Source organism: Eriocheir sinensis, unplaced genomic scaffold, assembly GCF_024679095.1.
Source record: "Eriocheir sinensis breed Jianghai 21 unplaced genomic scaffold, ASM2467909v1 Scaffold215, whole genome shotgun sequence".
Lineage (NCBI taxonomy): Eukaryota > Metazoa > Arthropoda > Malacostraca > Decapoda > Varunidae > Eriocheir > Eriocheir sinensis.
Genome location: NW_026111516.1, coordinates 423,190 through 495,278, shown reverse-complemented (window position 1 = coordinate 495,278; position 72,089 = coordinate 423,190). Strand labels below are relative to the sequence as shown.

Genomic DNA, 72,089 nt, shown 5'->3' with positions numbered 1-72,089 from the left:
GATATATATAAACACTTTGCACAACTTCTGTAGTTTAATATTCTTCCTTAGTAGTTCACTTCACTCTGACTCTTCACTGACCACTAGCTTACTATGACTGGGACTGTCTCCTCTCGCCCTCTTCTCCTATATATATCCAGAACAGTACAGTCTAGAATGTTACAGTATATTTTAGATCATACAAGAACATGTAGCTAAAGTATGTGCGAGTTGGCAACACTTCCCGCCTGGCGCCTGGCCGCGCCCCGCGGGGCGCGGACGAGGCTTTGCTCCCCGCCCCCCTGCTCGCTTCTCCTGGAGCCTTCTAGAGGCCTATGGGCGCCGGGGGAAGCTTCCAGCACAACAGTATATTATCTATGCAAATCTTCATGTTTGCGGTTCATATAAGATGACTTGAGGGTTTATTGTATACACAAACATTCAAATATATCACTGAAAATATAAAGTTGATCTTCACGCAATCACGAACTAACAGTGCGCATGTGCCACATCTACGTTCGCGAGTGGAGAGACGGAATGAAACGGGAGGCCCTGTTCACAGCTGAGCCGAACTTTGCATCCGAGGTCTCTGATTGGCCCGTGAGCCAGCGCGTCTGTGATTGGTTCGCATCCCTCCCCTCTTCCGCCTTCTCCCCTTACCCCCCACCACGTCACACATCTGGATCTGGATCTGGACAATAATGCGCAGGGCACCTGTATAGGTGTATAACACGCATATTTGTGTTGGCTGTTGGGGGGACAGGGGAGCCGATTGTGCAGGAGAGGGAAGTGAATCAAGTGTAGTTGTTAGTGTTGGTGTGTTGTGGTGACAAGTGAGTGTGTATTTGTTTTCTGAATGAGTCTATTGTACCGCAGTCTAAAATCTATTGAGGGAGGCTGTTCCAGTCACGTATGGTGCGTGGAAAGTATGAGTGCTTGTATGCGTCAGTGTTAGTGTGATATGTTTGGTATTTATAGATGTGTGTGATACGAGTACGTTGACTGCCTTGTGTAGGTATGTTTGTGGGTCAATGTCAATGCGAGTGTTTGTGATCTTGTACATAAGTGTAAGTCTGTGTGCTTGTCTGCGTATGTGAAGAGGTTCCATGTTTATCTGTTGTTTGATCCGTGTTGTGATTCCAGGCATTCGAGTAATTGTTTGTAATGAACCTAGCCGCCTTGGTGTTGATTTGTTCTAACCTGTCAGTGTTTCTGTGTGTTTGAGGATCCCACACCGTGGAGCAGTATTCTGCAGTGTTGGTCTCACAAGTGTGTCATAAGCTATGTGTTTAATGTTAGGTGTGCAGTTATGTAAATTCCTCCTCAGGAACCCCAGTGTTCTGTTGGCTGTGGCACTGATATGGTCTATGTGAGTGTTGAATTTCAAGTTAGTTGAGAGATGGATACCAAGGTACTTGTGTGTGTGAACTGATTCTAAATCTGAATTGTGGAGTGTAAGTGTGATGGATGAGGTTGTGCGCTCTGGTGAATCTTAATAGTTTGCATTTGTCTGGTCGGAAGTGCATCTGCCAGGTGCGTTCCCACCGCTCGAGGGCGTCCAAGTCGTTTTGTAGTAGTCTGCAGTCGTCACTTGTATTTCCTACTCTAAACAGTAAACTATCGTCGGCAAATAGTCTAGCGAAGAGTTAGGCATTGACAGTGGAAGATCGTTAATGTACAGGAGGAAAAGAAGGGGACCAAGAACGGTGCCTTGTGGGACACCTGAAGAAACAGGGACAGTGTCAGATGAAGATCCGTCAAGAAGAACACGTTGAGTCCTGTTAGTAAGAAATACAGTGATCCAGTCAAGAATAGGTCCTGAAATACTGTAGTATTTCAATTTTAATGTCAGTCTTTTGTGCGGGACTTTGTCGAAGGCTTTGGCAAAATCTAAAACAATAGTGTTAACTTGTTTAATGTCACGTCGGTTAAGTAGCCTCGTAATGTCGGGATATGTAGTAATGAGTTGCGATTCACATGAGCGTTTAGATCGAAAGCCGTGTTATGAGTCAGTAAGGATGTTGTTTGTGTCAAGGTAATTCATTATGTGTTTGTGTATTATGTGTTCGAAAATTTTACATGGAATCGATGTTAATGAGATGGGGCGATAATTGGCTGGGTCAGTCCGGTCACCTGTCTTAAATAAAGGATTAATGTTTGCCAAAAGCCAGTCAGAGGGTAATGAGGTGGATGATAGTGATTGGGTGAATATGGCCTGAAGGATGGGGCCAAAGGTTTTAAGGATGAAGGCGGGAATGTTGTCGGGGCCAGTGGATTTAGTTGTGTCAAGTCCTTCCAGTAATTTCTGTATTCCGTTAGTCGTGATGTCAAGGAGGGCTATGGGGGGGAAGGGGCTGTGTGGCATGTTTGGTGTCAGGTTGTTTTCTTGTGTGTATACCGATTGGAATTGTGTGTTGAGTATTTGTGCTTTGTGTTGTGGGCTGGTTACTATTGTGTTAGTGTTCTACACATAAACAAACCCTTTCAAGCACTGTGCGCCTGTGAAGCCCTCACACCCAAGAAGAAGAAGGACATCACCAGGGCTCAGTCATGCACCTCACCTGCACCTTAATTCCTCAAGAAGACGAGGCTGTTCAGCCCAGAGACCACTGATGACAGAAGTGGTATGCCAACACTACCTAAGGGAATTCCTGGGCCCTCCAGCAATATACCAGAAGGTGAGGCAGCCTCGACAAGACCATCTACCTGCTATTTGGATAGCACCAAGGAAGCAGCAAAAGGCAGAACCAGACAGTGGCAGGATCTGCAAGTGAGGCTAACACCAGCCTCACACAATGCTCAGATTTACATAGATTTACATGGAAAATCAGACCACACAGACCCCATGGTCCAGACTAGGTGGTCTGTCCTTAAACCTAAGTGATTTTACATTAATCAGATGGCTCCAAAACGTTGTTTTTCTACTCTAGTTAATATTAAGTTCAAGGAAGTGATGGTCGAGCTTGTTTTTAAAGGAGTCAATCATGTTACACTGGACTACTGATGGTGGGAGCTTATTCCATTCTCGCACTACAACGTTGGTGAAGAAAAATTTGGTGCAGTCTGAATTTACTTGTCTACATTTGAGTTTTGTGCCATTGTTCCTCATTCGCAGTGTCATCGATCATAAACAATTTTGTTCTGTCTACATTCGTGAAACCATTAAGTATTTTAAAACATTCGATCAGTTTTCCTCGGAGGTGACGTTTCTCAAGAGAGAACATGTTAAGGGTGGAAAGCTTTTCTTCGTAGGATTTGTTGCGCAAGGAAGGGATCATTTTTGTTGCTCGACGCTGAACACCTTCTAGTTTAGCAATGTCCTTTGCATGGTGGGGAGACCAAAACTGTACCGCATATTCCAAGTGGGGTCTGACTAAACTATTGTAGAGTGGAAGTATTACATCTTTATTCTTGAATAAAAAGTTTCTTTTAATGAAGCCCAACATTCTGTTCGCTTTATTTGCTGCATTGATGCATTGATGTGAGATGAGGGCATTGATGCTGCGAAATGCTGAGACAGTTGAAGGTGTGCTAAATTTCATGAGAGAAAAGGAACAGACTCTGAAAGATTTTAGAGAAAGACAGCTGCAGAATCAACAAGCATTGCTCGGAGAAATGTGTCTTTATAACCACATCATGGAGGGCAAGAAGTCGTCAAAGAGGTGGAGAGAAAGTGATAGTGAATAAAGTCCTAATGGTGTAACAAATTTGTTTTTACATACCTTTTGTATATTTTTCATTCATGTACTAGTATCTATTTAATTCTGGTTAAAGGTTGAAGGAGACCAACAGTGAATGAGACAATTATTTTATTTATAATGTACTCACTAGTAAAAATTACACTTTCTTTGCGCACTGGCTCCTTGCTACCATGAAAGTCAGGAATAAAAGAAAATATTAATTATAAACTATCAAATTATCCACTAGAAGTATGTAAAATATAAAAGTCAGCATATACCCTTGTTATTGTTTCTTATTTTTAATTTGTTACTTTTAAAACAACTAGGCTTCTCTTTGTTTACACTCTATAGTATTTCAATTTGAAACTGGCCGGTTGGGTGTTTGCCACTGCGGGATCAACCCCGCCCCGCACCTTGCCACACGCCCTCAACACCTCTGGCTTCCCCTCATATGTCAGCTATTTACTACCTTTAAATGACTTTAATTAAGGTAACTGCATAGGAACGGGGTCAACACGTAGAAGGAATGGTTCAATTTTCATGACCCTACAGTACAAAGTTGAGACTATCATAAAAAGGCTCCAGACAAAAAATGTAATTAATAGAAGCATCAAAACCAGTCAACATGTCTTCCAGGTGTCTGCTAATGACTGACATGAGTTTCGCCTCTACTCTTTCTCTCCCTTCACTCGCCCAATGTAGAAGAGAATAAGTACAAGTATTAAGCCAAGGCGTTGTTACCCATGTTGTGGTATGAGCAAAGGCTAGTGATCCTTTCCTGTGTATGGAATTAAGACAGCATGGAGTATAAAGTTCTGTTTTGCAGCAGCATTTGGATTGACATAGGAGTCAACTTGTATAAAGTCTGATGGAGATGCATTAGGTGAGTCCATGGTGTTTACTTCTTGAAGGTAATCAGGAAATTTTAAAGCTACATTGTGCAGGATGCAGCATGCAACAATGATAGGTGTAGCTTTTTCAAGGTTGACCTGACCCCAGTAGCATTCTTCATCGGTAGTACTGTCAATACCAGTATAGTCTAGGTTTTCTTAGAAGGAGTAAAAAGTCGTATGGGCTGAATACAAGCACATATTTTTATGAGTGATGACGATCCATTGCTCAGAAATGCTTGGGATGCAACAATGAGTTTGGAGATACCTGTTAAGTACTTAAATTGCAGCTGGCACACAGATAGAGCTTTTATAAAGAATATTGCCTCCAAAATCAGAGCACCATCCAAGGAAAAACTAGCAGAAAATCAAATGTTAAGAGTTCTCATAGATGAAACAGGAGGGTGAATTTCGCAAAAAATGTACAGGCTTTCTCAGGTATATGTCAGATGCTGGTTTTGACACATTTCATGATTATTTTATAGAAAATTATCTAAGTGACAAGAGGATTCAGTTATGACCACAATGCTTTTGCAGTGGTGGAACTCTCAACACAAATAACCACCGAGAGAGTATGCATAAACTTTTGAAATATGTATTTAAATCACAAAAAGGTAAAAAGCTTAGATTACATATTGTTAGCTCAAACAGACTGGTGAAGGAAAAACTTTTCAAGAGAATGGTTGACTTGAAGAACTAAACCGGAGAACATTTCAGTGACAGAAAAGGTATGCATCTAGAAGTCACTCCAGATGATCATGGTCTTTTTTCTGTGTGCTCTGACACTTTTAATAACAAACAGTATTAGGTGGAGGTGCATAATCTCACTTGTGTTATGTGTAGAGATAGATGTTCATATTGCCATGTGTGATGACAATGCTGGAGGTAGGAAGAATGTAAGTAAGCATATTCATGCAGTTGTACAATTTTTGAGAAACAAATCCCAACCAACTGAACCTAAATCTCCAAGAGAAGAAATTGAAAGAATCCATGAGATTGTAAGTACTGAGAATATCTTTGAATCACAAATAACAGAATATAAGCAGAAATTGATGAACAGAATGTCTCAACTTGTCCCTAAGCTTCAAAAAGTAAAAGATCTCCAAGTTTTGAACAATGTGGACAGCCAGTTATCTAAAATATATGGTATATTGGATGCTGGCCAAAGATGTAGATACAAATAACAATAAGTTGTATGTGTATATTTCTTCTCTTTTGAAACCAGGCATTAAAAAGTGTGTTAAACAAGACCGGTTATATTCTACAAAAAAGAGAAAGCATGAAGACCAAGGTACAAGTTTGTAAAAGCCTAACTTAAGAGCAAGCCTGGAGATTGAGGAAAGTCTGGCAAATTCTCGGACTGGTATAAATATTTCAGTACTGTCACAGGGTGGGGTTGACTTTGAGCATATATAGTTACTGCATGTGAGGGAGTGAAATTGGGTTGAGTGAGTTGTGACTGATAATGACAAAAAAGTTTATTTTGTTAACTGTTTGAAATCTTAATGTTTTAGTGCAAGAAGAATTAGCCTTTATGGGGAGTGTCCGCCACTTCTTTAGTTATTAGCTTATGATCCTGACTATGAGAGTGAAATGTATAAAACAAGGCAGGTAGACTAGCCTTAGGAGCCAATAAGTATGTGGAAGTGGAAGCAATTATGAGGGATATGGGATGGAGCTTCTTCAGGGAGAGGATAGCCAAGGCAGGGTTAAGGTACAGAGTCAGGCTACAGAGAATGGATGAAAGACTCCATCAAAGTGGAAATGTGGGCAAGAGCACTGGGAATGTTTGAGAGAGGTGTTCAGAGGGATGAAGGTGTGCAACAAATAAACAGGCATGTGAAATTGCAAGAGAGGAAAGGAAGAATGTAAAAGAAGAATGACAGGGAAAAGCCAACCTTAATTGGAATGATGCAGGGATCGAGAAGGACCAGCCAAGGTATGCTAGTTTCTATGATGGTAGCTATGGAAGGACTGCTGTGTAGAGCTTGGACCACCAAGTCCTTAGAGGTGAACAGTAGGGTGTACAGATGGAAAAATGGTGGAAGCAAGCTGTGCATGATGTGTGAGAGAGGCGTGGATGAAACTGTGGAACACTTGCTGCTGGAATGTGTGGGGTAGGACCAGGCAAGACTAGATCGAGGTATTAAGAATAGTGGTGGAAGAAATAGGAGTGGAGGAATGGAGTGAGATGAGAGAAAGTAGTACTGACAGGCAAATGGGACTGAGTGAGGGGAGGGTGTGGCTGAGAATATGAAAGAATTCTTAGGGACTGCCTGGAGGATGCGAATGAGAGGCAGGTTTTTTGGGGGGGCAATATGAGTGCGACGCTGAATGAGGTGAGAAAGTGAAGCAACAAAGTCTCCCCCTTTTTTTATTTTTTCTATTCTCGGCAGAATTGCACGGGAGAACGCTGATCTAAAGGCTACAGCCACTACACTGTCAGTGGACCACTGGGTGACTCTGGACTTCAAGTTCAAGTTCAAGAGGGAGGACGAAGCGACGGACCAATTACAGACGCGCTGGCTCACGGGTCAATCAGAGACCTCGGATGCAAAGTTGGGCTCAGCTGCGAGCAGGGCCTCCCGAATGAAATGGACTATACCCCGTGTTATCTACGCCGCCTGCCTGCCTGGAGGTGTGCGTTTCAGCCTGGTGTTAGAGGGCTGAGTGTGGTGTAATATTATTTTGAAAGAAAAAGTCCAAGAGCAAACCAAAACTGCCAGGTCCAGTCTTATGATTACAACATAGCCCTTGGAGCCCAGCGGACCCCATTAGTCACTCTCCCCGGTGTAGTGTGCCCAGGTTTCCACTCTGTGCTGGAATTCTCGCATCAACTGCGCATGCGCTGTCCAAGGGGGAGGCAGTGGCTGAGTGGTTATCATGTGGGCCCTGCATTCACCGCGTCCTGTACGATGTGGGTTCGAATTCGCCGCTACCACCTAGAATTTTTCAGTCACCTAAGACTACCTACATGCTGTAATGAAGACCACCTATCAACCCGGACCCTAGAAGAACTGTCCAAATGAATCAAGAATGAGCCCCAGGGGTGCAACATGACTCGTAGGGTTGCCACCTTGAGATCAGAAAAATAAGGAACATCTCACTCTCCAATACGGAACGAATCTGTATTTTATAGGACAGGTGGCAAGCCTAAAATTTCTGTAGCCTGCCCTGCCTTGACAGCTGTTGCCTGCTGCTTGTGGAGGCAGGAGGAAGGGGGTTCATGTACTGTACATGTATTTCAGGACGACCCTTGACAAACACATACTTTTACAGCCTGATTTTTTAGATTAACCGAAAAAGGCCATCACTAAGGCCGCGTTTACACCAAGCGAGTCGTGTCGAGTCGAGTCACGTCAAGTCATTTTAGGCGATTCATATTGACGCAATTCCGTTTACACCGACTGCATCAACATGAGTCAAGTCAGTACTCAATCACCCATTTGATTTCATGGAGAATGGATGCATGTTTTCTTTTTTTTTTCTTTTTTTATTTATTTATCTTATTTTGTTTTCCATTGGTCTTTTACTCTTTTTCTTTTATTTTCTATTGGCATTTTTCAAATCCTTTTCTTTTTCTTTTATTTTTAGTTCTTTTCTTGCTGTTGTTTTTCTTCTGTTTTCTTTTTTGGTGTTTTTTTTTCTATCATACTTAAGTTGGTGTTCGTGAGCCGCTTTCCTCCCAGAAGGGATCAGCGAGTTATGATTTACTTCATGTTTTTGGTGACGTGTATAATTTCTTGGTGTATGCTTGAGTATGATTAAACGTAACGGATGCTATATGAAAGGTGTACATTGTTATTTACAAATATTGAAAATATACATATTAAGTATATGAATATACCCACTCCCCCTTGTCCCTTGTCCTACTAACATAGCTTTGTGATAGGCCCCAGTCTTAACACTGTGTGCATTGTATGTACATATATATGAATGGCTGAGTGAGTGGTGTGCATGCTTCAGGATGATACGTAAAACTGAAAACTTATTTCCATAAAGCAGCAAAGACATCACGATCCCGGTGGTTAGGGTCACTGGAATCATATATAGCAGGGGGCTCTTGAACTAAGTTGATTAGGAGTTCCACCAGCATGTTTGAACACACCACGGCAGACTCGCTGTGACTGACATCAAAAATAGGTCCAGCCCTATAAGTGACTCGACGTGACGCGACGCAATGCGGCGCGACGTGACGTGACACGACACATCCGGTGTAAATGGTTTATTTAAAAAACCCATATAAATCAGTGTTACAACTGGGGTGGCGATTCATGATACGTCATGATGCAACGCGATGCGACTCACTTGGTGTAAATGCAGCCTAAAGCTTTAAAATGCTGAATTTTATCTCCTTTGCCCATTCAGACAGACAAATACAGAACAAATGGCGTTCCGTATTGGTTCAAAATGGAACGCACCATTTCATTCTCCAATATGAAACGATTCCGTATTTTAACCCTTTCAATACGATGACGCCTATGTAGGCGTCATATTTTTATTCTGTTTCTTCTTCTATTGAGTTGTCCCGTACTTTGTGTTGGTTACTAAGTAAAGACGCCGTATGCTGTCCTTGAAATCCTATTGCTCCTCCCATCATCCTTGTTCCCACCAATCACAAAAAATGAGCTACAGTATGCACCGCCTTCTTCCCGCCTTGTGTCTAAAATTAGGAAGTCTCATTGGCTGTCTCTCTCTCTCTCTCTCTCTCTCTCTCTCTCTCTCTCTCTCTCTCTCTCTCTCTCTCTCTCAGACACCGAGGTGCCGACACCACCACTCCTTGCCTATCTCTCTCTCTCTCTCTCTCTCTCTCTCTCTCCCAGACACCAAGGTGCCAACACCACCACTCCTTGATGACAAAGCAGTATCTGGCAGCTCTCTGACTGATGATAACAGAGTTGTATTTGCTGATAATTTCTCGACATTCTTCCTCCTCTACACAATCATCTGCTTTCCCTATTTCTTTCCCCCTTGCCCCTTTCTCCCCTTTCTTTATTTCGCTTTTTTTTTATTTTGCGTTGACGCAATTTATATTATGCATAGCAGGTATATGTTGACTCGTCGTGTATGCTGCTTTGCAAATACGGGATACATGTAATGAGGGCTTTCAGCAGCATAATATACGGAGGCGACAAGCAGATACATGCCGGCTCAGGTTTCCCGCATGCGGCCGTGCACGGCGTATATCAGCCAGGCGGGCTTTTTGAACATCCGGCGCGAAAGGGTTAAGGGACGGGTGGTCACCCTAAGCATGAGCCAAGAATAGATGGCACCACTTTAAACACATGACTGGGTTGGGCCAACCACCAGGCCCCTAAAGAAAGCCTATCAGTGCTATAGGCCGTAGAAAAAAAAAAAAAAAAGCTAACTACGCCCACATAAACACGTGGATCGGCTGAGTGGCAAACACACACATGTATGTGTGTTTACCTAGTTGTAGTATATAGGGTCTGAGTTAAGCTCGTGCTCTCCTGCTTCCATATATATATTTGTCCATGTGTCTACATTCTGCCTCCACCAGTTCTTCTATTTCATTCTAAGTGTAGTCTATATATTTCTATGGGGAAATTGTACTTTTTTTTTTGGGGGGGGGGGGACTGTGACACGAGCAACGAGGGCATTGGGACGGTGCTCTCTCAGGAGAAAGACTGTCAGGAGTATATGGTAGCCTTCTACAGCCAAAAATTTAGCTCACCTGAGAGGAACTATTGCATCACAAGGAAGGAACTGCTAACTGTTGTGAAGTCTGCATCACTTCATGGAACTAGCCAAGCACCACTCTACTTCTGCATCTCCTGCTACCACCACCTTGTTCCTGCCAACACTGCTTGGTCCTGCCACCCCCATTTGTTCCTGATACCCAAAGCTGGTGTCACACTGGGCCTTTTTCCTCCAACAGCGTTGGCGGTACGGGAAACCAGCAACTCCAGTTTTTCCGGGTCTGCATCACACATGACCAAGGTCAGCTATCCGTATTATCCACAACGTAAACAAAGCAGTCACCCTGTATCGACATGGCACCATCTGCTAAAGTAAGGGATGTTGCGGTTTGTGCTGCCGTTACCCAAGTTATGGACTTGTTGCCGCAGTTAAATGGAAGGAGGGAGCGGTTGTGGGTACAATCATGGCTTCAAAAACAGGAGAACAAGGGTGCTTACTAGTAGGAGGAGGTAGGAAGACACCTACCAAACGGGCATAAGCTACTCCTGGTGAGGATATATGGGAAGTGAGGAGGGTGCTGAAGCCCTTCAAAGACCCTTCCCATGTCCTCACTAACCGTTTCCCTTTTGTCTCATCAACACCAGAGAGCAGTTCAGCATGCTCTCTAAAGACAGTTCCTCTCTCTTTTTACACCACACTACATTCACACAACACACACACCTTTTCCCAAAATTCAAAATTCAATATGGCGAAAAACAGCACTGCCTCGGAGTCCCTGCCTGGGGGGGGACCATAAATTCCCCAGGGAGAACTCCCCTTCTGGCTGCCGACTTGAAAGGTGTCCTGACAACTCCTCGAACCTCCTCCTTATCAATTTTTGCAACATTCGCGGTCTTCGTTCTAATTTTCATTCTGTGGAACACCATCTCTCCTCCTCTAAACCTCATTTTGTTCCTCACCGAAACACAGGTTTCTGAGGCTACTGACAGCAATCTCTACTCTGTTCCCTCCTACTATCTCTATCCTAAATTTCAATCCAAAGCTGGATGTTGCGCCTACGTGTGCAACGACATCACTTGCTCTCATGCCTACGACATAGACTCTTCTGAATTTTCCACCATCTAGCTAAGACTTCATTGTTATTCTATTACTAAATACATCTGTGCTGTTTATCTCTCACCTAACTCTACTAACTATGTAAAATTCTTTGACTATTTGAATTCTAAAGTGGAGCACATCTTGACCCACTCTCCCTTCACTGAAATCTTCATCTTGGGAGATTTCAATGTTCACCACCAGCTTTGGCTTTCATCCTCTTTCACTGACCAGCCTGGTGAACAAGCCTACAACTTTGCTCTCCTCAACGACCTAGAGTAGTTGGTTCAGCACCCTACACGTATTCCCGACTGTCTTGGAGACAGGCCCAACATTCTAGATCTCTTCCTTACCTCTAATCCTTCTGCTTACTCTGTCAAACTGTTCTCTCCATTGGGCTCCTCCAATCATAACCTTATTTCTGTTTCCTGTCCTATCGCTCCTGTACATCCTCTGGACCCACCGAAGAGGCGATGCTTCTGGCATTTTGCTTCAGCTCGGTGGGACGATCTGAGGATGTACTTTTCCGATTTCCCATGGAATGATTACTGCTTCCAGGAGAGGGACCCTTCTGTGTGTGCCCAGCGCATCTCAGAGGTGATTGTCTCTGGAATGGATTCCATGTTCTTTCTCTACTCCTCATGCTAAAAAGCCTAGGTTTAATCATGCTTGTTCTCGTGCTATTAAAGATAGAGAGGCAGCTCACAAAAGGTTCCAGAGCCTTCGAACTCCCGCTAACCATGACCTTTACATTTCAGCCCGGAATCGTGCCAAATCTATTCTCCGACTTACCAAAACTTCTTTTATCAATAGAAAATGTCAACACCTTGCTTCTTCTAATTCTTCCCGTGACTTCTGGCATCTAGCCAAAAATATCTCCAATTTCACTTCTTCCTCTTTCCCTCCTCTCCTTAACCCTGACGGCAGCACTGCCGTCTCATCTGTCTCTAAGGCTGAACTCTTCACTCAAACTTTCTGTAAGAACTCCACCTTGGACGATTCTGGGCATATTCCTCCTACTCATCCCCCCTCTGACTTCTTTATGCCTGTTATTAAGATTCTTCCAAATGATGTTTTCTATGCCCTCTCTGGCCTCAACTCTCAGAAGGCTTATGGACCTGATGGAGTGCCTCCTATTGTCCTTAAAAACTGTGCTTCCGTGCTGACACCCTGCCTGGTCAAACTCTTTCGTCTCTGCCTATCAACATCTACCTTTCCTTCCTGCTGGAAGTATGCCTTTCTACAGTCGCGATATGAAGTGATGTCGCCGCTCTCAAAATGTTTCGTACGGGAGCATTTGAAGGTAACGGAAGCGATGTGTATTTATCTCAGCCCGTGCTATTGCATCATAGCCTGACTCACGAGCCAACACACGCTGTATCATTCAGCGCTTGTATGTACGTAAATTTTGCATTAGAATATTATTTTTTCTCCGTAAATTTTGTCATCTGTCATTCCTCTCGTGCCGGATCGCTGGGAGGGTGTGAGTTGAGGAGAGGAGTGTGGCGGAGCCATGCAGTCCCTACCCTGACAACAACGGGGAAGGGCATGCAACCTGTTCGTTTGTACTCCAGCCAAATAATGGTCCTTAGAAATGACGTACAAATGCAAGTTGAGTAGTAAAAGAGCCATCAACATGAAGAAGGCTTATTGAACAAGATGGAGTGGCCAAGACCAGGAAGGGAGCAGTTTCGGAGCTTATGAAGCGAGTTGTGATCCTGCCACGCTCACCCGCTGCTCATCACCACCACCACCTGCTCCACCACCAGCTGATTCGCCACTCCCTACACCGAGTACCTCATCACGCCCTTCTCTACCACCACCTGCTTCATCACCACCTATTCCACCACCACCTACATCACCACCAGCTGCAGAATCATTGCCACATGAAACATCACTGCAGCTCCAACAACAAATTCTGCACAGAGGTGTTCAGTTGAACCCTCCTCCTTCTGATACAAGCAAAAGTTTCATCACCGTGTCGCTTTCCCAGCTACAGACACTCATCGCGAGACAGAAGTGCCCAGTACGGTCGTGCAGGAATGCCTTGACCGTAACCTCTTCTACAATGAGGAAGGTGGTGCCTTCTGACACCCTCACCCGCAAGTGAGTAATACTTTTTTATAAAGGGGGACCAGATACCATAGCATTCTCCAGCAAGTCAACAAGGTATACACAATTATATGTGAAAATTTTATGCCAATCAGATAAATACAAATGGCAAGACATGGATAGAATGGAAAAATATCTTTAGGAGCCAATATCTCGGAAAGTAGTTTTTTACACTTCAAAAAATTTCACAAAATCAGGTAAAAGTCTGTCCGACTTTTGTTTGGTACCAACTAAAACTACAACTAAAGGGCAATTTTTTGTATTTATGAAATTTCAAAAATGTAAAAAGAAAACGGGACACAGAGTAGAGAAAATTGTAAGTGAAAAAAAACTGATTTTTTTTTTTTGTTTGAAGACAAAACAACATATCACAGTTTTATAAATAAAAAATGTAGATATGTGAACAAAGTTTCTATGTTTTTTTTTTTCACAGTGATTAACTGAAAAATAAAGTCTGTGAAACAACAACAAAGAAAAAAAAAAAAAAAACACTATTTGAGTCTCCCCTGTACTTCACCCAAATTTCATGAAATTCACAGAATGTCATATATTTACAGAAACAAATAATATACTAAGATTTCAAAGCTATTGGACGTACCATATGAGCAGGAGGACCCCCCTTAGTCGCCCCCTTAACACTGATAATCTCTTGGTAAATCTATACAGCATTGACAGTTAGCAAGCATACATATCCTAGGGGGAAACAATTATCAACTGCAAGACTAAGGTTGCTAAACACAATTTAATGTTTGCTTGGGGAGGGGGGGGGGATAATCCCCAAATGGGAGAATATGGTTGCCAAATGAGAATTAGGGTAGCGATTGATTTATCTCACCAAATGTGAATTCGCCAAATCTGACCACACCAAGTGTGAGACTTTACTGTATTCTAATAAGAAACACCTTGCATTCTGACTTTATGACTCCAGTGCCAAGTTGTCTTAGGATTAGCCACAGTTGCAGCAACCATCATTGTAATATCAGAAGGCTGCAGTGTGTAGCAAGGATTTTTTGTCTCAGATAAGTTAAGATTTTCTGCTTCTATGATGAGTTCTAGTTTATAATTTATTGTACAAAAATTAGCAACATACAGAACTATCCCTGATTTATAACTGTAAATAAATGTGAAAAGACAAGGATTGTCATTTGGGTAAGAAAAATCTATTTTGGGCTTTTTGCCAAACACTGGCTGAGAGAGCAAATACACAGTAGGAGAATAACTCTTTTCATTTCTTAAGAAAAACTTTTCAATGAAACTACCAAATATCACATAATTAACTAATCCACTTTTCTTTTGAATCTTAGTGTTACATACACACAATTTTAATTCAACATGTGGATCCCTACAACTTGAGTAGATCCCATATAGGCTCATACGCTCATAAGATACAAGACGTAAGGCATTTTGTTGGTATTAGACTCTACTGTGAGAAAGAAGATTTCCTTTTCTTCAGTATTCCTTTCTTCAAACCCATATACAATGACATCAATCTTATATCTAATGAGGTATACAGAAAATCGCACTTCAAGTACCTTTCGTATCTCATAGGCCTTTAAGGGTCTGCAGTTACCAAACCCAAAACCTCCATCTTTTTTATGCTGCTGCAAGATCATATTATTTAAAACACCTATACCAAAATCTGCAAGTGCCATGTGAAATTCATTTGGTTGTACTGGTGTTTCAAAGTCTTTACATATACAGATGTTTGGCTGAAGAAGAGGAATATCCCAGCAAGTTCTCTGTGTAGAAATACTACTTAAAAGGCCTCCTGGGATGGTGTATTTTTCAGTAAAGTCTGCATCTTGAATTCTGTTTTCCTTTCCAATCAGCTGAAGTAGCATGTTGTGTACATCAATCAAGCTGACTAAGTTTTTCTCATTGTCTTTCAGTTTCTTTATCTGAGAAACACCTAAAGTATTTTGAACATTTTTTGGAATTATTAGGAACAAGAATGGATTAAAAGTTTCAACATGTGCTTCTGGACTTTCCTGAATGAATTTACCATAGGTGCTGCCATGATCAGAAAAAAGAATGGTAATTGTACTTTTCAACTCTGTGGTAAACCTCAAGTATTTGGCAAGTGAATCATCTAAAGTTTGGACTCGTAATCCTGTTTCATCATGTGCAACATCAGTAACTGTGTATGTAAATAATGGCTGATTTATTTTCTGTGCATCCTCTTGGTACAACTTCAGGTATTCCAGCAAATATTCATGATGATACCTCCCATTATAGCACACAGCAGGTAAATTGTGAAATGGGTCTTTTTTTCCATTTGCTTCAAGTATGTCACAACTTGCCAAGGTAACATCAATGGAATCAATGTTTGCATTCTTAAATGCTTTCTTAAATGTTTTCCATGAGGGGTAACTGTCAGAATTATTTATGACTCTTAAATCTTTAACTAATCCCCATTCCCAATTCCAACACAGATCCTCTAGCCAAAGTGTTCTGTAGCCTTTTTCCTTGTAGTGCTTCAAAAGATGAGATACAGGAAGTGGTCTCCTTGGAATATCATAGGTTCCAAATGGAATCTCTGATGTATTGACATAACCAGAAAAAAGTGCTTCAAGATTTTCATAGGTTCTTTGTTTCACTGCCTGGAAATAGTGGAAGTCAAAAACTTTACGATGAGTTTCACTATATAAATCCTCCAAAAAATTGATGGTCTTTGGAAGTGATCTGTAAAAATGAGGTCGAGAGAGCGAGTCAAGCATTACTAAATTTATATTAGGAAACCTACCCAATTCTGGATCAGTTTTTCTTTTCATGTATTTCCTTGGATATAGGAAAAGCTGAGTGTACGACTGAGAATTTTCTATTGCATAATCTTCTGAATAAGCAGGCTGTTCAAAGCTGTCCTCGGATGCATTTGTACATTTTAGAAAAAGAAAACCAAAATAAAAATCTTTGGTAACTTCTTTGTCGACAATTTTCTTCAGATGGTTAGGATTAATTTGCTTCCAAACTGTTTTAGCTTCTGTATCATCAAAAACACCAACATAGAAGTTTAATGAAGCACACTGGACTGGTGGTTCACATGAGATGCTTCCAGATACCTGAAACACATGAAAAGTTTTATTTACCTAATAGAATATAGATTTTGACAAATATTTATGATAATTTAACTGTTATTAAAAGATGATGAGTATACATAACTGCCATATTTTGTTTCCTTATTGTAATAAAATAAGTCATGATGGTAAGGCTTCATTATGAACTTACTGCTAAAATAGAAGAAATTTTCACATTCATGAATTCCTTCCAGGCCTACCATACTTTTAGATGTTTGTGCAGTCAAAATGATCAAAATATTCTTCATTTGGGATTCTTCACTGTATTTTAGCGATTTCAGTTCAATACTAAACAAAGTATATGAAGATGAATGCGTTTACACCTATCCCTCTGCTATCATGCCTAATTAGGTATAGACCTGCTCCTGGTAGCTGAACTGAAAAATTACTGGAAATAAATCTAACTGGTTATTGGGTAGCTGATCTACCAACATTTTATGCCTATTATACCATTCTTTGCACATAATTTTTCCACCAAAATGATATTATGCTCATTATAACACTCACAATGCCACCTTCTTATTCTCATTTTTGAGTGGTTGCTCAGCCATTGTTTTCACACAAATAAACAGGGGCAAGTTTGGTTCACTTGTTAGCCACACATCTCTCCGCAGGTGGGATAGAAATCCAAACTGCACAGTTGATCAGATGAACGCAACCAAAAATGGCTATCAACCCTTACACTGCCAAGCTGCCGTTCGCGTGCGCATCTCACACGCCACTAACCTTCCCGACCTTCCCGTCATCACCGCACCCTCTTTTCAGCCACATATTCATATTCTGTGAAGTTTCTGTACATGAAACTGTATTTTATTTAGTAGTACAATACCTATAGTTAGGCATATGAATGCAATTTACTTTATACCTTATGATGACAAACATGTTTTCTGAAAAAAAAAAGTGATGTTTAGCCTAATTTATGTAATGTATGTTTCATAATTTACATATTCTTTCACTATGTACTCCCTCCCCCAAAAAGTACCTATGCATATTTCATCATCAATACAGTACTTCATTGTTATGTTACATAATCAAACGTAATAATGGAGCACTGTAATTTTGAGGGGCGGCAATGTAGAATTTATTTCCTGTAAAAATTTTGTCTTCGGACGCAGCAGTTCCTTGCCGTGAGTGCATTAGAATCTTTGGCAAAGCCAATAAAATAGTATGTACACGTAAAACAAAATGTGTTCATGACGCAACAAATACTTATAAGAAGGTGTAAAGATAAACATGTACCTTACAAGCAATTAATTCACCTGCTGAATGAAATGGAAAATAACGAAATTAATTTATTTTTTCCCCGGCTAAAACGCACAAAAGCCTCGAGACGACAGTTATCAATGAAACAAGATACCGATTGTCAACATAATACTATTATATATATATATATATATATATATATATATATATATATATATATATATATATATATATATATATATATATATATATATATATATATATATATATATATATATATATATATATATATATATATATATATATATATATATATATATATATATATATATATATATATATATATATTATATTACTAAAAAAAAAAAAAAAAAAAAACTGTGCAATTTGAATGCAGATTACAACACCATGTAATTTTTTTCAATTTCCTCATTTTAGTAAGCAAAACTGCTATTTAATCAGTCTACACATACAGATTTCATTATAAAATAATATCAAAATATTACAATTTCATCGTTTCTTTATCCTAAATTTTTAGGGGTACACAGGAACCTAAAAAAAATGCCAAAAGGGTACAGAGGAACAAAAAGGTTGGGAACCCCTGTTTTAGGGAGTGCATGTTGGCAGCGAATTGCAATAGTGGAAGGTACGATAGCAGGAGGATGGGTATATAGGGAATTGTAATGAGGTTTCCATGATTTATAACTCCTCTTATTTATACAGTAAACCCTCTGGTATCCGGGTTAATAGAGCCACGGGGGCAACCGGATATGGGAAAAACCCGGATATGGTGTAAGTTAAGTCTATGGACCTGAAAACTCAACTTTCGATCATGGCCTGCCATAAGGCAACGACAGAGTAATGCATAGGTGCTTCTGTCTATACTCATAATATGGTACACCCCATGGCTTTGTAGCAGTCAGTCTGCACCAGGGAGTGAAATGATTGATGTGCTCCGGGCGCTGAGAAAAGGGTACGAGCAGCGTCGTCACGGTTAGCACTCACGGCAATCTCTCCCTGGCTAATTGCAGTCCTGCTGCACCTTGGGGGGATCTGTTACTTGGGATTCGGCAATTAGGTGCGACAGCCTCAGCCACTAACCCATTGCTGGGGTACCTATACCCCCGTGTTCACAGGCACCAGCTAATGTTCCCCTGCCTGGCCAATCACAGCAGCAGGGCCTGGACCCAACCAAGAAAAGCCCAGGTATTTGTGGCAGCTTAACCGCCCAAGTCTGCGGCATTGTGTTTACCATGTAGGCTTTCTAGCAGACCCAGCACTGCCACAAGAAACTTTTTACGGGTCCAGTTTTACAAAACTGGAAGGCCAACACTCTGTGCTGTTCTTAGGTGTGTGCTTTATCGGTGCGTAGTTGCGTTAGCAACCTCGTGGCTACGGGCACCGTGGGCTTTACCATCCAGGTCAACCAGAAGCCATGCCAGGACGATACCCGAAGCGGTCCGGGCCAGCAACAGGCATCAAGTGCTCAAAGCAGGCTTCTATACAGACGCCCGGGCAGGCACCCCAGGACGCTACCCTTTTAAGCCCGGCAATGAGCCTGAAGGCCCACAGATGCCGGACAAGTAAGCCAGGCCACCCCACTTTGAGTATGAGTGGGGAGGATAACCAAGGAGTCAATGACAACCTGGCGGTGATCCATGGCTGTTTAGTTACACTGTGTTGCCCTTGTGAGCCAGGGGGGGCGGGTACCCCCGGCACAGTGCATCCAGCGGGACCACAGGGAGGCCAGCCACAAGTAGTAACCACAATTTACGGCCAGCCCGCACCTCCAGATCGGGATGGCCCACGGGACTCCCGAACCCCTGTGGGCCCCTTTACTCACCTTACTGTAAGCATGGTAAAATCCTTCTCTCACATGTCGGACCGAGGGCGGTACTTATCCGCATTTCTTATTCCGCCCTCACTCTCGCAGGAGTGCTAGCACGCCTTCTCCATGGGGACGGAGCCCAACTCACCTAGTCCAGTCTGGATTTAGGCAGTCATCAAGGCTAAGCTAGGGTTCGCACTGTGTGTTTCATTTAAACAGTCCTTTAACACTCCCGCCATTTAAACCTGCAATGCCTTGACTCTTGTCACTTCGATATGGTCTGCAGCACTTGGCAAGAACGTTTACGTGCCAGTTGTACTGCGAAGCACACAGCTTTCCTGCGAACCTTCGCACCAGGACGTCAATATCATTGCTACATGCAAGCTGGGGCGCACCTTACGGGTGCGGTACACCGCCCTGACAGAGTTTAGAGGCATTGCGCGGGCAATTTGAACGACTTTTGGCGGCGCGCAACAATTTATAAATTTGTGGGGGAAAAATCATTTATTTTTTAAAACTCCCTGATACGGGAGAGGTCAGATACGGTGCACCCGGATAACTGAGGGTTTACTTTATACAGAAAAAGTGTTCTACTCGGGGCAAGATATCATTGCTTACATCTTGCACGCCACATACTCCCCAAGAACTCTTTCAATAGAAGGGAGGTCGAGGGGGGCGAATTCCCCCAGTTAAGAGGGTCGAAGGGGGCAAAGCCCCCTCATTAAGGGAGTTGAGGGGGTGAGGTCCACCCCGTTAGGTAGGTTACGTTAGGTTAAGTTAGGTTTCCTTACTTTAAATATATGTGGCAGGCGATGTGGGGCAGCGGAAATATGAAGAGCAGGACAGGACATGGCGGCAGCAGCGGTGGTCCACTACGTGGGCTTGGTGCAATATGTGGCATGAACAAGAGTAACTGTTCACCGTTGCAACGGGGTTACTATCAGGTTGGAGGTAGCTGGTAGTCTGTAAAACAACTCGTCGGGGAACTTGTTTACTTTACTGCCGCACCCCAGCACTGCACAAGTGGATGGCATTTCGGCAGAAAGTCTGTCTTGCAGCACCAATGTGGAACAGATCAAAAGAAGAAGAAGACTGGTTTGTTTTACCTCCAACCTAGCCCCGAGCTTGAACTTGATGAGTTGTGAACCCAACCTATACCTCCTCGCTCTGCTGTCCACCAGGCATGCACAGTGGGGGAATACACAGCAGGAAAAACTTTAATTTGCCTGGGTTTGTTCTAGTTTGTCCACTTGTGATCTTTGAGAGCGGTGAGTGAAATGTACAGTAAGCAAGTTGAACCTCTCTCTGCGAGCTATTTTACGGCTGCGAGCTGATTCTTACAACACCAGTGGTAATGGGTGACAGCGAACAGCGGCACAGGCACTGAAACATCAATTATTTAGTGATTTCTGGAAAATAAACTATCTTCATAATAAAGAGCATACTATTTTGTCCAGAAATATGCAGTCAGCGTCTCAAAATTAGTAGGCGTATACCCTCTCGTTAATAATCCCCATAGTTTTGGCAATTTTATAGGAGTAAGCCTCAAAACAATGACAAAACTGGTTATCTGGCATGAGCTTCCCCCCATTCGTGCCGGATAGATGAGGTTCTACTGAGGAGGGTAGCTAAGGAGATTGACACCATCCTAATAAGTACTTGTTGGAGGATCCTTCAGAACTTCAAGGTTTTTCAGAGTGCTGAGTTCTTTGGAACTAATCATAGGCTTGTTTTTGTAACACTCAAGCTTCATGTTAGGTCAAGAAAAAACTCGAGATGCAACAATACTATGTTGCATCTCAAGAGGCTGAAAGACGTGGCATATGCTCAGAAGTGTGCAGTGACAGTCTCTAATTGGTTCAATGTGCTCAGCACCCTTGGGGACCATATAGAACTGTGGGATACCTTCAAACATGAAACTCTCTGAGATGCCAAGGAGTGCACTGGAGAGTGCCTGAGATCTAGGAGTGGATTTGCCACGGTGGAGAAGCTGGAGAATATTGAAGAGTCACGTTGCCAGGGTTGCTGGAAATCCAGACCAATCCCAGACCACTGCTGAATCTACAGATGATATTTCAGTTAACACTATTGTGGAACAAGTCAATCAACAAGACAGGGAGGAAGAAGAATGAGAACAACAGGAGGAGGAGAGGAGGGCAATACATGATGAACCCACAACATGCTTCCTCAGTCACATCCTGAGTCACATGAAGGAGTTAATCACAGGTGCAGACCCTTCCCAACGAGGAACCAATGTGATGAGGCAGCTGGTAGGAGCAGTATCAGTTTACAGTCACATGCATATGGACCAAGTTAACCAACGCAGACAGGCCCTCCTGCTGACATGTCACCCGCTACTTTGCCAGGCAAGCAGCAGCTTCACTTCAAGAGGAAGACAGCCTTCAGCAGCAAGAAGAGGAGGCAATGGAAAACATTGATGAGGATGTGAGAGGTGTTGTGAGTTCCCTGAACTTCAAAGACTTTTAGCCAGTCTCTCCCCTCCACAACTCTCGGGCTTCGTGTGCGTGCACTTCTCTTCTCTTAACCCGTAAAGCGTCATCGTAAGAGATACGTCAGCCGCTCTCAGACATTAGAGCGTTGGAGACATGTGCGATACGTCGCCCTCCTCCCATCCTTTTCCTGATAAATAATGTCCTCAAAATGTCTCCATATACTGCTCTCATACATTGCACGCACACTATATGCTGCCTCCTTGACCCTGCTAACATGAATATCATTTTTTTTTCTTTTTCCTATTATTAGTTTTCAATTTTGTAGCAGTTTCTGCTCCATTATTTTTGTGGTAGCTGCCTTATGGCGCTTTCACCCCGTTAATATGAACACATTCTAAATTCCATTACTTACTCTCCCCATTTCTAGTGTTTTTCGGTGCGAGTTGTGTTGTGGTAGTAAAACCATGTACAATATGAATTATGATATGCCTTTCATTTTATCATATGGAAAACAAATACATATTATTCAAAAAATATTTGCACTCTGAAAGGCAACACTCACACAGAGTATCTGGTGGTTGCCATCGATTTGATTTTTTGACACAAATATACACTCTCTCTCTCTCTCTCTCTCTCTCTCATACACACACACACACACACACAGAACAGACTAAGTGAGGATGTAGTATCAGTGACGAGTGTGCAAAACTTTAAGGAAAAGTTGGACAAATACAGATACGGAGATGGGACCACACGAGCGTAAGCCCAGGCCCTGTAAAGCTACAACTAGGTAAATACACACACACACATCCACATTCTCCACCCAGACAGCTGCAGAAAAGGAGAAAAAACAATTACACAAAACCAATCACACAGGAAACGGCTTTTTTCATGACTATAATTTCTTGAAGCTAAAATATGACATGTTGTTTTCCTCTCAACACAGTAACGATGTTATGCATGTCCCAAACTCACTGCTCGAAGTGTGAGAAAAAGAGGAAGCAAAAAAACTATAGGCTATACATAAGGTTTCGCTAAGTTGCTAACTTTAGTGCAGAATATCTTGTGCGCCATAACACCACTTCCAGTCAGTTCTGGGCGCAATGACTGTCATTTCCATTCCTTTCACATCATTTAACCCATAAACTGCGGAGGACTAAATGCCGGATATTTTTCCTTTCGCGAGTTAATATTAACATTATAATAAAAAGCAAAAATATACATTTAATAGTATGTCATCAATGAGAAAAATGTAATTTGATGTATTACAGCAGTTCAGAGTGGTACATGAATAATTAGAGCAAATAATAGGCCCTAAAAATTCGCGCGCTTTCCAAAGTGCGGGAAAAAAGTGACATGTCGTGTAGAATGAGGTGGAGCGGGTGGAAGCGGTGGACATCTGCCCGCGCGGCTTCTCTCTCTCTCTCTCTCTCTCTCTCTCTCTCTCTCTCTCTCTCTGCATATGTTTGTTTTTCCTCTCAATGTGCTCTTCTCTCTCTCTCTCTCTCTCTCTCTCTCTCTCTCTCTCTCTCTCTCTCTCTCTCTCTCCGGGCTGGGCCACAGATAATAATTCTTACTGCCACACTGCAATAAAGATAGATGTTCAACAAAATACAGATGTTTTTACACACACACACACACACACACACACACACTCTCTCTCTCTCTCTCTCTCTCCCTCTCTCTCTCTCTGCATTTGTTTGTTTGTTTTTCCTCTCAATGTGTTCTTCTCTCCCTCTCTCCCTCCCGACCTCTCCTGAGAGACGGACGTGACCTCACCCCGCTGCAGTCACCACAGCCTCGCTTACCCGCGTTACCCGCCTTGTCAACCCTGTGTTTTCGTTGTGCTCTTGGGTTTGCGTTTGCTTTCATGTGTGTTTATGTGTTCTTGCTTGTGAACCTTGTGTGTTGCCTGTGATTTCCCGATGCGTGTTTCATGTGTGTTTGTTTGTGGTTTCTGTGAGTGTGTCTGCCTGTGGTTGCCTCGGTGATTTGTGTTTCCGGTATTTTTGCGTGTGATTTGGCTGTTTCCTAGTGTTCTATGTGGGTTTCAGAGTGTTTCGAGTGTGTTGTTGTGTTTTTGCGTGTGATTTGGCTGTTTCCGAGTGTTCTATGTGGGTTTCAGATTGTTTCAAGTGTGTTGTGTTTCTGGTGTTTTTGCTTGTGATTTGGCTGTTTCCGAGTGTTCTACATGGGTATCAGAGCGTTTCGGGTGCGTTGTTGTGTTTCCGGTGTTTTAGCGTGTGATTTGGCTGTTTCCGAGTGTTCTACGTGGGTATCAGAGCGTTTCGGGTGTGTTGTTGTGTTTCCGGTGTTTTTGCGAGTGACTTGAGGGTGCTGAATCGTGCTTATGCTTGAGTTTCTGACTGTTTCTCGTGTGTTTCGAGTGTGTTGTTGTGATACCGAGTGTTTTCACGTGTGATTTGGGTGTGTCGGGTTGCGTGAGTTTCTCGTGTTTCTCGAGTGTTTTTTGCGTTGTGCTTGCCGACACCTCACCCTTTGAATTCCCCTGAGGATTCAATCTGCTCCTCCTCACTACACCCTCTTTAAATCCCCTAGAGGATTAACCTTTCCTACCCCCCTTTCCCTCACCTCACCTAAGCCCCCCCACCCTCGCTCACCTCACCTCCTTTCTGCTCCTCCTCACTACAAATCCCCTAGAGGATTAGCCCTTCCTACCCCTCCCTCACCTCCAAATATTTCTAAGCCCCACCCCCTCGCTCACCTCACCTCTTTCCTAACCCTCCTTCATCTCACACACCTCACCTCACTTCTTTCCTAACCCTCCTTGATCTCACACACCTCACTCACCCCCTCTTCACTCACCTCACATCCCTTCCTACTCCTCCTCTCTCTCACTTTACCTCCTTTCCTAAACCCCCTCTCACTCACCTCACCTCCTTTCCTAATCCCCTTCACTCTGTGTTTTTATCTCTTTCAGTTCAGGCAATCATTAATCATTTTCAGCTAAGATGGCGCCCAAGAAATGCAGTACTTGTAACGGTAGCTTCTCAGCTCACTTTTTTACAGGGCGTTCTGTTGTCTGTCGACTGTGCCTCTCCAGGCAGCATCTTGAGACAAGACTGCAGGAGCAAGAAGAGAAGATGGAAGCAGGTCAGAATAAAATAATAGAGCTTTCTCGCACTGTTGCCTCCTTGCAGGAATTCATCCAGGCTAACGTTGCCGTGGTGCCAAAGCCTTCTCCCACCACCCCCTTGCCCTCAGCGGTACCGTCGACACCAGCGGACAACACCATGCAGCTGGAGGGTGGTAGTGGCACCGCCCATGATGGGTTCACCGTCGTGAATGGAGGAGCCAAACCAGCCAGACAAGCAATTTATCCTGTTCATTGCTTCAACAGGTTTGCCATTCTGGAGGAGGACGAGCAGGAGAGCACCTTCCTGGTGGGTGACTCCATGATTCGCCAGCAGGTAGTTGAGTTCTGCGGCAGAGTTCCTCGTCGAAGACGAAACTATTGCTATCCTGGTGCTGGGATCGATGATATAACTGCTGCTCTTGAGGAGATCTCCCCCCAGGCTACTAATGATTCACTATTTGTTATTCACACAGGTATGAACGACGTCACCACGACCCGGTCTGAGGAACTCCTGAACAAGTACCGTAGGCTCATCCAGCAGTATAAGTCTAAGTCCCCTAACATTTTGATTTCAGGAGTTCTACCATGGACGTGGGCGGAGAGCAACTTCTTCAGTAAGGCCTTCAGCCTAAACAACCACTTACAGACTCTTTGCAGAGAGCTTGACGTGGAGTTCTTAAATGCCTGGGACAATTTCTACGGACTAAGTGAGCTCTTCCACAGGGACAGAATACACCTGTATCCCATCGGGGCAGCCAGATTCGGAAGGCTCAACGACGCAGTACGTGACACCCGATCAAAAAACGACCCTCAGCCACGTCCCTCCACCCTGCCCGTGTAAGTAGACGCTATGCATCGCAACAAACCCGTAACCGTGATCCCGCAAGTACCACCACCTCTATTACCAAGCCTCTAGATAACTTAAAAATCCTTAGTTTCAATGCGCGTAGCCTAAGAAACAAATTTGATGAACTGAGATGTCTTGCTCTAACAGAAAATTTTGACATAATTGCTATAACCGAAACATTTATCGACACCACAAATATTGATTTAAGTTCCAAATACAACATAGATGGCTACAGACTTTTCAACAAAGATCGTGTCAACCGTAGAGGCGGTGGCGTCGCCCTTTTTGTCAAAAGCTATTTGCAACCCACTGACAAAACACCAAGAGACAGTAACGTTTAACATTTGTGCATGCGAGTAAACATTGCAAAAGTCAATTTAAATATATCTGTCACCTACAGGCCTCCCGGGCAATCACTCGATGACGACCTTGACATGTACAGCATTTTAAGGCAGTCACTTAATAACAACAACTCACTGATATTAAGAGACTTTAACCTTCCCCATATCGACTGGGCGACACTGTCAGGTACAGAAGGCGAGTCACATAGAATGATTGAATTTCTAGAAGAAAATTACCTAAGCCTGAACCAACTCGACAAAATAACATACTCGACCTTGTTATAATGACCCAAGATAACCTAGTCAGTAATGTCACAGTAGGAGAACACCTCAGTTCTTGCGATCATAAATTAGTGCGCGTCGACATTAGAGCTTAAACATCAGTGACTGAAAATAAAGTAAAGGTGCCCAATTTCAAAAGAGCTAACTTCGTAGAAATCCGACAAAAACTAACAGAAATACAACTATCAGATGACGGCAATGTAGATGAAGCCTGGCTGAGCTTTAAAAATCACTTACTCACTCAGCAGAACACATTCGTCCCCTTGTGTGAGAAGCGAATTAGCACTAATAAAAGCCCACCTTGGTTTAATAGCGAAATTAAACACTCAGTCAAGGAGAGAAAATTGTTTTACAGGTTAAAGAAAGAACAAAGCACACCCGAAAACATTAGACTTTATAACGATGCCAGGCGACGAGTAAAAAGATTAGTATGTCAGGCAAAGCGTAGATATGAAGAAAATATTGCAGCCAACTGTAAAAATAGTCCGAAATCTTTCTTCAGTTACATAAACAACAGAAAGGTGATCAGAAGTGGAATTGGACTCTTAACAAACAGCGACGGTGCACTAGTGAATAAAAGCCAACACATTGCAAACCTCTTAAACAGTTACTTTTCCTCGGTGTTTAAAACTAACAGTCTTCCTCCCACTACAACTAGCACCAGTACTAATGTAAATCTCGAGCATGCATTGCCTAATTTTGAAATAACAACAGATGAAGTCCTTAAAGCTCTCCATTCACTTAAAACAAATAAAAGTCCCGGACCCGATAAAGTATATCCTATATTGCTTAAAGAAACAAAGAGCAAAATAGTCTCCTCCCTCACAACCGTATTCAATATGTCCTTGCGACAAGGCATCGTCCCTTTGGATTGGAAAAAGGCTAATGTGACACCGATTTTTAAGAAAGGAGACAAAAAAATACCAGGTAACTACCGACCCATTAGTCTAACTTCAGTTGTAGGTAAGCTACTTGAGAGCATAATTACAGACAAAATTGTGAGTTACCTCGAAAGCCACTCATTAATTGGGGATTCACAACATGGCTCCCGTAACAAAAGATCCTGCCTATCAAACCTATTGACCATTTATAACGACCTCTTCTCAGTTTATGACGTAACCAAATCATTAGATGTACTCTATCTTGATTTCCAGAAAGCGTTTGATAAAGTCCCACATCATAAATTACTTTATAAATTAGAGCAAATAGGTATTGACAGTCAAGTAAACCAATGGATCGCAAATGGTTGAGCAACAGACAACAAAGAGTGGTGATTGACGGATTTAACTCAGAGTGGGTGCCGGTCACTAGTGGCGTCCCTCAGGGCTCGGTTCTTGGCCCAGTGCTCTTCATTATTTACATCAACGACATGGATGTTGGACTCAATAATCACATTAGTAAATTTGCAGACGACACAAAGATTGGTAACTCGGTTCTCACTGACTAAGACAGGCAAAGCCTCCAAGAGGATTTGCACAAAATTTCAGCTTGGTCAGATAGATGGGAGATGCCCTTTAACGTAGACAAGTGCCAGGTCCTTCAAGTTGGAACAAGAAATAAGAAGTTCGATTATGAAATGCGCGGCATTAAACTCACAAGCGTCCAATGCATTAAGGACCTGGGGGTCAAAATCACGTCAAACCTCAAATTCTCACATCAATGCATCGATGCAGCAAATAAAGCGAACAGAATGTTGAGCTTCATTAAAAGAAACTTTTTATTCAAGAATAAAGATGTAATACTTCCGCTCTACAATAGTTTAGTCAGACCCCACTTGGAATATGCAGTACAATTTTGGTCTCCCCACCATGCAAAAGACATTGCTAAAGAAGGTGTTCAGCGTCGGGCAACAGAAATGATCCCTTCCTTGCGCAACAAATCATACGAAGAAAGGCTTTCCACCCTTAACATGTTCTCTCTTGAGAAACGTCGCCTCCGAGGAAAACTGATCGAATGTTTTAAAATACTTAATGGTTTCACGAATGTAGACAGAACAAAATTGTTTATGATCGATGACACTTTGCGAACGAGGAACAATGGCATAAAACTCAAATGTAGACAAGTAAATTCAGACTGCACCAAATTTTTCTTCACCAACGTTGTAGTGTGAGAATGGAATAAGCTCCCACCGTCAGTGGTCCAATTTAACACGATTGATTCCTTTAAAAACAAGCTCGACCGTCACTTCCTTGAACTTAATATTAACTAGAGTAGAAAAGCAACGTTTTGGAGCCATCTGATTAGTGTAGATTCACTTAGGTTTAAGGACAGACCACCTAGTCTGGACCATGGGGTCTGTGTGATCTGATTGTCTATATAATTCTATATAATTCTCTTTCTCTCTGCATTTGTTTGTTTTTCCTCTCAATGTGTTCTCTCTCTCTCTCTCTCTCTCTCTCTCTCTCTCTCTCTCTCTCTCTCTCTCTCTCTCTCTCTCTCTCTCTCTCTCTCTCTCTGCATTTGTTTGTTTTTCCTCTCAATGTGTTCTCTCTCTCTCTCTCTCTCTCTCTCTCTCTCTCTCTCTCTCTGCATTTGTTTGTTTTTTCTGCTCAATGTGTTCTTCTCTCTCTCTCTCTCTCTCTCTCTCTCTCTCTCTCTCTCTCTCTCTCTCTCTCTCTCTCTCTCTCTCATTTGAGAGAGAGAGAGAGGCCTGATTTATCACCCCACCCTCCTCCCTATGTGTGTGTGTGTGTGTGTGTGTGTGTGTGTGTGTGTGTGTGTGTGTGTGTGTTGAATGGTGTGTGTGTGTGTGTGTGTGTGTGTGTGTGTGTGTGTGTGTGTGTGTGAGTGTTGCATGATAATAACCACAGACATCTCGATCTTGTCCATTTCACGTGTGATCGTGTCCGACTCCAGTCATTGTCCTGGTCTTACACGTATAGGACACACACACACACACACACACTGAGTGTTTGGATGAGTGAAGGAAGGGAGGGAAAGAGGGTGGGATGGAGTGTGTGTGTTCACACTTACAGGCCTGTCGTATCTTCCTGCCAGCTCACCCTTCTCTCTCTCTCTCTCTCTCTCTCTCTCTCTCTCTCTCTCTCTCTCTCTCTCTCTCACAATCAGGTAATGAACTATAATGATGTAAAAAAAAAGCTGATTTACACCATGGACCAACACACACACACACACACACACACACACACACACACACACACACACCTGCGTGCAAAGAGGCTTACTGTTACGTATTATATCCAAGTTATAATGAATTACACATGACATAATTCCTTCCTCCAAGTTTCAGCTTTATGTAAACATTAAAAATTTGTAATCTAGTCTGCCTTGACAACCTCCATTTTCTCTTCCACTACCACGTTTTCTATTATGTTAGGGTAGATTACTACCCGGCGGGTCAGGAGAGTTTCCAGGCACCTCCTACATTTCCACAAACATTCGAATGAGGGCCTTATCGTAGAATTTCAGGTTCTGGTGAAGGTATGACTAAGTTGCCAGCGATCACGAGAACACATTTGAAAGGAAGTGAGCCAGGAAAATTCAAAACATACGACGCGAAAATTCATGATTATATAAGCGATCATAGTGTCACGGGATCGGAGAGGCTTGATTATATAAGCGATTGCAGCGGTTTAAGGGTTAAGACTGGTTTCGCCAAGAAAAAAAATCCAAGATGTAGCCGGCACTGGCGAAACCACAAAGTGCCAACGCTTTATGGGTTGAGGTGGGGAGACGCCAGGGTATAGAAGAAGAAAAAAAAATTTCTTCGATTTCCTGATTTAATAACACAGTGTTTAGAGACACAGTGAAAGTAAAATAGGTAAGTTTGACTGACTTCGGCTGAATACTTTTCTATGTCTACAAAAAGTTTTGATAAGTAAAAATATTATCAAAAATATACCGATCTTTTGCATGACATCAGCTTCTTAGTTTTCAATCAATATCCACGAAAAGTTAACTCTGAATAAAGCGGCAATGAATATGTTCAGCAAAAAGTAATAAAAGCTAAATTTTCCTACATTCAGAGCTCTCAAACTTTTAATTTCTCGTGTATAGTACATCTGTACGAGCAATTTTTTGGCTTCAATATGCTTTTTACAGAGAAGTTTTTATTTTCAAAATATATTGAGAACTTTTTGCATCATGTCATCAAATCCACTGATAACTTCAGTTTTGAGATATGGCCCATTTTCTGCCAAAGTATGTTCTATGCTGCAGCTGTATGTATATTATAAGGTTTTTGTTGGTAATAAATATTTTATTTTAGGTTTATCATTGTTTTCATATGTATAAAGAAGTCCTAAACCTAATTGGCACCTGGTCCCCTCCCATAAAAATGGGATATTAGTCATTCTAGATTTTTTTTTTTTTTTTTTTTTTACGTGTTAAAGTCTATAGCGCCAGTAGGCTTTCTTCAGGTGCCTGGTGGTTGACCGCAGCCCATCATACCACAGGCAAGTGTTTATAGTAGCGCCATCCATTCTTGGCTCATGCTGCCCCCCGGAGCGCATTCTTGATTCACTTGGACGGTTTCCTCTAGAGTCCAGGTTGATGGGTGGTCTTCAGGACAGCATGTGTGTAGTCTTAGGCCAGTCAGCGGTGACTGAAAAATCCCAGGTGGTAGCGGCGGCTTCAAACCCGCGTTGTCCAGAACGCAGTGAATGCGGGGCCCATACGCTAACCATTCAGCCACCTTCCTCTTTGTCGCCAGGTTTAGTTAAAACCACCTGTAATTCGTGCTGGACACCGTCTCCTTTGTCTTTTTCTCTATTCTGGAAATTGTTCTTCTTTGTGATGGAAAGTAAAACAAGAGAGAAAGACATTCAGCAGTTGAAGAAAGTGTCAACGCTCCCTCCTCTCAAAGCGTATGAGGAGACACCGAGTGTGTCACTCACTGATGCGCCTCATTCACCACCCAGAGGTGATTGATATTGACATATGGTGGTCTTTATTATTAAACACGACCAGAACTTAAAAAACAAAAATTAAATAATGCTTCAAAATCCTCCAGTCATGAGCAACAACAAAACACGTGCGTAACATGCGGCGGGGCTCTTTAAATGAAGGTAAACAAAGCCAAATTAGAGATGGAAGGAATTGAAATATCAACACGCCATTTTCACAGAAAATTGGGAACATTTCAAAACTGTTAAAACCCAAATTTCGATGTCAGAGTAAAAAATAGCAATTTTTGTGAGTCTCCTCACTTTAAGGTAAATATTTTGAATTGAACTTCCACAATGCTTATTTTGTGTTTTTCCAACTTCAAAAATGCCAGCAGTGTGTATTTGTCTTTTATTTCCCTACTTAAGGGTATTTAGGGGTAATGGGGGAAGGGGGGTAGAGGACTTTGGGTAAGGGGTGGAAGAAAACAAAGGCTTTCAATAGTCCCTGTACTGCAAAATTTTTCTAATGTGGTTGTGGTGGGGACTCATAAAGCATGTTGTACAGTTCATCCACATTAGATGTGGATGAACTGTACAACACGCTCTTCCAGCATCGGTGCCATATTCCACCTGCCACCACCAGCAATGTAGTGGCCAAGTGATTGCTGCTTAGTAAATTGAAGTGACAAATGCAGTCCTGAGTTATTGTTCTTCAAAAGGATTTCTATTTCCAATCATAATCAAGAAGACAAAGATGGCACAGTATCCTAATTTAGACTCAATTGATAATCAGGTGAAGCGCTGAAGAAAACAGTTTAGTAAGCTAAAAGAGGAATCATGATATGAAATTCACCTGTGTTAGCACAGTTTGGGGTCAGCCATAGATATCTTTTAAGGTACCCTTTAGGGCCTGAAATCTGAAATATCATACTGGTTGAGAATCTCTTATCTGAAATTCCTGGGACCGAAGGTGTTGTGGATTTTGGAATATTTTTATTGGAATCTAAATAAAATGAAGGGGATTATTCATGAGAGGGTAGCCTATTAATTTCAAGATGCTGACTGCTTATATCTGGACAAAATATGATGCAGTTTATTATGGAGACAGTATTTTTCTCCGGCAACCACTAAATGATTGACTTTTCAGTGTCTATTGTGCACCCGCTGACACCCGTTGCCACAACCACAAAACAGCTCGCTGAGAGGTTCAACTTACTTACTGTTTCTATATTTCACTTAATGCTTGTAAAGATCACAAGTGGACAAACTAAAACAAAACCAGGCAAATTAATGTTTTTCCTGCTGTGTGTTCCCCCAGTGTGCATGCATATTGAACAGCAGAGCAACTTATTTCTGCAAGGAGAAATTTCTCGCAACACTGGCTTGACCGCCGTCGCCGCCATATTCCGTCCTGCGCTGCATATTTCTGCTGCCCTACACTGCGTGCCAAATAAATTTTAACTAGCCAAACATAACTTTACGTAACCTACCTAACGGGGGGGGCTTCGCTCCCTCGACCCCCCTTCCATTTGCGACGGAAAAGCAATACGGCAATGAGTTGTATGGACATGAAATATACTTCATATATGGAGCTTCACCTCTCTCGACCCCCTTCTATTTTCCAGAAGTCACCTGTTACTGCACTGCATTCAGGGACTAAAAAGAATCCACGTTGTACGTGACCAAAGGAGGCTACCCTCTCTTGAATATTACCCAAAATGAAACTGAAATAAGTCAACATTTTATGTTTAAAGTAATGTACAAGTAAAGACGCTAGTCATGTTACACTCATACATGTAATTCAGATTTCACATTAAAATAAGTTTTTGTACTTATTGTACGAAAAACAACATGATAATATAGTGCTGAAAACAAATGCAATTGGACACGAGCGCACAGGTGCTATTTCTCCGAGTTTAAGACGCGGACTGAGACTAGGGTTGCCAACTTGCCCTCTCCTTAACCCTTTCAACATGAGGATGCATATACTGCATCCTTGCTCTCTATCATCTGACTGACGTCAGATGATAGAGTCGGTTAATCAGCATCTTCCCCACCTCTTCATGAGCCGTCACCCGGCAAAGGTCTGTGGTCCCTCCTCGGAGGGACGTACGCGCTTAACCCTGACAGCCTCCATATAGCCCATGTCCATGTTGAGAAAAAAAAAAAAAAAAAAAAGAGAAAAAAAAATGCATCACATCAACATTAAAAAAAAATTCGGATTTTGGAGGTTTTCAGATTTTTGAATTCTGGATTAAGGATTTTCAACCTGCATATAATTTTGTGGACTAATACTGAATAAAAATCTGCAAAATGCAATATACTACTTACAGTTACACAAAAAGTTACTCTTCTTTGGTGATCGCAGGTGTGGGGCTTGTTGCTGAAGAACAAGGTCTGTATGAGAGAGCACAGCCCCTGTGGTGGTTGTAGGTGATGGCATGAACGATGAGAGTCTGTATGGTGACTGGAGACGCCAAGATGTGTCTTGATGCATGGTTGCACCTCAGCCTCTTCGTTTAAACTTGTCAGCGACTAAAAGAAAATTAATAAATAATTATACAATTATATCATGAACATTGTCATGGCCCCTCTTATAAGTTATGGTGGCAGTTTTCTTAGAATGTAGAGGCAAACCAAATTATTTTTTGTAAGAAACTGAGATACATTAAAAACAAAATAATAGGTTTAAAAAATAGTACGGCCAGAGAATTGATGAACGAAAAAGAAAATACAAGGGGGTGAAGGCATGCATGTTGAAATAAGTGAATAAGTGATTGACATATGGAAAGAGTATATTAAGTAGCTAGTGAGTGAAAGGAAGGGAAGCAACTGGGATGTGTTAAGAAAGGAGAGCATGTAGATATTGACAGAGAGAGTGACATAAAAAGGATAAATAAGGATAGTGGTGGAGGGGTTGGGGATTGACAAAATGCTGAAGTATGGATGTGAAATGCTGGAAGGGGAACTACTGCTTTCCTTGGAAACCTTTGGAGTGTCTGAGAATTGGAAGAAAGCTACAATTATTCCACTATGCATAGGGAAGAGAAAAGAAATGAAAGCATCAGTTATAGCAGTATTCAGAGGTGGGCAAGTGCGATACTTAGTGCGGTAGTACCACATCACAAGAAAAGTATCGCACTACCACAGACTTTCTGAAAATATCGCACTACCGCGGACCACACTAAAAAATCCTGCGGTACTTTTTGAGGTAGTACTTAGAAAACTATCGAAGACATTTGCAGTGTGGCATGCTCACAGATTTTATTTATTTATTTATTTTTTTTACAGTGAATCGGACTCAATCAGTCAATCGGTATCAGTCATCAGAATCAGTGATTCAATCATTCTGACTTTTCAGTTATTGTTCAAAGTAAAATACTAAATGAATAACTCGGAGGAAATCTGTTCATCACTCAACCCAAGGCGGCGCTCCATGACTGCCTCTGACGATGACTGTACATGGCACTGAACAAGCAAGCACTAACATGATCGCCACTCAATCTCATGTCCCGCACAATTTTTTCTTTGATGCATAACATAGACCACAGTGCATACTATACGTATCTGTTTTTTAACTTCATTGTAACTTCTCTATTTTCTCTCTCTCTCTCTCTCTCTCTCTCTCTCTCTCTCTCTCTCTCTCTCTTTTCAATGTAGCCAAGATCAATATTATTTTATTATAATAATAAAAATAATAATAATAATAATAATAATAATAATAATAATAATAATAATAATTTATCATTATTATTATTATTATCTCCCTGTAAAAATTTCCACATGGTTTCTTCGCTGAGGCAGGAGACGCCAGTGCTTAGAGCTTTCCCACGGTCGAGGTCTCGCTATTACCAGTTGCAGTTGATGTGTTTTGTCTTAATATGTTGGAGAGTTTGAATAATGTTTCACTATTCCCATCATGATTTTCCTATATTAGTAATCTTTTGTTTTCGCTCAAACTCCGGAGAATTCCTCCCCTTCCTACCCTCCTCCCCTTCCCCTTCACTCCCCCATATCCTCCCTACCATTCCTCCCTGGCTAGTGCTACTGCAGCTGTCACACCATCCTTCCTTCCTTCCTTCCTTCCCACCCCCCACTTCCTCCTCTCTCACATGACGCTGATTTCCTCCTCCCTCGGAAAGTTGCATTCCCTTCCCTCCCCCTCCTCCCCTGTCCCCCCCTTCCACCTCCCTTACCTCCCTCTCTTCCCCAGTCCTCCTTTATTTTTTTTTTGTATATCACAAGTTATTAGTTAGTCAATGGATAGCCAGGATAGGCATTGAAGTATTTTTTTATATTGACTAGTGTCTACAAATACCGCTGTACCGCACACCAGATAACACAATATGAAAGAAAAAATATGGGACCGCACAACCGCAACCGCACTACTCCGGGAAAAGTACCGCATTACCGCAGGTAATGTAGGAGTAGGTAGGAAGACACCTACCGAATGGGCGTGAGCTACTCCTGGTGAGGATATATGGGAAGCGAGGAGGGTGCTGAAGCCCTTCAAAGACCCTTCCCATGTCCTCACTAACCGTTTCCCTTTTGTCTCATCAACACCAGAGAGCAGTTCAGCATGCTCTCTAAAGACAGTTCCTCTTCTTTCTACACCACACTACATTCACAAAACACACGCACCTTTTCCCAAAATTCAAAATTCAACATGGCGAAAAAAATAACTGCCTCGGAGTCCCCGCCTGAGGGGGGGGGACCATAAATTCCCCCAGTGAGGACTACCCTTCTAGCTGCCGACTTGAGATGTGTCCTGATAACTCCTCGAACCTCCTCCTTATCAATTTCTGCAACATTCGCGGTCTTGGTTCTAATTTCCATTCTGTGGAACATCATCTCTCCTCCTCTAAACCTCACCTTCTCTTCCTCACCGAAACACAGGTTTCTGAGGCTACTGACAGCAACCTCTACTCTGTTCCCTCCTACTATCTCTATCCTAAATTTCAATCCAAAGCTGGATGTTGCGCCTACGTGCACAACGACATCACTTGCTCTTGTGCCCACGACCTTGACTCTTCTGAATTTTCCACCATCTGGTTAAGACTTCATTGTCATTCTATTACTAAATACATCTGTGCTGTTTATCTTTCACCTAACTCTACTAACTATGTAAAACTCTTTGACTATTTGAACTCTAAAGTGGAGCGCATCTTGACCCACTCTCCCTTCGCTGAAATCTCCATCTTGGGAGATTTCAATGTTCACCACCAGCTTTGGCTTTCATCCTCTTTCACTGACCAGCCTGGTGAACAAGCCTTCAACTTTGCTCTCCTCAACGACCTAGAGCAGTTGGTTCAGCACCCTACTCGTATTCCCGACCGTCTTGGAGACAGGCCCAACATTCTAGACCTCTTCCTTACCTCTAATCCTTCTGCTTACTCTGTCAAACTGTTCTCTCCGTTGGGCTCCTCCGATCATAACCTTATTTCTGTATCCTGTCCTATCGCTCCTGTACATCCTCTGGACCCACCAAGGAGGCGATGCTTCTGGCATTTTGCTTCAGCTCGGTGGGATGACCTGAGGATGCACTTTTCCGATTTCCTGTGGAATTATTACTGCTTCCAGGAGAGAGACCCCTCTGTGTGTGCTCTGCGCATCACAGAGGTGATTGTCTCTGGAATGGAGGCATACATTCCACGTACTTTCTCTACTCCTCATGCTAAAAAGCCTTGGTTTAATCATGCTTGTTCTCGTGCTATTAAAGATAGAGAGGCAGCTCACAAAAGGTTCCAGAGCCTTCGAACTCCCACTAACTTTGATCTATACATTTCTGCCCGGAATCGTGCCAAATCTATTCTCCGACTTACCAAAACTTCTTTTATAAATAGAAAATGTCAACACCTTGCTTCTTCTAATTCTTCCCGTGACTTCTGGCATCTAGCCAAAAATATCTCCTCCAATTTCACTTCTTCCTCTTTCCCTCCTCTCCTTAACCCTGACGGCAGCACTGCCATCTCATCTGTCTCTAAGGCTGAACTCTTCGCTCAAACTTTCTGTAAGAACTCCACCTTGGACGATTCTGGGCATATTCCTCCTACTCATCTCCCCTCTGACTCCTTTATGCCTGTTATTAAGATTCTTCCTAATGATGTTTTCTATGCCATCTCTGGCCTCAACTCTCAGAGGGCTTATGGACCTGATGGAGTGCCTCCTATTGTCCTTAAAAACTGTGCTTCTGTGCTGACACCCTGCCTGGTCAAACTCTTTCGTCTCTGCCTATCAACATATAATTTTCCTTCCTGCTGGAAGTATGCCTTTGTACAGCCTGTGCCTAAGAAGGGTGACCGCTCCAATCCCTCAAACTACCGCCCAATAGCTTTACTTTCATGTCTATCAAAAGCTTTTGAATCAATCCTTAACCGGAAGATTCAAAAGCACCCTTCCACTTCTAATCTTCTATCTGATCGCCAGTATGGATTCCGTAAGGGGCGTTCTACTGGCGATCTTCTTGCTCTCTTAACTGACTCTTGGTCATCCTCTCTTAGCCGTTTCGGTGAAACTTTCTCTGTTGCGCTAGACATATCGAAAACCTTCGATAGAGTCTGGCACCACTCTTTGCTTTCTAAACTGCCCTCTTTCGAATTCTATCCCTCTCTCTGTTCCTTTATCTCCAGTTTCCTTTCCGGCCGTTCTATCTCTGCGGTGGTAGACGGTCACTGCTCTTCCCCTAAAACTATCAACAGTGGGGTTCCACAGGGCTCTGTCCTATCACCCACTCTCTTCCTGTTATTCATCAATGATCTTCTTTCCATAACAAACTGTCCTGTCCACTCGTACGCTGACGACTCCACTCTGCATTATTCAACTTCTTTCAATAGAAGACCATCACAACAGGAAGTACACAACTCCAGACTGGAGGCTGCAGAATGCTAAGGCTCTTCGTCTCATCAGCTCTCCTCCTCATACTGATAGTCTTCTACCTCTTAAATTCCGCCGCAATGTTGCCTCTCTTTCTATCTTCTATCGATATTTCCACGCTGACTGCTCTTCTGAACTTGCTAACTGCATGCCTCCCCCTCCGGCCCCTGCACTCGACTTTCTACTCATGCTCATCCCTATACTGTCCAAACCCCTTATGCAAGAGTTAACCAGCATCTTCACTCTTTCATCCCTCACGCTGGTAAACTCTGGAACAATCTTCCTTCATCTGTATTTCCTCCTGCCTACGACTTGAACTTTTTCAAGAGGAGGGTATCAGGACACCTCTCCTCCCGAAACTGACCTATCTTTCGGCCACCTCTTTGGATTCTTTTTAGGAGCAGTGAGTAGCGGGCTTTTTTTTTTATTAATGTTTGCTTTTTTGTGCCCTTGAACTGTCTCCTTTGCTGTAAAAAAAAAATATATATATATATATAAAAATAAAATATATATATATATATATATATATATATATATATATACACACAGTACCCTCTCGAGTTTCGCGCTTGCTTCATTCCGAAGGTATGGCGCTAAACTCGAGGATCGCGAAACTCGAGGTATTGAAATACATGAAAAAGTGATTATTGGTTCCGGCCCGTGGAAAAAAATTGCCTTTTTTTTCGACTTGACTCCCTTGTTATCACAATTTTTTCGACTTTACTTTCTTGTTATCTCAAAATACGTACCTTCGTAATAGGCAAAAAATGGTAAATGAGAACAGGTCGTTCTGAAGCCGCAGTTGAAGGCGGCTGCCTTACAATTGGCTGAATACACGCTTGTGATCCACGTGGTGTTGTCTGCTAAAGTAAGGGCGGTTGCTCGCGGTCACCTGAGGGACAGTTGGACAAAGCTATAGCTTCTGATAGTTTTCTGTGTGTTATGATATAATCTGCTAACTCTTTCTGTTATATATCATTAAATCACTAACATCATGATTGACTTGTCAATGCCTGTTGAACGTAAACCGCCGCCGCAATCGCAAAATAGCTTGCAGAGAGGTTCAACTTGTTTACTGCTTCCATATTACCCTCACCGCTCACAAAGACCACAAGCGGACAAAAAAGTACAAATCCAGGCAAATTAACACTTTTAATGCTGTGTATTCCCACAGCGCGCATGCGTGGTGGACAGCAGAATGACTAATTTCAGCGGGGAGATATTTCTCGCAACACCAGCCAGTGTATAGTGGACCTTCTTCTTCTTCTTTTGACCTGTAATGTTTTGTATCGCTTCTCAGGTCCTCCTTCTCCACATTTTTATACTTCACAACATGCACTTAGAGCCGCTTTCAGTCATTTTGTTTGTATTGATCGTTATCAGTCGCGGGGATCGCCACTAGTATTTCCACATGAAACTGGCCGATGGGTAGTGATGTGATGTGATGGTGTCGGAGGTATTGCCTTTACAACGGCACCTCGTGGCGGCTGCTGGGTTAGCCTCGCCCCGCACCTTACCACACACTCAACAATTGTCGCTTCGTCTGCAGCCACCATCCCCATAAGCCAATTTCACGTGGAAAACTATAGCGTCGATCGCCGCCATTAGTAACGATCAAAACAAACAGTGACTGTGAAAGCGGCCCTTGTTTACTTCACAGTGCGCACTTAGTTACACTTCACCCAGATCTTAGGTGTTTTTCTGTTCTTTTCTTTCCCTGAATTTGGTTTTCTATGCCCTTTTGCTATTTTCCACTGTTACTTTTCACCGTCGCTGACATGCATTACAGGTCAAAAGAAGAAGAAAAAGAGGAAAACAACACCGGGAGATCTACAATTTTCATAGACTTGAGAAAAAAGTTTTTTGGACTGTGGTTCCCCAGCACGGGGTGTTCTCTTATCTTGTTAATCAAGTAGTAAGCAAAGCAGTTCTGCCAGTCCATTTTACGAGTCTCTTGGTGGGCCACCTTCCACTGCTCCTCACTCCTCAGCCATTGCTGTCTTCTGTTTGTTTACATGCAGCCGTTCGGTACCCACGTACCCACGCTAGTATTCACAACCGTTTTCCATTCATACGGACAACCAACAACTCGCTCCCGGTTGGGTATACGGGCAACCGTGGTTGCCCATAGCCCCAATGGTTGGACACCGCCTTTTGAGGCAGCACGCATGACGCCGACGGTAGGTAGACGCGACCCGTAAATGTCAAAGCAACGCGAAACTCGTGGCGGTAATGCGCGAAAGTCATGATGGTAAGAATTTAGTACTAAGCGCTAAACTCGAGGATCGCGAAACTCGGATAGCGTGAAACTCGAGAGGGTACTGTATATATATATATATATATATATATATATATATATATATATATATATATATATATATATATATATATATATATATATATATATATATATATATATATATATATATATATATATATATATATATATATATATATATATATATATATATATATATATATATATATATATATATATATATATATATATATATATATATATATATATATATATATATATATATACCCTAAGCGCCAATTTTTAAAACGTCAGAAATCGCTTCCAAAGTTTTGGAAATGTAAAACATGAATAACTTTCTTGTCATTGAAGCTAGGAGCATTTTGAAAACATCATTTTTAAGTATTTTTCAAGACAAAACCACTGATTTTAGTTTTAGAAAGATTAAACAAAAACAAATAAGTAGACAAACAAACAAGCAAACAACAAGTAGACAAACAAACAAACAACAAGCACAGAAATAAACAAACAACAAGAAGACAAACAGACAAACAACAAGTACACAAACAAAGAAACAAGTAGACTAACAAACAAGCAAATGAACTCTTTATGACACCATGAGCATATTCAGTCACACAAAGTATTAATGTCTTGATTATTAAAACAAAAGAAAACATAACGGTGTCAAACAAGCAAACAAACACACAAACAAACAAATAAAAACACAGTTGCTTGGAACTAGTTTTGTGTGTTTCTAGGCAATAAGAAGTCAATTCTATTACTGGTTGTGTATTATTCTGCCTCTGTTGTCATCCAGACACAACCCAACAATAATAACAACAAGCAAAAAAGCAAACAACAAACAAAACAGGTAAGCGGTTATTCGTTTTCATGCTATTTTTTTCTCTCAAAGCCCGAGTCATCACGCAAAGTATTACTGGTTTGATTACGAACACCAAAAAAACTATGACGGAGTGTCGATCAAGCAAACAATCTTAATCAACAAACAACCAACACAGTAATGTTGGAAATTAATTTTGTTTGTTTCTAGACACTAATAACTCGAATCTAATACTGATTGTGTAAAAATTCTGCCAAAGTTGTCTGCCAGACACAACCAAACACACATAAACAAGCAAACAACAAACATACAAAAAACAGATAATCGGTTACTCGTTTTCTTGGTATTTTTTTTCTCCCCAAGCCTGAAGTCCATTCAGGAAATGATTGTTTAATGTGCAATAATAATGATACTAAACAAAAACAAAAACATAAAAACAAACAAACAACATACAATGCAAACAGCCAACATAAAATCGCCTCAGCGGTGTTTTGATCAAACATTGCACTAACCGAATGGATAATGATTCTGCTTATTGTTAACTGTACACCCAAACAACCAAACAAAAAAAGCGAACAAACAAACGATTAGTAAAATTAATATTAAACTCTACTGTTTCATTAAAAAAATAGCTATTCTAATGTTTACCACTCGCTTGCATGGCTACAGTGCGCGGGGTAGGGGAGCACACGTCACCACCACCACCACCGCAGCCGGGAGCTTGGGACACTCCTCCGAGGCACGTTTCGCCAGGGCACGCAAGTCGAGTGAGTGTGCAGTTTTACCTCTCTGGTTTCAGAGCGTTTTGACCGTATTGCGAGTGGCGTTTTGTCCTTTCCAACATGCTGAGATTGAAGTAGAAGGGTGAAAATAGTGCTATATGTGCTTAACTCCAAACCGGCTATTGTGTCGCTTGGGACACTTCTCCACGCGGGGCCTCATATACAGTCATCCCTCAAATAGTACAGGGGTTAGGGACCCAGGACCTCCATACTATTCGAAAATCCGTATAAAATTAGTGTCCCCTCTAGAAACACTCCTGGGCACTCCTACCGAATCCGAGTCCTACCTGGCTCAGCTGTTACCCACGGGCGCAAGTTGCCAGTTATGCATTTTCTGCTGCAGTCACAGTGTAGTATTACCACAATAGGGGTGTCGAAGGGGGCGAAGCCCCCCCGTTAGAGGTCAGGATATCTAAAATTCGTTTGGAGTAGTTTAAATATGCGTCCCTTAACTATATAATATGGAGACGTAATGTCGTATTTTGGAGGTGAGGAGTCAATCTCCACAATTACTGTTTCGTATCTTATTTCAAGTAAGAATTAGAGAGCAATAGAAACTGTGGTAGAGAGTAGGAGAGAGTGTGAGTGTATGACATGGCTCGCTCGCTGACAATGTGGAAGGGAGCGCTGCCAGGACGGCTCCGTTGCCCAGCGTGGAAACACTACAGCAGAAAATGCATAACTGGCAACTTTGGCCGGTGAGTAGAAGCTGAGCCAGGCGGGACCCGGATTCACGTGGTAAGCTCTCCCTACCGCAACTTAACTCATACCAAAACGTAATTTCTTCTAAATCTGAATTCTTCTGCAAGGTGAATAGCTTTCTCAAACGCTTTGGGGTGCATTCAGCAGGTGTTTTGGCTTGTCTCTTGGGTCCCATGTTCATGTTATGTGGTAATTGAGAAGCGTAGCTAAACTAGGTTTCCATCAACAAGAGAGCAGCTAGCGACTCATGAGAGTCACGAGAGTGAGCAAAAATCGCTCACTCCCACGACTCTCATGAGTCTCTCAATGGCTCGCTAGTTTGTGTTTCCATGGACACAATGAAGCGAATGAGATGCAACCAAAAAAGCTCAGAGGGTATAAAAACGATGTGGCAGCACCCCGCCCCGATAAAGAACTGTCTGTTCACTGCTTCCAGCTACAGGCCGTCTATTGAGACAAAGGCCTGTTTCCCCTTGTGAGGGGATAAATCTTCAACAACAACAACAACAACTTCCGAGTTCAGTGTACTCCCGGACTTGGTAGCGTCAACACGTCTCCCCCACCGTCTAAGCAACAGCTCTCGCGGGCGAGCGATTGAGCTGCTCTGCTTCCTGCCAGTCCCAGCGCCACGTGTCAGTGTTCGCGAGCTACGCGTCATTGTTCACAGTCACTCGTTCCACGTGACTCTACAACCTTGTGTCCCGGGACACCGTCCATTAGGGACAGGATAGTCCGCCCTTGGTTGTCGGGCTGCTACAACGCCCTTTAGAGTGTGTGTGAAGCCGGTAGTCTCTGCTGTAGTACGACGCCGAACCCCGAGGGCAGTGCCACGAGGGGGCCCCTTAGGATAAAGGGGTGGTTATAGGAGGCAGCAGAGATAGTTAGGTTCCCCAAAGACCCGCAAGGGGCAACAGCGGGGCTCTACCGAGCCCTCTAGAGGGTGGGGGAGTTTAGCCCTCCCGCTGTTGTAGGCTTAGCCCGGCTCTAAATAGGTTAGTTGTTTTTTGTTTTCCTTTGTTTTATATGTGTAGCTGTGGTTCAGCCTTCTGGCTGTCTCGTCGCTAGGATGTCTGCCGCTACGGATAAGCGTGAGCGCCCTGCTTCTGACTCCGATGACTCGGCATCGGAGTCCCCTGCCGACAAGCAGCTCCGCCTTGAGTCGGAGGGTGAGAATGAGGCCTCCCGGGCCCCCCTCCCGCTGTCGTCTGACGACGAGTGGGAGGTAGTTGGTGACAGGCGCAAGCGCCGGCACGCACGCCGCGCTCCTCCGCTCTCCGCCAATCACGGCTCTGCCCCTTCGCCCCCCGCCAATCACGGCGCTGGCCCTCCGCTCTCCGCTCTCCCCGCCGCCGCTTCCACCTCTGGCTCGCCCGCTCCCAGTACCTCGCACGCACCGCTGTCCACGCCCGCCACTGCTACTCCCTCGCCTACCACCGCTGCCGCCCCGCTTCGTGTCGCCTCGCACCCCGATGCACCTGCTTTCCGCCTCGCTGCTACCACGCCAGTCAGCCCCAAGGTTATCGTACCCCCGACCCCGGGGTTCGACTCCGCACTAGATCTAGCGGAGGCCTTGGAGCAGCAACTCGGAACCCGCCTGCAGATGCGGTTCCTGGAGTCTGGCAGCGTGCTGATCACGCCTCCCTCCGAAGAGGTTCTCCACCGGCTGCAGGGAACGACGGAGGTCGACGGCAAGCCGGTCCTGCTGCGGCTGACGGGAGACGCCACAATCAAGGGTGTGGTGACGTCATACCCTGCGGCTATGCCCCTCAAGGCTCTCCTTCGCCACCCAGACGTCGTCTCAGCGGACAGGTGCCAGACGCGAGATGGGCTGGACACCCGCCAGGTCATCGTCACGTTGAAAGGCCCCCTCCCGGGCAGTCTCGACCTGGGGAGTTGGGGGGTGTTTTATACACGCCCCTTCAACAGGGAACCACTGCGCTGCTTCCGCTGTCAGCAGTACGGCCACCACCGTTCTCGCTGCAACCGCCCGGCCGTATGCGGCATGTGCTCCGGGCCGCACATGACCGAGGCCTGTCTGGCCAAATGCAGGGCCGGGGGGGAGGTACCAGCTCTCTGCCCAAATTGCAAACAGCAGCACCATGCCTGGAGTCGCCGCTGCCCCTCACGGCTGACCCGGGTGGACGAGGGAGTCAAGCGGCAGGAGGAGTGGCGTGCTGTTCACAACCCCTCCCGCCCGGCATGGACCAGACGGTCCCGCTCAAGGTCGCATCAGCCGGCCCCGCCCCCTGCCCAGGCAACATTGGCCTCTCCAGCTCACTTCCCCGGCCTCCCGCCACCAAGCGCCTCTCAGGCGGCCTCTACTGCCTCCACCCTAACACCCGCCCTGCCTCGTCTCCCAGCTGCACCCTCCACCTCGACACCTGTCCCGCCTTCCCGCAACAGGTGCAACCAGCTTCCACACTGTCTCCACCTCCTCTGCCTCAACGCGGGCGTCGACAGAGGAACCGCAGGTCGCAGCCCCCCCCGAGCGCACAGACTGCACCACCGTCCACACCACCCGGCTACGTCCTTGTGACAAAGACCGCGCTCGAGGGAATGCTGGCAAGCTTTGCCCTTGCCCTGACCGGCCTCCTCCAGCTCACGCCCAACGAGGCGGCCCTGCGGGTAATAGCGAAGGCGACAGTGGAGGAGCACTTTCCCGACCTCGCAGGCCCCTCCACCACACCCGCCCCACCACCTCCAGTGCCTCAGGGCCCCGCTCCCCCACCTGCCAAGACCCGAGCATCCGAGCCCCTTCCTCCTCCCGTAGAGGTAACGGAGATGGAGGCCGACGAATGCCACCAGCCTCCCCAGCCAGGCGTCCCTCCAGCCAAGGCACCGTTGAAGGCGGTGCACTGGACAATGGGACGCAAACGACCTGCTCCCACATCCCGGTGCGCACAGTCCCGCCGCGCTCCTGCGTCCCACAGCCCAAGCGGAGGGTGGAGCAGAGGCGCCGCGGCCCTGCGCCCGCCCTCGCGGCGGCCCCCGTGTCCACCCCGGCGCCGTCCGCGAGGGGCGGCCGCTGAGTGTCCTCCAGTGGAACGTCTGTGGCGTGCGGGGGAAGGTCCACCTCCTGCGGGCTGCGCTCGGCACCGGCGGCTTCGATGTCGTCCTCCTGCAGGAGACACTCCTGGGTGAGGGCCAGTCGGTGCGGCTGTAGCGCTACAGGACCTTCTACCTCCCTGCCATTGCCGGTGCGGCGCGTGGGTGTGGCATTCTAGTCAGGGATGCACTTCCCTGCACTAGGGTGACTCACCCCGTGCCATGTGGTGACGGCGTGGAGGTGCTGGCAGTAAGGGTGGCCTTGCCGAGCGCGACGGTAGAAATTTACTGTGTGTACAGTGGCCAGGCTGCGGATGCAGACTTCACCGAGCTTTTCTCACTCGCCGCCGATGAGCCCACCTTCATCGGCGGCGACTTTCGCCCACCCCGAGAGGTGGGGGAGCCGCCGGAACAACCGTGTCGGCCGCCACGTCGCAGCAACGCTGGCGGACCTGCCAACTGTCACTCTGCTCAACACGGGGGAACCCACTCACGTCCGCGGGGGGGTGCTGGACCTCTCCCTGGTGTCGCAGCCTCTTGCTGTCGGCGCGACGTGGGCCCTGCATGACAGCCTAGCCAGCGACCACTTTGCCACTGTCACCACCCTACCTGTGGCCCCGCCTGTGCCTCCGCAGCGGCCGGCACGCTGGAATTTGAGCAGGGCTGACTGGCCTAGGTTCCGCGCGGCGGTTGCCCGTCATCTGGCGACCACCGACAGGCCTGACGACTTAGAGGGGGCGGCGGTCCGCCTGATTGAGATGTTCCGCAGTGCAGCTGACGAGGCCATCCCCACCACCAGACCTGCGAAGCGGAATTATAAGGACCGGTGGTACTACAATGCGGACATCAAAGTGGCCAACCACCGAGTCAATCAGGCGCGTAGGCTCAACAGGCGTCACAACACCGACGCCACGAGGGGCCTCCTCCGGGCGGCCATCCGCCAGGCTAAGGTCACTACAGAGAGGGTGCAAGAGGAGCACTGGCTATCCTGGTGCGCAACCATTGACCACGGTGTATCCACTGCCGTGCTCTGGCGGAAGCTCCGTGCAGTTGCACGAGGGACCCAGCCTAGGACACCGCTTCACCCGCAGCCTCAAGTCGAGGCCGGGAGACTGCTTACCACCTTTGTTTCCCGGGCCTCGTCGGCCAGGCTGCCTCCGGCCACCAGGGAGCTACAGAGGGAAGCCTACGCTGCCAGGATCGAGGCATTCACGGAAGCTTGTAGGGAGGACCACGCTGCCGACGCCCCGATCCGCGTGGAGGAGCTTGTGCGAGCCATCCCCGTGAAAGACACTGCCCCTGGAGAGGATGCCATACCATACACGTTCCTTCGGAACGCTGGGACGGCGATGCAGGATGAAATAACAACTCTTTTCAACCAGTCATATACTCTCGGTGCCCTTCCCGCGGCGTGGAAAACAGCCACCATTGTCCCTATCCCCAAGGGCGTAGATGGCCAATACCGCCCCATCTCCCTTCTCAGCTGCCTGGGGAAGACGATGGAAAGGGTCATCCTCTCTCGCCTCCTCTGGACCATGGGCCCTCTGCACCACCATCTGTTTGCCTTCCGGCAAGGCAGGGGGACACGGGACTGCGTATCTACCCTCCTTTCAACCATCCTCGATAGGACGGCGGTAGTCGTGTTCCTCGACCTAGAAAAAGCCTTTGAGCTGGCATCGGCGCCTGCCATTCTCTCGATCCTGGCGGAGAAAGGTGTCCGGGGCCGCCTTTTAGCCTGGATAGGGCACTACCTCATGGGTCGACAGGCCGCAGTGCGGTATCAGGGATGTACTTCTGCTATTGAGACCCTGGAAAACGGTACGCCACAGGGTGGAGTGCTGAGCCCCGTTCTCTTTAATCTGCTGGTCGAGAAACTGGCGGCCCTCCCGACCAGCAGATATTGCAAAGTGCTTTGCTATGCTGATGACGTGGCCATGGTGGCTACGGGACCACGTCCTGTGGCCAGCGCTCGCCTTCTCCTCCGCCGCCTAGCAGAGGCTTGTGCTTCCCTCGGCCTCGTCGTCAACAGGGAAAAGACCAAGGCAATGCTGTTCCGGCAGAGACGTTCCCCCGAACCTCTCCTGCTTGGCGGCGAGCCGTTACCGTGGGTGTCCTCATATAAGTACCTGGGTATGACCATCGACTCACGGCTGTCGTTTGTGCCTTACATCGCCTCTCTCCGTGCGGGGGTGAAGAGCCGCACCAACATCATGCGCGCCCTGGCACGGACGGAGGGCGGTGCGAGCGGCAGGGTGCTCAGGCGCTTTTAAGTCCAGGCGGTGCGGTCCTGTGTGGACTATGGGTCGCCATGCCTCCTCACAGTTAGCACCGCTGCACTCGAACCGCTTGAGGTGGCCCAGAACGCGGCACTCCGCCACATTCTCGGGGCCCCGCGCTGGACAAAATGCGTGTGCCTCAGAGCGGAGGCCCGATTGCCCTCCATCTCCACCAGGATCACCCAGCTTTCCATCAGCCACCTTATTAAGCTGCTCCGCCTCCGGGGGTCTGAGTCACTCCGTGACTCCGTGGGGCAGGCCCTCCTACAAGACCCACACCTTTTCCGACGGAGGTTGTGGGCGGCGGTAGCAGCCGCTAAGCTCAGGCCACATGCCCTGGCGCGTGCCTCCATCGCGACGCCTGACGCGCCCCACCCGACATATGTGGCTCCACCGCCTTGGGCTCTCCGGCCCTTCACCGCCACCATCAGGCCCCTGCCATCAAAAAAGGCCTGTTTGTCTGTGGAGCGGCTGGAACGGGAAGCCGCGGCACGGGTGGAGGATGCCTCGCACCTTCGGGCTGCTCATTACTACACCGACGGCTCTGTCGCCCAACACTCCGGGGCCGTCGGTGCAGCGTTTGTCACGGCGGGGCACACAGAACTCATTCGGGTGTCTGATGGCTCCTCATCGACACAGGCGGAGCTTGTTGCCATCAGCTGGGCCCTGAAACACGCTGAGGAGGAGGGCGTGGGGGCTGTCGTCCTCCACTGCGACTCGGTGCCGGCCATCCAGTCCCTCCTTGCCGAACCCGCTACCGACAACATCTCCCTCCTTACCGGCATCCACGCCCGGATGCAAGGACTGCAGAGGGAGGGGCGGGTCATTCACTTCAACTGGGTGCCCAGCCATGCCGGAGTTCCAGGGAACGAGGCTGCGGACCGTGCTGCTGCGGAGGCCACCCTGCTCCCTGTGGTGAGGCACGGGCTATCACCCAGCGGCTCCCAAGTCAAACGGGGCGTAGCTATGCACGCCTCAGCCGAAAGAAGGAGGGAGCTAGAGGCGGTGTCTGCGGGCTCGCCATCAGCCCATTGGTATTCCGCAGCCACTGACTTTGGTCAACGAGCGATACCGATGCCCCTCCCACGACGGACGGAGACCAGCCTCCGCCGCCTGCGTCTTGGGTACAAGTGTTTCTCGACACTTGATCCTGAAGATCCAGTACCAGTCGACTGCTCGCATTGTGGGGAGGAGGTTCTCCAACCACTCCTCCACTACCTCCTCGAGTGTGAATGCACTCAGCAATTCCTTCCCAACCCGGAGGGGTTGCCTGCCCCTAGCCTTATCGGGTACCTGAGTGACGACCAGCTGCTGCGCCTCGTTGAGGAGTGTGCCCCGCCCCGATAAAGAACTGTCTGTTCACCGCTTACAGCTACAGGCCGTCTATTGAGACAAAGGCCTGTTTCCCCTTGTGAGGGGATAAATCTTAAACAACAACAACAACAACAACTTCCGAGTTGCAGTTGAGGTTGGACCTTTAAGCAGTCAGCATGGACGATATGTACCTTGCTCTTCTCCTCCAGCTCCAGGCCAACATCCTGCAAGAAGCAGCTCTCCGAAACATATTGGAGATACGGAGACTGATGCAAAGAAGGCGTAGGCGTCGGCCACAGGTCTGGGTTCGCAGTTGGCTCACCAAACAGCAGACTTGACCACAGCCAGTACTATAGGCTGGTCCAGAAGCTGAGGACAGAAGATCTGAATTACTTCAAGAATTATATGAGGATGCCCCTGGAGCTCTTTAATGAGCTCCTCAAGAGGGTGAGGCCGGCTATCAGCGGACCAGGAACCAATGCCCGTGCATCTCTTGATCCTGGCTTGAAGTTGGCACTGACTTTAAGGCACCGAGCCTCTGGTGACCAGTACCCGTGCCTCAGGTTCAACTAGAGGGTCAGCAAGACAGCCATCTGCCGTGCCATCCCCAAGGTGTGTGAGGCCATCGTGAAAGCCTGCAAGGAAGAAGTGTTCAAGTTCCCAACCTCACCTGGTGTCTGGTGAGTGAAAAGAGCTGGCCATGAAATTCGAGAGGAGGTGGCACGTACCCCATGCCATAGGAGTCCTGGATGGCAAGCGCATCAAGATCAAGCAGCCTCCAAACTCGGGCAGCGAGTACTGGTACGTATATAAGCATTGCTACTCTATCATCCTCATGGCACTCGTCGACGCAGACTACAAATTCATCTGGGTGGACACTGGCTGTGTTGGACACATGTCAGATGCTCAGATATTTAATGAGTCAGAGTTGAAAGAGTGCATTGAGAACAGTACCGTTTGTCTTCCACCAGCTGAACGACTCCCCCAGAAACCAGAGGCAGATGAAGATGGTGCAGATGAGATCAGACTTATCCCCTACTTCATTCTCGGCGACAACGCTTTCGCCTTGAGGAACTACATGATGAAGCCGTGGTCCAAGAGAAACATGACCAAGGAGGAACTCGTCTATAACTATCGCATCCCCAGAGGCAGGCGGGTGGTTGAGAATACATTTGGTATTATGGCCAATAGGTGGAGGTGCTTGTTGACCACCATGTACCAGTCTCCTGATGTGGTGAGAAGCATTGTTGAATGCTGCATTGTTCTACATAACCTACTGAGGATCAGGAACCCCAGAATCCACAGTGCAGAGGTGGACCACAAGGATGAGAACTACAATGTCATCCCTGGAACTTGGAGGCAAGAGATCGACCTGGACCTGGCCAAGGACCAGCGCCTGTACCTCCAACAGTACTTCAAAGACTAGAGGAGAGAAGGGGTCCCCTGGCAGGAGCAGATGATCACCCTCAACAGGAACTAGTCATAATAAGTGTTGTGACAAGAGACTTTATTGTTTATTTATATTTTTTTCTTTTAAGTTGTGACAAGATACTTTAGTACAGTAGAGCCCCATTTAGCGCGAGAATTAGGTGGATAAACGCGGTCGCGCTAACTGAATTCGCGCTAATTGAATAAAGTAACCAATATGAAGAAAAAAAATTTGGTGCACACGTGGGTCTGACTTTTGGGTTTGATAATTACTCAAAATAATCACTCGCATTAAAAAAAACAACCCTACGATTGGCTGAGCTCTGAAAACACGCTTGTGATTTGCTGGGAGTCCGATGACATCATCGCCGGCGCTCACCCGGTCAGCGGCCTCGCTGCCTTAAGGCAGTATCCCACTTGGACAACCGGCAAATCCAAATTTTCCGGGTGTACGTCACAGACGGCCAAGGTCAGTTGCCAGTATCCACATCCACAACGTAAACAAAGCACTTGCCCTGTACCAACATGGCGTCGTCTGCTAAAGTAAGGGCTCTCGCGGCTTGTGCTGCGCATCATGGCGGCTTGTGTCGCGCATCATGGCGGCTTGTGCTGCGCATTATGGCGGCTTGTGCCGCGCATCATGGCGGCTTGTGCCGCGCATCATGGCGGCTTGTGCTGCGCATCATGGGGACTTCTGCTGTGCATCATGGCGGCTTGTGCCGCGCATCATGGCGGCTTGTGCTGCGCATCATGGCGGCTTGTGCTGCGCATCATGGCGGCTTGTGCTGTGCATCATGGCGACTTGTGCCGCGCATCATGGCGGCTTGTGCTGCACATCATGGCGGCTTATACCGCGCATCATGGCGGCTTGTACTGCGCATCATGGTGGCTTGTGCTGCGCATCATGGCGGCTTATGCTGCGCACCATGGCAGCTTGTGCCGCGCATCATGGCGGCTTGTGCCGTGCATCATGGCGGCTCGTGCTGTGCATCATGGCAGCTTGTGCTGCGCATCATGGCGACTTGTGCCGCGCATCATGGCGGCTTGTGCCGCGCATCATGGCGGCTTGTGCCGTGCATTATGGCGGCTTGTGCCGCGCATCATGGCGGCTTGTGCCGCGCATCATGGCGGCTCGTGCCGCACATCATGGCGGCTTGGCGCAATTTTCAAAATTCAGTCGTGGTGGCTGCTCGCGTTAACTGAGGCTTTCGCGCTAATTCATTTTTTTCTTGGTAAATGGTGGCTCGCGCTAATTGCGGTTCGCGCTAATTGATCTCGAGCTAAGTGGGGCTCTACTGTATTTATTTCACTAAGTGTGACTGGATGAAAGTATACAGGTGTGCACATTCTTGGAATGCGATGGGATATAACTCATGTTTTTTGGACAATCTTTGGTAGTACTGAATGTGCTAATTTCATTTGTCTTTGTGTAAGACAATCTTTTCAAAATGTGTTGCAAGTAGCGCATTAAATTATTTGTTTTCGTTGTGGTCCACTAATTATTATATTGGACCCACCGAAGAGGTGATGCTTCTGGCATTTTGCTTCAGCTTGGTGGGATGACCTGAGGATGTACTTTTCCGATTTCCCGTGGAATGATTACTGCTGCCAGGAGCAAGACCCATCTCTGTGTGCCCAGCGCATCACAGAGGTGATTGTCTCTGGAATGGAGGCATACATTCCACGTACTTTCTCTACTCCTCATGCTAAAAAGCCTTGGTTGAATCACACTTGTTCTCGTGCTGTCAAAGATAGAGAGGCAGCTAACAAAAGATACCAGAGCCTTCGAACTCCTACTAACCATGATCTTTTCATTTCTGCCCGGAATCGTGCCAAATCTATTCTCCGAGTTACCAAAAACTCCTTCATTGATAGAAAATGCCAAAACCTTGCTTTTTCTAATTCTTCCCAGGGCTTCTAGCATCTAGCCAAAAACATCTCCAACTTCACTTCTTCATCTTTCCCTCCTCTCCTTAGTCCTGACGGCAGCACCGCCGTCTCATCTATCTCTAAGGCTGAACTCTTCTCTCAAACTTTCTCTAAAAACTCCACTCTGGACGATTCTGGGCATATTCCTCCTTCTCATCCCCCCTCTGACTCCTTTATGCCTGTTATGAAGATTCTTAAGAAAGATGTTTTCTATACCCTCTCTGGCCTCAATCCTCAGAAGGCTTATGGACCTGATGGAGTGCCTCCTATTGGCCTTAAAAACTGTGCTTCCGTGCTGACACCCTGCCTGGTTAAACTCTTTTGCCTCTACCTGTCAACATCTACCCTTCCTTCCAGCTGGAAGTATGCCTTCATACAGCCTGTGCCTAAGGAGGGTGATTGTTCCAATCCCTCAAACTACCATCCTATAGCTTTGCTTTCTTGTCTATCTAAAGCTTTTGAATCAATCCTTAACCTGAAGATTCAAAAGCACCTCTCCACTTCTGACCTTCTATCTGATCGCCAGTATGGGTTCCGCAAGGGGCGTTCTACTGGTGATCTCCTTGTCTTCCTAACTGACTCTTGATCATCCTCTCTTAGCCGTTTCGGTGAAACCTTTGCTATTGCGCTGGACATATCAAAAGCCTTTGATAGGGTCTGGCACAAATCTTTGCTTTCCAAACTACCATCCTATGGTTTCTATCCTTCTCTCTGTACCTTTATCTCAAGTTTCCTCTCTGACCGCTGTATTTCTGCTGTGGTAGACGGTCACTGTTCTTCCCTTAAACCTATTAATAGTGGTGTTCCACAGGGTTCTGTCCTATCTCCCACTCTCTTTCTGTTGTTCATTGATGATCTTCTTTCCAAAACGAACTGTCCTATCCATTCTTACGCCGATGACTCTACTCTGCATTACTCAACTTATTTTAGTAGAAGACCCACCCAACAGGAACTAAATGATTCCAGGCTGGAGGCAGCAGAACGCTCAGCCTCAGACTTAACTATTATTTCCGATTGGGGCAAGAAGAACCTGGTGTCCTTCAACGCCGTAAAAACACTTTCTCCACCTGTCCACTCGACACAATCTTCCAAACACCTATCCCCTATTCTTTGAGAACATTCAGCTATCACCTTCTTTAACACCAAACATCCTCGGTCTATCCTTAACTCAAAATCTCAACTGGAAACTTAATATCTCTTCTCTTACTAAATCAGCTTCCTTGAGACTGGGCATTCTGTACCGTCTCCACCAGGTCTTCTCCACCGCACAGCTGCTATCCATTTACAGTGGCCTTGTCCGCCCTCGTATGGAATATGCATCTCATGTGTGGGGGGACCCCACTCACACAGCTCTTCTGGACAGAGTGGAGTCTAAGGCTCTTCGTCTCATCAGCTCTTCTCCTCTTACTGATAGTTTTCTACCTCTTAAATTTCACCGCCATGTTGCCTCTATTTCTATCTTCTATCGATATTTTCATGCTGACTACTCTTCTGAACTTGCTAACTGCATGCCTCCTCCTCTCCCGCAGCCCCGCTGCACACGACTTTCTACTCAAGCTCATCCCTTTACTGTTCAAATCCCTCACGCAAGAGTTAACCAGCATCTTCACTCTTTCATCCCTCACGCTGGTAAACTCTGGAACAAACTTCCTTCATCTGTGTTTTCTCCTGCCTACGACTTGAACTCTTTCAAGAGGAGAGTATCAGGACACCTCTCCTCCCGAAACTGACCTATCTTTCGGCCTCTCCTCTAATTCTTTTTAGGAGCAGTGAGTAGCAGGCTTTTTTTCATATTTGTTTCCTTTTTTTTTATGCCCTTGAACTGACTCCTTTGATGTAAAAAAAAAAAAAAAAGGGTTAACAAGGAAACTCTCAACGGAACTTCAATGGGTACCAGTACTCAAGATTCATCGATGACACCCCGGAGGAGATCAGAAGTCCCTACCTGAAGCCAGGACACAGTCTCTTTGAAGCACTCATATCTCTGGATCCTAAACAGTGGTGGGACTAAGTAGAGTTTATAATGTGAACCATTCAACCTTTGTTGTATTCCACACCTATGGCATGACCCACCTCCTATAATGTGGGAATCTGCTAATATAAGAAGCAGGTTTTATGTGAAACAAATGACATTTTCAGACATAAAATGTATTTCTTCACTTACCTGCTTCTTATATACATTACCCACCCATCCTCCCCGCTACTTACCATTGTTTCAAGAAAGAATGACGGTCACTGTGGAGGAAGGCAGGGTTGCCATAGTTGCCAGAGGTTGCCAAGGGTGGAATACGACAGAAATTCTTTTGAATGTGGGATTAGACAGCTGGGTAGAAGGCAGTGTTGGGCACGGATCTGCTTATCCACTAAGCACTAAATAGTGAAGCTAACTTTTTCGTTAGCTGATTAGCGTTTTTGCTAACTCTGGAAACAGTTAGCGGACCAATTAGCTTCCGCTAAATGTAGTTCCTCCTCCGCTAACTTTGTCAACAAAAAAACCCATGCAGGTTTGTTCTTGTCCGTTGTGGGCAAACACAGCACCAGTTGAGTCACATGGCGCAATAATTCCAGGGCTTCCACTTTTGGGTAAATTATGCCTTAAAGTAGGGTAATTAGACAATTATTAGGGGAAAGTTTTTGGTATTTTAAGGTAATGCATCTTCCATTTCCAACTCTGAACTCAGGATTTAATAACAAGAATTCAATAGAGTGTCAGTTATGGAAAAAAGTAAAAAATGCATAAATTTGCGGGATACCTTGGGTAAAATATACGGCTTTAGGATAAGCTGGAGGCTTCTTTCTCTTCTCTTCTTGTCTTGCACTTCCGGTGTGTCATGTGCCACCCCAAGGAGACCATCATTAACCCTTTCATTGCTAAACGCTCGCAGCGAGCATTAGGCGTATTTGCTTGTGGTGCTAAACGCTTGCTGCGAGCTCCACCCACACTCAAATCTCCCGCGTATGAGAGTGTTCCAACACTAATTTTCACAACACAGGATTGCCAATTGAGTGGGTTCTTCACTAAATTTGGTGGAAAATCACATCAGCCCAGCGTGGCAAATGTACGGACGAGTAACTGGTGGATGTTCTTGCCCAGTATAGCAGCATTTTTGCATAGCTTCACCTATCACCTGACTGATTCTTTGACCAAATAGTTGTAAATATTACAGTTGGCAATGCTCCCTTGCCAGAATCTGAAGGAGAGATGTCCGCAGTTCCCTCAATGTGGCTGATCATCCCGCACGCACCGACGTAAGTGTTAACATTCAACACTCCCTGAACGTGCATGTACGTTCACAAGAGAGGCATACATAACCAACTTCTATAGATCTGGACCGCCTCTTTCGAATGGTGTTTTTGTTTTTTAGCTGTGATGAATAGTTTTTGAGATACAGAGGTTAAAAGAAACCCCCCATTGAGCTGCCCGTCTGCGCCTGAGGGGATAGTCGCGTCCACACCGCGCGCAAGGAAAGGGTTAACGGTCACTAGGTCTGTTTTTAAGGGTTTTAGAGCCAAAATACTAAACTGAAGCTATATCCATATAAAAAAACTTAGTGGTTAGCATTAGCTTCCTCTGATTTCTTTATCAGTTTAGCTGTTTAACATGAGCGAACCTAACTTTTTAGTTATTGGATTACCAGTTAGCGAAGCTAACTTTTCGGTTAGCGGTGCCCACCACTGGTAGTAGGGGAGCATTGTAAATGCTAATATAAGAAGCAGGTAAGTGAAAAAATACATTTTATGTCTGAAAATGTCATTTTACAATGAATGATAGAAGAGAAGTGAGGAATAGACCATAGAATTGGGAGATACAATTACAGCAAGGCGAATTTTGCACAACTAAGAAAGAATTTTGAAGAAGCGGGCTGGAGTAAGTTCTACAGAGCTAGAGGAGTGAAGTTAGTGGCTGTCTTTACTCAAAAATTTACAATGAGGGATTAAGGCGTGAAATAACGAAGGGAGAAAGAGATGTAGCATGGAATAGGTGGATAATAAAGAAAAGACAGGACAAACAAGTTAGAAATTAATACATTAGAATATGAAGAGAGGAACAGAGGAACTATGAGAGGAATATAACAGAAAATTGTAAAGGCCAGTCTAATCCATTTTGTATATATGTTAACAGCAAGCTGAAAAATAGAGAAGGAATAAGCAAACTAAATGAGGATGCGGTAGCAATGGTAGAAGCTATGAATGGTTGTTTTCAGGCAGTGTTAATGATGGAGAATGACTTTTGTGGACATGAAGGAAGAGAAGAAAATATAGACAGTACAAGAAGTGAGAGAAATAATGGAAGATCTGGAGGTGAGAAAAGCACTGTGACAGGATGGTGTGTCAGAGTTCTGAGGGAGTGATAAGATCCAATGTCAGTTCACTAGCAGAGGGCAAGGTCCCAGCAGACTGGAAAAGAGCAGACATACTTGTACTATTATATAAAGGAGGATGCCAGGAAGACCCTTGCAATTATAGACCAGTTTCTTTGAGAAGTGCGGTAGCTAAGATCTGTGAAAAACAAATCAAAGCTAAGTGGATGAATTACCTGGAGGAAAACAGCAGATTGATGGACAAGCAGTTTGGCTTTTGAAAAGGAAGACCTTGTACAACAAATTTGATGAGTTTTTACTCACGAGTGACAAACATAGTAGAGGAAAGGAATGGTTCAGCTGACAGAATTTACTTGGATTTAGAGAAAGCATTTAATAAGGTGCCACATAGGAGACAGAGATGGAGTAGGAGAGAGAACATCAGAAGACTGAGAAGAGGATTTTTGAGATGGATGAAGGATTCTTTGAAGGACAGGGAAATGAGGTCAGTGATCAGAGATGTGAGGTCCTAGCGGAAGAGTGATCAGTGAAGTTCCACAAGGGTCTGTGCTGACCCCAGTCATGTTTGCTATATATTTCAACGACATGACAGAGGGAGTAAACAGTTACGTGAGTTTGCTTGCTGATGATGCCAATTTATTTAAGAGGACTGGAAGTGAAGAGGATTGTCAAGCACTTCAACAGGACCTGGACAGGATATGAAAGTGGAGTCATAGCTGGGAAATGGAATTTAACACCAGATAATGCAGTGTGATGGGATTTGGAAAAAGTAAAAAGAGAATTTCAGGTAACTTTACAATAGGAAATGAAAGCAATAAAAAACATCAATGGAAAAGGATCAGGGATTAACTGTAACAGATAGTTTGTCACCAGAGAAACACATACACAGAATTGTAGGTGAAACATACAACCTGGTGAGTAACATAAAAGTTTTTTTTCAATATTGGGATGAGGAAATGATGAAGAAATTAATTGCGACAGTGATACGCCCAAGGTTGGAACATGCAGCAACACTGAGGTTGCCGAGTATAAAGATGAATACTATATTTGAAAAATAAATTAAACTTCTGCTGATTCTTACCTCCATTATATGAGTAGTTATAAGTTGTGGTGGATGATTTAGCTGAAGAGCTCGGAAAAGCTGTGACATCAACAGCATAATAGATAATAAAACTGTTACCAAAATGGTTCGTTTCCCAGGCTGGATTTTGCGTGGCCTGATGTGAGACGGTAAAATAGCATAAGTATCATCTTCATAGAGAACCATCTTGCCAGGATTTATCTGAAACATGGAAAAAGAGAAAAACCAAACATTAACAATGAAATTCTACATTTGCATACAGATATACAGTAAGATGACCCAAAAAATTTGCATTCAAAATGTGAGCCTAGAGGATACCCTCCCATATCTGAATCCACACAATCCAAACAAAAAATAACTTAACACTAATTAAGAAGGTGATGCTAAGTGAAGTGACACAGCTGGTGTGATGGCAGAAGAAACAAGTTGGCACAAATGCTTCCCCACCCCTCGGACCCCTTTCTCAGGCCTTGTTGCCTCGTGTGATTGTCTCATCAAAGTCCTGATGACTTAAGCTCAGCATTTTTTTTCAGTAAAGGAGCCAGATCAAGGAAAAAAGAAAGAAACAAATGGCCTGCAAGCACTGACTGTACACATAGTGGACAGTGAGAGTGTTAGAATCATTGGAAGAGGTGTCTTCATACTCCCTCTTGAAAGTATTCAGTTTGGAGGCATGAGAAAATACAGACAAAGGATGAGGAGTCCAGAGTTTACAAAAGGGAAGGGAAAGGGAAAGGGAGCAAATGGGATGAAAAGATAAATATGTAGATTAACTCTTGCATAAACGCTTTGGAAAGTATACGGATGAGCTAGAGCAGAATGCCGAGTGCAGCAGAGCCGCTAGTGGGGTGGATGCATGCAATTAGCAAGCTCAAAAGAGCAGTTGGAACATAAGAACATGAGGAGTCTGCAAGAGGCAGGTTGGCCTATATAAAGCAGCTCCTGTAAGCCTAACCCCACCTTATCTCACTATCCACAAATTTATTCAACCTCTTCTTGAAAGTATCTATGGCATTGGTACTCACAACATGACTGCCAAGCCTGTTCCACTCATCAACGATTCTATTGATAAACCAATCCTATGTCTTTGTTGAATCTGAATTTATCTAACTTAAACCCATTGCTGTGTGTCCTACCCGGCTCTTTTACAACCAAAACCCTATTAACATCCCCCTTATTAAAGCCCTTCATCCATTTAAAGACTCAAATCTCTTCATAACCTTCGCCTCTCTAGAGAATGCAGATTGAAATAATTAAGTCTATCCTCATATGGTAAATGTCTCATCCCATGAATAATTTTTTGTCATCCTCCTCTGTACAGATTCTAACATCTTGATATCCATTTTATTATCTGGTGACCAAAATTGAACTGCATAATCAAGATGAGGTCAAACTCAGTTAGACAAACTAAAGCTTGAGGATGACTTCAGCCCTTCTGTTGCTTCTATCATAATAGGGCCACTAGAGGTCACTCCAATAAGCTTTTTGTCCCCCGTAACACTGAGGGCAATTAACATCTGGAACAGCTTGCCGGAATCTGCTGTCTCTGTCATTTTGGTGAATGCCTTCAAACAACAGCTGGACATTCATCTTGGTCAAATCTTATACGAGTTTGATTATTTAGTTCATGTTGTTTGGTTGTACTTTTGGGTGTCTTGTTTAGATTGTTGTAGCTGACTGTTTTGCTGCTTTGTTGGCTGCCTGTAATTGCCAACAAGTCACCAATGGTAGTTTCCTGTGTGGATGTCTTGAAAATAGTAGTAGTCTGTGCCATCTTGCGATGTCATAGTAGCCAACCATCAGACCATCTTCATGAAAATCATCAGCTGTAGTTCTGGTTGGAGACATCGCTTAGTTTTTGGATGGGGCTTGACCCCATCCAGGTTAGAAATCTAGGTAAGAAATTGCTTACGCTCCTTGAAATTAAATGCAATAGGCTACCCTGTTTGCACGATTCCTGGCCTGAATGCAATGAGCCTTAGGATGGAGGTTGGAGCTCACTAAGACTTCTAAGTCCCTCTCACACCAGGACCTGCTTAGAAGTGTAATTTAAGGATTAATTGTGTGAGGAGCTATTTACACCTACACTCAAAATACTATGCTTCCTGACATTGAATTCCATCTGCCACTTCCCTGCCCAATCATATAGACTGTCTAACTCATCCTGGAAAACGCTAGCGTTATGGTCTGATTTAATTACTCTACAGATCTTGGTATCATCTGTGAGCTTAATAACATCACTACTAATTCCTGTGTCCAAACCGTTGATGTAAATGATAAAAAGCAGTGGACCCAGTACCAACCCGTAGGACTCCACTCGTAAACCAGCCCCAGTCAGATTTTTCATAATTAATTAGCACTCTCTGCTTCCTATCTCTAAGCCTTGCCTTGATCCATATCAATACAAGATAGAGAGGCAACACTGCAGCTGAACTGAAGAGAAGACTGTCAGTAGGAGGAGGGAAGCAGATTAGATGAAAAGTATTTGACTCTATCCTGTCCAAAAGAGCTGTGTGTGGATGGGGACCCCCCTACCCCCACCTCACACACACATAGACATAATCCATATGATGGCAGACAAGCCCTTGTACATGGATAGCATCTGGGAGGGGGTAAAAACTGGTAGAGATGATACAGACCCCAAACTCGAGGAAGCTGATTTAGCAAGATGAAATATAAAGTTTTCAGTAGAGATTTTGAATTAAGAATAAACCAAGTATAACACACCTCGCCACTGCAAGTCTACCAGCCTAAGTCCCACATCTCACCAGACTGCTTTCCCTACGTTTCATAAAGCCCCTTACTCACTATCACTCCACCGTCGGCAACTCTAGTTTAATCAAATGTTTGTCGCCTAAAAGAGGCGTGTGGACCGGAAGCCAGTGAGAAAACACACACACACACTGACGGAGGATAAGAGAGACGGCAGAAAGCTGTGTCGAGTCGCCAACCACTTAATATATCTCTCAATATAACTCTCAACACACATCAGCCATAAGCCTGTTATTTGTAATTCTTTAACCATTTTCACATGTGCAGTTCACTTTTGGTCCAAGGGGCCCTGTAGTGTTCTTCAGTTTTTACTGAGCGAGAGAGAGAGAGAGAGAGAGAGATTTACATATATAGATTTACATGGAAATTCAAACCACAAAGACCATATGAGGCGTGTAGTGTAAAAGGGGCGACCTGCCATTTTTATAGTTTTGAGAAAATCACGTTTAAAGAAAAGTTTTTAAAATTGTCTGTAACTCTGCAATTTATTCATGGATTTCAGCGTTTTATGTGTTAATGAAAATCTTGAATCAAAAGCCATTCAACTACAGTACCCTCTCGAGTTTCGCGCTTGCTTCATTCTGAAGGTATGGCGCTAAACTCGAGGATCGCGAAACTTGAGGTATTGAAATCCATGTAAAAGCGCTTATTGGTTCCGACTCGTGGAAAATAATTACTTTTTCCGACTTTACTCCCTTGTTATCACAATTTTTTCGACTTTACTCCCTTGTTATCTCAAAATATGTACCTTGTTAATAGGCAAAAAATAGGAAGTAAGAGCAGTTCGTTTTTATGCCACAGTTGAAGGCGGCTGCCTTACAATTGGCTGGCAGTTCTCATTACACGGTTGTGAATTGTGATCCACGTGGTGTCGTCTGCTAAAGTAAGGGCGGTCGCTCGCGGTCACCCGTGGGACAGTTGGACAAACCTATATTTTTCTGATAGTTTTCTGTGTTATGAAATAATCTGCTAACTCTTTCTGTTATAAATCATGAAATCACTAATATCATGATTGACTTTTCAATGCCTATTGAACGTAAACCACTGCCGCCGCTGCAAAATAGCTCGCAGAGAGGTTCAACTTGTTTACTGTTTCCATATTTCCCTCAGAGCTCACAAAGACCACAAACGAACAGACTAGAAGAAAACCAGGCATATTAATACTTTTAATGCTGTGTATTCCCACAGCACGCATGCGTGGTGGACAGCAGAATGACTAATTTCATCGGGGAGATATTTCTTGCAACACCGGCCAGTGTAGTGGACCTTCTTCTTCTTCTTTTGACCTGTAACACTTTGTATCGCTTCTTAGGTCCTCCTTCTCCACACTTTTATACTTCACAACATGCACTTAGTTACTTAACAGTGTGCACTTATACACTTCACCCTGAACTTAGGTGTTTTTCTGTCCTTTTCTTTCCCTGATTTTGCTTTTCTATGCCCTTTTGCTATTTTTCACTATTACTTTTCACCGTCACTGCCATGCATTACAGGTCAAAAGAAGAAGAAAAGGAAAACAACACCGGGAGATCTACAATTTTTATAGACTTAATAAAAAGATTTTTGGACTGTGGTTCCCCAGCACGGGGTGTTCTCTTTTCTTGTTAATCAAGTAGTAAGCAAAGCAGCTCTGCCAGTCCATTTTACGAGTCTCTTGATGGGCCATCTTCCACTGCTCCTCACTCCTCAGCCACTGCCGTCGTCTGTTTGTTTACATGCAGCCGTTCGGTACCCACGTACCCACGCTCGTACTCACAACCATTTTCCATTCATAAGGACAACCAACAACTCGCTCCTGATTGGCCATACGGGCAACCGCGGTTGCCCATAGCCCCAATGGTTGGACGCTGCCTTTTAAGGCAGCACGCATGACGCCAACGGTAGGTAGACATGACCCGTAAGTGTCACAGCAATGCGAAACTTGGGGCGGTAATGCGCGAAAGTCGTGATGGTAAGAATTTAGGACTAAGCGCTAAACTCGAGGATCGTGAAACTCGGATAGCACGAAACTCGAGAGGGTACTGTACATAAAGAAAATTACTATGATAGCAAGAATTAGCCTTCCTTTCAGGGTGAAAACATAGATTGTTGGAGCTACATGTTCAGAAATTCTAGGTTTTGGGACACTTTCCTTTTGTATTTGATTATTTATGGATTGGTTTTGATGTTTTAAGTCACTAAAGATAATTTTCATCAATGGATATTTGGTTATGTTAAAGAAAAATAACCCAAAGTGTAAAAAAAGTAACCTCATTCTATAAATCTAATAGAAAAAATTGGCTAAGATGCTCATCTCTTTTAAAGAGACTGCCACACACTACACACCCCATGCCAGGTGAGTTTGACAGAAAAATCACGCAACTTTAGCCTTATGAATCATTGCCTCTTAGGTCGTCTTTCCCTAAGCTTGCCTCACATGATGCGGCAAGAATTCAGCTATCAGAAGCTGTCAAAAACTCAATACCGCCCAATTTGGTTTGGTCGCCCCTTTTACACTATACGCCTCATATGGTCCAGACTAGGTGGTCTGTCCTTAAACCTAAGTGATTCTACATTAATCAGATACCTCCAAAATTTTGTATTCTACTTTAGTAAATATTAAGTTGAAGGAAGTGTCAATTGAGCTTGTTTTTAAAGGAGTCAATTGTGTTGCACCATAATACCACTGAAGGTGGAAGCTTATTCCAATCTTGCACTACAACGTTGGTGAAAAAATTTGGTGCAGTCTGAATGTACTTGTTTACATTTAAGTTTTGTGCCATTATTTCTCGTTCACAAAGTGATAAAGTGTCATAGATCCATAGCTGGGCGTTATCGTGAAACTTTATCGCCGATAACAAAATCGGGTTATCGACCATCCGCTACTTATTTATATATACAGTGGTACCTCGTGATTCGAATGCCTTTCAGTTCGAACAATTCCCAATTCGAACACATTTATCAAACAAATTTTGGCTGCGGACAAAGCCACCAGTGTAGCCAGGTCGGTGAAGGTGATACCGCGGACTCCAGCCTCAAAAAACGCCAACCCGCGACTGCCATTTTTTCCCGAACACTCCCTTGAAGAATAGCCCAATTGCGCGGGATAACAATGTGTATAACAGTAGTACTTACCACTACTTCATGTAAAATGACTCCACTCAGTAAGAAAATTAAGTGACTTAATGCCTGTACCTAAACAAACTAGTGGATGGCTGTACATCATCCTTTCCCCTGTGTCACCTGTCATTTCCCTGTCAAGGAAGATGAGGAGGGTGGCATTGCCTGTGACGAGTGTGGTCAGTGGTGTCATGGGTTGCATGGGTTGCAGGTGTGCACTGGACTTCCCTCTGATTTTGTTAACCAGGTAGTACTGCAGCACCAGGGTAAGGGAGTGAAGTTTGTTTGCACTAGATGCAGACTGCTTCCTCCTGCTGCTTCAGGTAATGGTACCAGTAAGGCGAATCAAGGTGAACTCGGGTCACTTACGGAGTGCATGACCCAGATGTTTATCCCCTTCAACACGAGGATGAGTATACTGTGTTCTTACGTGCACTGTACCATATCCGAGGACGCGGATACTGCGTCCTGGCTTGCTTTAGCCAGTATACGAGTTATTTCATCTCTGTATATTTATGCTTACATCTCAAAATTATCAATTAACTTGTTTCTTTATGTGCACCATTTAATTCTGCATGTTTTCATATATAATACATGATTATGTTGAGTTTATGGCTGAAAACTTGTTCTATTCAATAGTGACATTTGAAATTTGGCGTGAGCGGCGATCTCGGATACGACGCGGGGCGCTGTTTTGGCACAGCCGTAGTGAAAGGGTTAATACCATCTTAGGACTCAGCAACACGGTGAGATCTATTGATTTAAGATTCAATGAGATGGTCAATGATGGTGTCTTCCCAAGTGATAGTGGCAGGGATGCGGTCCCTGATATTCGGGCCGTTATTAAAGAAGTTTGTGAGTTGAGTGAGAGGGAAAAAAGAAAGGACAGTATTATTATTAAAGGGCTTGCATTTGGGAAAGATATTCAGGACAGATTTAATCCACTTGTAACTTATTTATGGCTGGACAGAGTTGAACCGATCACACTTGTGGATATTGTGCCGATCTCTGCTTCCTTGGTGAAAGCCAAAATATCTAACGTCAGGGTGAGGCAAGAGTTACTATCTAGGTGCAGTAAACTTTCTGGGAGTCAGTTTTCAAATATTTTCATCTCTAGGGACCTCACCTACAACCAACAGGAGGAGCTGAGGAGAAAGCGGGCTTCTGCCTAGACCATTCGGAACACCCAGCCAGTTAGTTCTCTGCACCTTTCTAATGGAAGTGTAGCCTCTGTTGTTCTGCCCAGTCATGTGTCCCCTCATACTCCTCCCACATCTCAGCCAGTTGTGTCCTCTGCCTCTAACCCTGATGTACGTCCAAAAGATGGGAACCCTAAAAAAAACTTCGCTTAGAACTTACGTCTCAGCATAATCTGGGTAATTCTTTTGTATATAATCTCTTCATTAATTTCGTTCTTTTGAATCTTAATTGTTTAATTAATAAAGTTAACTTTTTGGTTGAGTTAGTCTCTAATCACAATATTGGGGTATGTTGTGTTTGTGAAACATGGCTAACTTGTAATATTTCTGATCCAGTTATCAGTATATTGGGTTATAAATTTTTCAAAAATGACTCTCCTTTAAATCTAAGAATTCACAGTGTTGGGATTTACATACGAGATGATATTAAAGTGGGGAAAACTTATTCAGATCATCCGAACACTGTCGTGGTATTTTTACCTGATTTTGGCGTTACCGTATTAGTAGTTTACAGGCCTCCAAGTAATTCTTTGGAAGATAATATTGCTCTTATTTCATACCTGGAATCCTTCTGTGTTGGAAAAGAATTAATATTGGTTGGTGACTTTAATCTCCCTACTGTTGTTTGGTCCTCTGAGGTTCCTTATTGCACTTCCTCTCTTGATATTAGATTATTAAATCTGTTTTCGTCTTTGGGTCTTATACAGTGGGTTACTAAGTGTACTTATGTTCGGTCTAATAATATACTTGACTTGGTCTTTACATCTGAGGATGACAGAATTTCTCATGTCGATCTAATAGACCCCTTTCCAGGTTGTGACCACTTTCAAGTTTTGTTCAAGTATTTATTTAGTTCTTTTAATCCAAGCATTAATTATGTAAATAATAACTTTGACTTTTATAAAGGCAACTACAACTTGATAAACCATCACATTTTGAATTTTGATTGGGATAATGAATTCCTTGGCTTAGATACTGAACAATCATATTTAAGATTTAAAAGTTTAATGCTTAATACCATTCAGCAATTTTTTCCTATTAATAAGTCATCAGGAATCAGGAAACCTCCTTGGGCAAAATCTATACTTCATTCTATAAGACAGTATAAACGCCAAGTACCTATGGCTTGATTATAAGGATGCTCGTATAAAGTTTCGCAGATCTTCCCCAATAGCCTTGAGGTTGTGGCACTCTTTTAAGACAATATCTGTTCAATATAAAGATGCTGTCCATCAATCTGTTATTAAATATGAAAGATCTTTAGTTTCTCCTGTAAATCCTGATGTTAAACGTTTTCACTCCTATCTTCGTAGAAAGAAGGTTCAGCGTCCTACTATTGGACCGCTGTATGGCGATAATGGCTGGTGCGCTGACACAACTGACATGGCAGATCTTTTTGTTGATGCATTCTCTAGTGTATTTTCTCCTGCTGACTTATTGAATCCTTATCCAATACAGCATTGTGACAATTCACTTATATTTAATATATTTAGTTTTGATATATTTAATATTGAGAATACCCTATCTAAGCTGAAATCTCCTGCTTGTTGTAGCCCTGATGGTATGCCTTCAGTATTTTTAAAGAGATGTGCCTCTTCCATTAGTTATCCTTTGCTTTTGTTGTTCAGAAAATCACTTTCATCAATGCAAGTCACATTGCGGTGTCAAATGACTCAAAACCGAGTCCTTATGACCCTTCAATACCACCATATTCGAACAGTGACACAGGCGTGTGACATGGGGTGCGCTCAGTGCCTCATGGTCGCATAAAGTTGTGACAAGCATGTGTTAGAAAAAACGGACATTGTTCAATACGCACAACCAGGGTTGACGGTTTAAACCAAATGGTTTAAACCAATAAAAAACAGTGGTTTAAACCAACTAATAAAACCATTTTTTTTTCTTTTGTGTGTATCTTTGTTAGTTTCATCAGTATTGTGGTTTTAACTATATGTACGATTTTAATTATGTACAGCAGGGTTGGCGGTTTAAACCAGGGGTGTCAAACTCAAAACCCTTGGAGGGCCAATTCATGCTCTGAAGTGCCGTCATGGTGGCCAACAAGGGTAGTAAATACATTGACAAGATTGAAGCTACCGTGATACTGCGGGCCATTTATGACTATCCCGTGGGCCATGAGTTTGACACCCCTGGTTTAAACCAAAAAAACAATCAATAAAACCAGTGTTTTTTGTGAATCTTTTTTAGTTTCATCAGGTATTGTGGTTTTGATTATATGTGGTTTTATTATTTTTTATTATGCACAGTCATTTTACTAACACCAGGAAGAAAACGTCAGTTGGTAAACTCAAATCTCTATTCAAATGCTGTAACTCAAGAGTAACTGAAAACATAATTTTGGTATACTATATATATATATATATATATATATATATATATATATATATATATATATATATATATATATATATATAATTAAAATCTTACATATAGTTAAAACCACAATACTGATGAAACTAACAAAGATACACACAAAAGAAAAAAAAAATGGTTTTAATAGTTGGTTTAAAGTTAAACCACTTTTTTTTATTGGTTTAAACCATTTGGTTTAAACCATTTGTGGCTTAGTGCAGTACAGTATGTTATATGTATTTGCTCAGTAAGTTTCAGAAAACAATAAGTTTGAATAAGTATTGTACTACATTTGAATTTACACATAATTTAGCTACCAGTATTTTCTGTATGCATTGTTGAAGGATTTTTTAAACAATCTATTTGTTGTTTAGTGAAGTGTCAAATATATATATATATATATAGATATATATATATATATATATATATATATATATAGATATATATATATATATATATATATATATATATTTGCCACTAAACAGTAGATAAAAATTGTAAAAAAACAGAAAGTCTCTCTCTCTCTTACAACTGTTTTTGTAGCATGCAACTGGAAAATTAGAAGAGGTCATTCATGTTTTACTACTCTTTAACATTGCAATTAAAAAGCATGTTAGAGAAGCTGCATTTTGCCTCTTTTACAGATTGCATGAAGATCAAATGAATATTTTGCTAAATCCATCTCTAAATCTATCTATAATTCCTTTTCAAACTCATATATGTATATATGGATAGAATTACTGGAATAAACATACTGAAAAGCAAAAAAAAAAAAAAAAAAAAAAAAAAAAAAAAAAATGTTTAAACCAAAAAAAAAAATGGTTTAAACCAAAAAAAAAGTTTTTTTTTTTTTTTTTTAAACATTGGTTTTTGCCAACCCTGCACACAACTCAAAATTTGAGTAAAATGGAGGCCATGGTTATAGGTAGCAATCGGTAGATCACTCCCGGGTCAGTTGACAGCAGGAGCGTCAGGGCTGGATGACAGCTGTCATAAATCGGTTTTATTTTGTACCCTAAAGTACTTGGTAACAATGATCTGGCATCAACTTGGCAGAAGTGGATGGATTAACCGTCAGGATTGTACCATATGTAATTGTTGATTGTTGGATCCCACCTCCCCTCTCGTTGAGTATTGCATGATTATTTTTGTCCATTATAAATGAAACTTGACCTTTCCCTAGAGTTTCTCTACTTCTAGGGTCTTTTCCCTAGGAGGTCATAATGTGGGGGGGGTCCAGTGGTTAAGAGGAGGGTCAAGAGGGTGCAAAGCTCCCCTATTAGAGGTTAGGTTATGTAAAGTTCAGTTGGGGTAGTTTAAATATATTCGGCATGAGGTGTGGGCCGTTGAAAATTACGCAGCACGGGACGGATTTGGGTGGTGTGTGTGTGTGGGGATTCCACTACGCTGACCATCCAATGACACGCCCGACACTCATCAACAGACCGGTTGCAGCAGCTGCTACGTTATGTTATAATAGATTACAAGAGCATACGTTAGGAACTTTCCTTACTTTCGAGACCAGGGAATTTTTCCTATTTTAGGGATTTTTTAGGGAAATTTTTGAAGCCCATTTTCAGTGATTTTGCCTTCCCCCCCAAAAAAAAACAGTTCCCCACAGGTCCCCAGGCTTGTTTTTGGGGATAGGGGGAGGCTAGAGTGGTGGAGGGGGAGAAGTTGTTCTGTAGTTTTACCTTAAGATGTAGTATTCCCTGCAGTCCTTGAAGAAAATACAGCTGCAGTTCCTTAAGCCTCTCTCAGTGGTTCATGTGCTGAATCCTGTTGAACTTAATTTTGCTGCTAAGAGTAATCTGGGGGAGCTCAATTTCAGGTATTTCTGACACCTTTTGAGGAGACCAGAGTTGGCTGCAGTATTCCAAGCATGGTAGGACCAGACTTCCAAAGTGAGCATACACTCTGAACTTCTAGTTTGGAAGGTCCTTGGGATCCAGCCTGACAATTGTCTTGCAGATCATATTTCTTGGCTGAAAGCGGCATCGCTACTCATGCATACCCCCTATCTGGCTTTTGTTTCCTCCTATGCCACCTCAATTATTTAAGTGATGCTAACAACATTTTGTGAGCCAAGCTACAAAAAATGATGAATCTGATTGTGTTTCTTCAGAAGTTTAGGGGGCTGAGGGAGTTGCCGTCCAACCTCTTCTTCTTCTGGAGTGTTTTAGAGGGCTAGTTATGCTGTGGGAACACGGCCTCAAGAGCCTCGTCAATGATAAATACTAGCAGATGGTGTTAGTCTGTCGATGTCACCAGGGTAGGGATTGGATCCTGTCGAGTTGCTCCGACTTCTGCAGGAAAATCTGCGTACACTTTTTCTTCTTCTTGGGTGTTTTATGGGGCTAGTTAGGCTGTGGGGTCACAGCCTCTAGAGCCCCGTCTGTGGTAGTTGGTATCAGGTGTTGTTTTTTGTGTTGGCCGTTCTGTTACAGGGTGGGAGTTAGATCCTGTCGAGTTGCCCCGACTTCTGCAGGAAGGTTTGCGTGCACTTGAGGGCTTCTTTTTCTTCTTGGGTTTTTTTATGGGGCTAGTTAGGCTATGGGACCACAGCCTTTAGAGCCCCGTCAGTAGTAGTCGCTATCCGGTGTTGTTTTTGGTTGTCGTTCTGTCAGCACTGAGGGCTTGGAAAGCTGTGTTCGTGGAAGGCAATGTTTATTTACTTGGGGTGACGACGAAACTAATATAAAATACAATAAACCCTTTTTCAGTGATTTTAGATTGATTGATTGATTGATAGTTTATTGTTGCGACTGATAAATAAGAACTTGATGAATAAGAGAACACACACACACACACACACACACATATACACATACAGAGACTGGAGAAAATGGTACTAACAACACTGGAGAGAAGGAGAGAGGGGACCTAATAGCACTGTACAGGATACAAGAGGGATTGGAGAAATTGGACAGGGAAGATCTAGTGGTACGTGACAATAGGCAATGGTAAGAAATTGAAGAAGAGCGACACGTCAAGAAATACAGTTTTCCATACAGAAGCATAACATGGAACGGACTTGACGAGGAGACTGTGTGTGCAAAAAACGATTCATGAATTTAAAGCCAAACTGGATAATATAAGCGTTATGGAGACTGGATTACACGAGTTTGTCGGTCTAGTTAATTTTGCACTGAGAGGCTCTCCCTTTACTTTTCCATACCAAATAAAATCACATAAAAAATATATTCTACAGTAGCTTCATACAAGTAGGAATCATTGTATTGAGGAATAATTAAGTTTCGTATCTGTGGTTGTTGCGCTGAGCGTACATATGTAGCCTACGGCCGTCGCTCCAAGCCACAGATACATAGCTTATTCCTCAATACAGTGATTCCTACCTGTATTCAGTTATTATAGAGTATATTTTTTTATGTGATAATATTAGGTATGCCTATGTGAATGAGCTATGTAGGAAATAATGACGGAAAGTGTGCATTACTTTATAGATAGGCTAATATCATCGCCTTCAGTGCACATGTTCGTTTTGCAGGGGCCGTTCTCCCTTGAAAACTTGCAGTATTATGATTGTACTTTGTTTCTTAAGTGATGTCATTGATTGTTTAAGTAGAGTTTCGTTATTCAATTAAGTTTCGAATATTTTTTAATCATGAAAGAAGCTAGATTATCTCAATCATATATATTTGGTACGTGTCTTTGGTACAATCTATGATGTCATCAACAGCCAATCAGGTGAAAGGGGGGCGGAGCTTAGACAGAATGAGGGAGAGCCTTCTCGGTGCAAATTGGCCAAGCTAATTTGGATCGACTATAGTACGGCTCTTTTCCTGTATTTCACAACTAGGTAAATACAACTAGGTAAACACACACACACACACACTCACACACACACACGGCCCCGTAGCATATTCACGAAAAGTAGCATAGATTTTCACCCCCGCGCCGCGCTCCTCTCTGATTCGCCGGCTGGCTCTCAAGCTCCGCCCACCACCTCTGCGCCTCCGCCTCTGCCTCGTTGTCAGTGTCACACAGGCCCGTATCAAGAGTCGTGAAGGTCGAGCCGCGTACTTTCCCTTCGACAATGTAGGCACGGCCTCAGACCGTGCCTTCAATCCTTACCACAAGTCGCTCGGGAAGGTAAATGCACATACACACACACTGCAACCTTCTTTTCACCTACCAGATCTAATGCACGCACACACATACAAACACACAGTGCTATTCATGGAGGTATAATACCTCCATGGTGCCATTACAGCCATAATATTGTCCGTTTTATTCCGTCTGTCCACTCATGAACGTTGATGTGGCACCTGCGCATTGTGAGTTTGTGATAGCGTGAAGATCATTTGAATGTTTGTGTATACAAAAAATCCTCAAACCATCGTATATGAACAGCAAACAGAAGATTTACTTCACTAATATACTACC

The 72,089-nt window shown here is 44.0% G+C and overlaps 1 protein-coding gene across 1 annotated transcript; it reads right to left on the bottom strand.

Moving 5' to 3' along the window:
• Positions 1-14,787: 14,787 nt before the first annotated feature.
• LOC126990856 (uncharacterized) lies at positions 14,788-70,357 on the bottom strand. Its single transcript, XM_050849509.1, has 4 exons — positions 69,377-70,357; positions 58,240-58,440; positions 33,721-33,924; positions 14,788-16,476 (listed from the first exon to the last, which is right to left on the bottom strand). The coding sequence occupies exons 2-4, from the start codon at positions 58,423-58,425 to the stop codon at positions 14,788-14,790; spliced, it is 2,079 nt and encodes a 692-aa protein (XP_050705466.1). The 5' UTR covers positions 58,426-58,440; positions 69,377-70,357.
• Between the last annotated feature and the right edge of the window lie 1,732 nt (positions 70,358-72,089).

Excerpts from the sequence above, each read along its gene's own strand:
- LOC126990856 (XM_050849509.1), bottom strand. The coding sequence starts at position 58,425 with ATGGTTCTCTATGAAGATGATACTTATGCTATTTTACCGTCTCACATC. Across the intron at positions 33,925-58,239 it reads TAACTACTCATATAATGGAG|TCGCTGACAAGTTTAAACGA; the intron begins GTAAGAATCAGC and ends ATTTTCTTTTAG. Across the intron at positions 16,477-33,720 it reads GAGTAACTTTTTGTGTAACT|GTATCTGGAAGCATCTCATG; the intron begins GTAAGTAGTATA and ends CATGTGTTTCAG.